Here is a 69,038-nt window from a genome sequence, read left to right as displayed (position 1 = left end):
AAGTTGACAAATATATGCTACTTGTACATGTTGCCAACGAATGAAAATTAAAAGAATGAGAAATTCCTCCGGCCAGCACTTAGAAAAGTCACAACGCTTAGTTTTAAGCATACTTGTTCAGTCCATGAGTTTGTACCTCTTTTCCTGAACACCTGAAACTCCCATTTGTATCTCTATTATGGTATGAAGCGGTATCTGAAAAATGGAAAATCTATTTGTTAGATCGTTACTACAAAGTATGTATGGTAAAACCTTACTTTTTATGTGCCAAAAGTCTAATCTAACAACTACTTTGCCCATAAAACAAATTATAACAAGGAGTCGTCGCTAGAATATGACATGATAAGATATCAGTGCCATCTAAAGGTAGTAATAAGAACGTTAAACTCAGCAAATAGTAATAAGAACGTTACACTCAGCAAATCAAAGGAAACAGAATCAAGATGCAACGAAAAGAATACTTATTTATCCTAATTACCTCGATATGAGGAACTTCTTTCAGGGGTCTATCAGCAAAATAAGAATATAAAGCCCGTAGCACCGCCTGTAATAATAAAGCATGAAGAAACTTATAATAATATTATGAACAGAAAATATTATAAGGAAGAATAGAAGCTAGATGCATAACCTGGTGAGATATCACAACCACAGGTGCCCGCTGTCGCTCTAGTTCAATAATTACAGGCTCTAGCCTGCAATTTTGGAAGAACTTAATTCTAAATAGGTGGCACAGTAAAATGTACTACTTGTTAAACTGCAAGTTACAAACCTTTGAATCACATCCAAATAAGATTCCCCACGAGGATATCGATACCTCAGCTTGTCCTTCTTACGTGCCCTGAAATTGATGAAAAAGGATAAGGCACAGTAATCCAGTAAACCACCAAATGTTGTTAAGCAAACAGACCATCCTCTGTTTACCATCATCACCAATGTTAATGTCATTAAATATCACCCAAAAAAAAATAACAATAATAAGGAAAGAACTCCCATATTTTCTACCAGTTCTACTATTGCACAGAGAGAGAGAGAGAGAGAGAGAACTGAAACATACTCATACTCCTCTGGCATGTTCTTCTTTATTTCTTCATATGTCATTCCATCACATACCCCAGCATATATCTCATCCAGTGCACGCCATTGTATCTACCGAATTTAAATAACAATAGTAATAATAAAATTCTCTGAAAAAATTGAATTATAATCAAATTCCTAGGTCATTATCAACTAATCATGGCTGAAGTATATAGCTTGAGAGACAGGAAAAGTCAGTTATATTCCTATGGATACCCACTAACCTTGGGGAACCCACCAAGGTGACTTGCTGTCAAAATTGTCCGCTGTAGTGTGCTTGTCCAAATCTTATCAATGGCAAAATCATAAAAAATCAATTGTATTTGTTCAGTTTGTCATATTATTTTCATAACAAAGAAGTAAAATGGATAATTTAAATATGCAAATTTAACAACTGATATCAGAAATTGAAGCAAAGGACATGTATGCATCACACAAATATACAAATTAAAAGGTGGAAAGGAATTCAAAGCTAGAATAATGTGATTTGAATAGAAAAATAACTCTACTCAGGTCTTCATTCTTTTTAAAACTTTAGTTTCATTGCTTAACAGCAAGTTGATTATTTCTGGCTCTTCATTGCTTCTAGAGACCAACCCTAGTTATAACTTATTTGGAAGCAACAATGAAATTCTCAAATTAAAAAAGCAGGAAATTTCACATTTCTAACTCAACAGAAGCAGCACAATCACATTTCTCAGGCAATAAAACATAAATGTAGAGGACATGCAAATTTGCTGAGAGCCAAAGGGAGAAATAGAAAATCAGAAGAGGTACGGAAGCTTGGAATGAGAAAGTATGTGGGTGCTTACAGAAGCAGCCCGCTCTGATTTCAGTCGCTTTTCAACAAAGTTAGAAAGTTTCTTTGCATAAATCTCCCCCTTATCACTGTAGAAAAGAGTTTCAGTACTTTCATATCGGTTATCATAATCATGCATTCTAAGAAAGTTCATATCTGTTATCATAATCATGCAGTCTGAGAAAGTAATAAGTACTAGAAATTTTTAGAACATAACCAGTAATGTTTTATCTTGAAGTGTTGGAAGTACCTCAAAACCGTATCACCCCCAATTCTGCCCCTAACATTATCCTTACTCTCTCCATGTCTTGTAAGTAAGATAGGCCGAGGAGTGAGATGTGTATTCACCTACAAGAACAATTATGTGGAAATAATATGGAGTAGAAGGAAAAAATGTATAATATAAAAAATAATAAAATAAAAAATTAACATGTCAACTAAAGATATCTCAATCAATTGAAATCCAAGGGGACCACAATGAATACCACTAAGCCATAAATAAGAATGCATGATTGCATCCTAGGAGCAAAAGTAAAAGGAAAATAAGATTGTCATTTTAAGCCTTAAAATGGCAGGAAAATGCAGTTCTACTTAAGCATAACAACATACCAAGAAGAAAACAATTCTTCCAGGAAGATAGCCACTGATATTGTTGACCTGAACCAAATAAAAATATTATTAAGGTAAATATAGCAACAATACAAAGTTCGAAAATACATGAATATCCATTGAGATTTAAAAGGGAAAAAAAAAAACTAGTATTGTATCAAAAAAAAAAAAAATATATATATATATATATATATAGATAAATAAACCAGTAAAAGAATGCCAAAAACAGTCGTTACAGCTTATTTACATAAAACAGGAAAAAACTAAAAGAAAAATTATATGCACTTTTGAATAAAACATAACAAAACACAGCCATGCCCTTGGTGTATTTCTCTAATCGACATGTAAGTTAATTGTGAATACTCATGGCTGTTGAATATAAAAGTTGACTTGAATATATGCTGTAATCATGTCCCATGTTTTACCACCAAATACATATCTTAAACAATAATTTATGCATGTACGCAACGAATAGAAAAAAGGAAGCAGAAAATAGATAGTTTTAACTTACCTGTATTTGTCCACCATGTCCACTGACCATGTCAATCATTTTGATATATGATCCTTCTTCAACTGGCTCATAAACCTAGTAAAAGGTGCATAATTGCATAGCTTAACATGATACAGCATTCATAACAACCAAACAAACCTCGAACAGCCATCTAGGGTATTTTAGGGAACTACCTTTCCATAGTTAGCTAGTCGAGTTTTAAAGTCTTCCAATCCAGCCTCAAAATCTGGCCTGCAACAGGACAGTAAATTAGTATGCAAATCATCATCAATCAAAATAAACTAATGGTCTCAAAAGGTAACCATACTGTTCTGCATAGTCAGGACTTTGTTGAATTTTGAGACGTATATTCCTTTCTATGATACGTTCATCATTGCATATTGTTTCTAGAAAGATAATCTGCAATGAAACATATCAAATATACATGTAAACAAAAAAAATGCCAGCAGCTCAAAAATTTGCTAAGATTTTTCTTATATATATATATATATATATATAAGAACTATCTACCAATATGTCCATGGTACCTTGCATTTTCCTTCAGCCATTTTCATCAGCATATTCCTTCTTTTCTTGGTACTGTTTGTAGCATCAAATATTCCAACCTAAAAACAACTAAAGTTGATGAAAAGAAAAACATCAGGAAGAACCACAAAGAATGACAACATTCAACATCAAAGGACTTACCTGGCCACCTTCTTGCATCCAAGAGACCATGTCATCAAATGCTAAAGCTGCTACCTAGTAGCACGTGATATATTAAAACTATGTACAAAGAAAAAGATTAACGTCATGTTAACATACCAATCATCCATGAGAACACAAATTTACAAAGCACTATTTCAAGAATTAATTGGCCTTAGTGGGATAACATGCCCAATTTAGAAAAGGTATAGCAACTAATAACCATCTCTCCCCACTTAATATTACATCTCTGTTAAGGGGGAAAAAATAGTAAAAACAATAAAGAAAATCATCCCATAGATATAATTTAAAGTTTTCAGAAATGTAAGAATGCCTAGTAATGTTTGCTAATTCCGGTGCTAATTTCACAAGATTTTTTTTTTTTGGGAGGGGGGGGGGGACTGTAGAACATTAGGACTCACTCTCAAAGGGACTAATTTGAAATTTCTAAAGTCAATACACATGCTAGTCAAATGATTTTAAGATATTAAAATGCAACAAAACCATCAAGAGCTTTAACTCTTTTATCATTCATTACAAAAGGGACCGCACTCCAATAGAAATTATATCATCCCATTGATATAATTTAAAGTTTTCAGAAATGTAAGAATGCCTAGTAATGTTTGCTAATTCCTATGCTAGTTGCACAAGATTTGGTAGAAAAAAACCATAGAACATTACGACTCACTCTCAGAGGGACTAATTCAAAACTTCTGAAGTTAACACACATACTAGTCAAATGATTTTAAGATATTAAAATGCAACAAAATCATCAAGAGCTTTAACTCTCTATCATTCACTACAAAGGCGATTGTACTCCAATAGATGGAAATTCCAAGAAAACAAATATAATATAGTCCTACTGATATTTTTGATTCACATATTTACAAATACTTACTAATTTTTAATGATGAAAATGAAGAATGAAAGGTAAATCACTTGAGAAAGAAAGTAAGTACTAATAAATTAATCCACTAAGAAACATAAATTTGTTAGACATTCACCTCGTTACGTGCCTCAATGCCTTCAGGGTTATCAGCTCGGAAAAAGTCAGCAGTCTGCATCAATAAATATCTCACCCATTAAGACACATCGAAGAAAACTGACAAATCCAATGTAAAAATTTCTCTGATAATTTAAGAAAATCCAACTATCAAAATTGCAAACAGATGCCAAATGACAGAAGTATCAAGCTCAATGTATCAAGTGAAAAATGATATGATGCAAAGTCTAAGTAGAATACAATAAAGAACCACAACAATTATTGATCTTCACTATTTACTAACTAAGTTAATTTTCTTTCAAATATGTGTATCCTCCAATTCAAATTAACATATATATATATATATATATATGTATTACACCACTAGTAAAAATAAAGCACTTATAAGAGGCACCAAAATAACTTCATAATAACTGCTACCCATTTTTAAAGCCAAAATATCTGGCAATTAATAAAGCAACTAGAAATATAAACAATTTTAGACACCTGATTAGCTCCATGCTTTAAGCGTCGATACTGCAACAACCAAAGGGAAACCGTCATATAGGTAAAATCCATTTTTTGTACAATTAATTAACTACAGATTATAAGAAGGATGATAGATTTTCAATTGTAATTGTCAGTAACCTTTCCAACATTGAAATGTTTGGTTTCATGACCCAACCAGCGAAGATATCTTGTAAGCTTAGCCGCTGTAAAAGTTTTTCCACGAGCTGGCAAACCAACCTGCAGTTCAAGAAACATGTCAGAATTCACTGCTCTCAACATTCATGCATAAAGTTTTAGCCAACAAATGGAAACTGATGATATTGGCAGTTTATTCCAATATCCAAACATACAACAGAGGGCAACATCAAATTTTAATCTCTTTTAAAATAAAAACTAAGCCAAAAAAATAAGGGAAAGAGAGCTAGACAATACCAGGACAATCGCCAAATGTCTATCTTCCTTTGGTCCAAGCATTTGGTCAGCTACAGCTGCTGCTGCAACAGCTCCTGAAGCTTCCGGCATTGAATTCTAACAATCAACAGAAAAGACAAAGTTTTAAAAGAACTACCACTTCAATCAGCAAGTAATTTACTTTTAGTAATTGTCACAGAGAAGATCTTCTTCTATAACAACCTTGGTTTCTGTATCCAATTTGAGATCAACAGCGAAAGTACTAGAGCTAGACGATTTAACCAGCCTTGGAGATCCAACACCTCTATCCACAAAGAGACCTCTGTGACCATCTTGCTTTTGCAAAGGTGAAAATGTTCCCACTGATTTCGATTCTACCATCCCAGCTGATGAATACATCTTTACTGGATCTGGAACAACAATCTCCATCTCCTGAGTCGACAATTACATATGTATTAGATCCACAGATAAGTTTTTAACAAAGCAAGCATGCTACATAGGTATCCAGAAGCAAGACACATATAACCATATGTCGATTACCTAGTTCAAAGTCAACTAGCAGGTCTAACTTGATTACACTAGCAGCTGCATACAGTAAAAATTGAGGTTCCTACAAAAGTTGATATGAACAAATTGCAACTAGACAATGAAATTTTGGAAATAGATGCATGGGGAACATCATAACTGCCAGCTTAATACTCATATTTATAATGCATTCCAATTCCAGAGCCAAAATGAATCTACTAAAAAAATTTGCAACATGATCTACCAAAATAAACCTTAATGGTTGCAGGTCGATCCCCTGAAATACCACCACCATCCTTGAAGGAATTTGAAACATTTCCAGAGCCATCAGAGTTGGAGAATACCCCAGAATGGGTTAATGATCTCGGAGTCTCTGTCATGTTAGCTGCATAAACGAGACCTGAATTGGCAGAAGTAGACGGAGCTGGAACAACATAATGTTCAAGATCCAGCTCCAAAGTAGCTGCAGAGCCATTCTGCATTTAAAGAAATGGCAGAGATAAAAGAATAGTCAAGGACCAAGGTACCATAACAGTCATTCCAAAGCGAAATATAAAAATATTGCTTGCTTAGAAAATAATTATCTGAAGCTGAGAGCTTCAGACAGAGGTCAAAATAATCATCACAATTGTAATATATAATCCCCAACTGAGGATGTATTTAAGTAGGAGATGAAACATTTTAAATCCTTCACCAATAGGAAAAACGCAAAGATTCTTTTATATAAAGTATACCTCAGCACCCCTCCCTGGCACTGAATCTATACTGACATCAGGAATCCCGCGAACAGATGAAGGCCTGAGGTTCTCCTGATAAGCCCTCCAACTAGCTGCAAGATCAAATGGTGATACCCTGTCTGCTAGAATGAACACCCGATACTCAAGAACCTCATCATTGTTCAGCCTAAAAATAGCCAGCCTTGCATCACCCTGCAAAGTTCCTCCAATGAGCTGACGGTTTGGACCCTCCTCAACCACACAAGGTGAACTGTTGTACTTTGGCTTCAAAAGGAACTTGAAATCCAAGGTTTCTAAATCCAACACAAAATAACCAGAAAAACTAATAATAACAAAACCAACAAAAGAAAGCATAAAAAATCATAATAATAATAATAATAAAATAAAAAATAAAAAAACAATACTTCGTATGGCAAGTCTATGAACAAAGAGACCGCTACAGTTCTTTCCCTTTCTTGTTTCATATTTATTTTCTAATCTTTGAGAACAATAAACACCAACGACTTGGGGAAATATAATCATAGTCCAGTGGAGTACAGTAGCTAAAACAAGAAGTTCACTGAACATTATGAATATAACAAAAATATAGCATTGAATTTGCGCTTGTGTTCAGTTAACTGAGCTTCAGACAAACCATTATGGGTTCAATAAGCCAACAACACAAGTACAGTGATAATTACATTTCCTCGGTTTAAGTTCAGGAGACCAATAACGAACTCAAACACAAATACGAACCTAAATGAAATGAAAAATTACCGTGATTTGGGGGAACAACAAAGCTCAATTCCCACATTGACGCCGATTCGCGTTCCATAGAAAGCTAGCAAATCCCAAACAAACAAAAAGAAACAGAGCTTATTCTAAACCAGAAAGAAATGCAGCAACGCAAAGAATAAGAACCAGTTAAGAAAAAAGGAAAAAAAAATGAGACATACAGCTTTAGAGGAATCCCAAGAACCAACGATAGGAACTGAACCATAGACATGAGGAATGAGCTCGCCTTTGAGTTTATAATTCTCCATCTTCAACGATATATAGAGCTGCCCACCTGCATGGTCTAGGTTTTCCTCCTCCAGCCCTTCACCTCCATGTGAACCACCGTCCGTACTCTTCGACGCACTCGTACCCATACTCACTCGTTCCCTTTTCTGTCAACTCCACCCAAAGATACTTTTTTTTTTTTTTTTCCTAATTTTCTCAGCTTCCAAACACTTCCAAGTTGATATCCGAAGCTTTGATAATGACGAATTACATAGCCAGAGTTAGCATACAATCCAAAAAACTTAAGAAAAATTTTTACTTTTTGAGGCTGAGATTTTGGAAATTTGCGGAGGATTGGATAGAATACGAAGTGAGAGATGGAGAATCGACGGAAAAATAAAAATCGCGATTGCTTTTTTTTTTTTTTTGTGACGGGCGTTTAAAGTTGACTGTGCTTCTCTCTCCTGTTTGGATTATTTTCTCGATGAACAATCAGCCGAAGTTACGAAGCTCCGAAATCCGACGGTTGCTGGGCCTCTGGGCCCACTCTTGCAAAGGTGGTGTACTGACGTGGCCTCTTTTTTCCTCTAAATTTTTTAATCTGCTACTTCGCATTGATGTAGGGAATTAGGTACGTCTACTTTCTAAGTTCGACACGTGTAATGCTCATGAATTTCGATTGGTAGTTGGGTGGGTTGGCCGCATCTATCAAGTTTTTCCCACGACACGTGTCGGCTTGATGGGGGGAGTTTTTGGGGTGTGGAATATTTTGCTTGCGTGTCCACTACAATTGTAAGCTCGTGAGCTTGGCGCCACGGATCATGCCGGTTTTCAGGTAGTATATCTGCCACGTCACATATTATGATTTATCTTATTCTTTTTTTAAATATATTTTGTCCTTTGTTTTTCTTTATCTTCTTTTAAACCGAACCCAAGGATATCCTTCCCCTTTACTTGTTTTCTCTAATTTCTAGTACCTCTTAAGAATGAAGCATAAAAGCAATCTGCTTACCAAACAAAAGAAAAAGAAGGATAAAAGCAATCAACATGCATTAGAATCGTAAACAAGACTTCATATTTTGGAGTTTGACAAAAAAGGAGCATTTTCGCACATTCTCGGTGATAGTGAATCAGCACAAACCCTTCCAAAGTTTGTCATTGATACAATATTAGTTTAAAATCTCACATATATTTTTTTCATTGTAATGATAAAATTTTCATTTTGATTGTACATTTGGTTGGAGAAGTAGAATCTCCTCATGTTCATATATATTTTAACAATCAAAATGTGACCATGTGAAAGTTTTGGACTAATGCCGCACTATTACAATGTTTAGAAAATGCTAATGCTCATTCAAAATATTAGAGAGGATCAAGTGCAGAAAAATGAAACTTTAGGAACATTGTTGCTAAAAATCTTTTTTTTTTTTTTTTCAGCCAGCGCTTTCCATGTTTTATCCCATCAAATACTTATGCTCTACACATGATAATGAAATAAACTATAATATTCGACAAATAATTAAATAATTTTTTTTTAAGTTTCTAAAAATAAGCGATGACAATTATTTTGTTTTACTTCTAAACATGGCAAAAATTAATTAATTAATTATAAGTAAATAGATGTGCCTTTTGACCCAAACAAAGAATTGTCAATAAAAAAAAAAAATTATCTCATGCAAGCAAGCTTTTATTAAATGGAGTTTTCATTTATTTTTGAATTGTAGTTAAAATGGATAAAATGGAGTTTACTAGGAATGTTTACCCGGGGGGGGGGGGGAGGGAATGTTAGCGCGCGCATGGAGGGGAATCGATTTTTAAAATCCCATTCTAATGATTTTTCTTTTTTTCCAGAGAGCAAGTAGAAACGAAAATTTCCCAATTAGAGATGGGGTGTGATGGTTTTCCCCTTTTTTTTTTTAATTGATATATATTTTTTTTCAAAAAATTTATATACAAAAATTTCTTAAGTTGGAGCTGTCGGAGAAACATAACTCCAAAGCCAAAGAATAACAAGATTTCTTCAATTTTCAAAGTCGGAGTCCTCAGAAGATCAATCAGAAAAGTTGGAGTAATGATAGAAGCAATCAGAGAATGTGAACGGGAAAAACCAAAGAATGAAGCTTTTCTTTTTCCAAAAAGCCTACTATCGATACAAATAGAGCAAGAATTTTTGTATGAAATGTAGTCCAGCAGCCAAATCATATAGCATTTGGAAGGAAATATGATGAAGATTGTACCTAAGCAAGGAGAAGAAGATTTCTTGAACTTCTTGAACTCCCTCAGGTGGAGAAGAAGATTTCTTTGAATTTTCAGAATGATCTAAGAAAGTGAATATGCTTTGAGATAAACCAAATTTCAGAGTCAGAATAATTGGAGAAAGTCGGAGCAATAAGAGAAGCGATCGGAGAACTGAATGCCAAGGCTATTAGGCAACAATAGAACGATTGGAGAAAGTCAATGGCTTGAGGGCTGTTAGTGTTAAGGCTTATAAGAAAAGAAGAAAATGATGTTTTACATACATAAATGAAATTATAAAATATATATATAGATATATACTGGGTTAGGTTTGGGCGAGGGTTTTTATTCTCCGGCCCATCCTCGATTCAGGTTTTAAGTATTTGCCCCGAATCCGTCCCACAAGCATAATTTTTCAAAGAAAAACCGTCCCATTAGGGGCAATGAACCAAGGATATCGGGTCATTCGGGACCAAATTGCCATTCCTAGAGTTTATTGGTGGGTTTTGATTATGCAAGTTACGCATTTTTTAAAATTAATTTCTATATTATTGTTTATGTTAATTACAAATTAAGCCTATGCTTAGTATGATTATATAGACATTAGATTCAAATAAGATTTAAAATTTCAATATCAATGGAAATATTAGAGGTTTAAAATATAAAAATTTATATGGAAATATCCAAAAAAAATTATAAAAAATGATGAAAATTGGTAAAAATTTGTTTAAAAAAATGAAAATTTTTGTTGAAATTTAGCATTAGCTTATTTAATCAATCAATTACCAAATTAATTATAAAAATTATAAAAACATTGGATAAATATTATTTTTCTCAATCAATTTATTTTATAGTAAGCTGTAATGATTATAAATAAACTATTATTGATAAAAATATGGAAAAATATATATATATATATATATATATATATATATTAATAAAATTATTTATTAATTAAAATAGAATAATTATTACAACTATATTATATTCATAAATATCATCTCAATACTCATTCAACTTTTAAGTAATTCAAAATTGTTGGTTTCTTTTTTATTTTTATTTTTGAGATTTGAAATATGAAAAATAATTATTAAAGGATGTATTTTTTTAATAAATTTTCATATAATTATTAATATGTTAATCATAAAGATCTTATATTAAATATAGTTGTTTTTAATGTTTAATATAATATATTCTATTATTATTTTTATTTGTTTAATATTATTAATTTAAATTTTATTAATACTAATTTAATATAATATAATATTTTTATATTATTATCAATAAGCTTTATTTTTTAATAATTATTTTTTATATTTTATATTGCAAAGTAATAACGCGAGAGAGACCAACAATTTTCAACCACTTAAGAATTCTAAGATTATTATGATGATATTTATAAAATATAATGTAATTTTAATAGTTGTTTTATCTTAATTAATAAACAATTTTTATAAAATATTTACTTTTTTTTTGCATATTTTTATTAATAATAATTTATTTATGATCATTATCGCTTATTATAAATTAAATTGATTAAGAAAAATATAATATCTATTTTATATTTTTATAATTTTTATAATTAATTTGATAATTGATTGATTAAATAAGTTAATTCTAAAATTTTAATAAAAATTTACTAATTGATTGATTAAATAAGTTAATTCTAAAATTTTTTAAAAAAATTTATATTTTTTTATAATTTTTTTATCGATATTCGATATTTTCTGATATATTCAGATAAATTTTTATATTTTAAATTTCGATATTTATATTGATTTGAAAATTTACACTTTGTTATTTTAATTTTAATTTTAATGGCAATACGATACGCTTCGTTGTTTGGGTGTAAACTGCAAAACGTGTAATGGTTGAATTAACAAATTTTTAATTTTTTTTGCTTTTTTAATTATTATTGGAATTGGAGATCCGAAACAAACAATATATGACATGGCCCAATTTCATTGAGGGCAATATAATTGGATTTCTTTGATAGTTGGGCCCAGGAAAAAGGTCTCGGGTTCAAACCCAATAAAATAACAGGTCCAATTGTTTCTCCGGACGGTCCAATTCCAAACCATACCTAGGGTTTGCTTATATACGTCGCGACGCCCTTCATAAAACCCTAGGCACAGCGCCATTTTGCATCTGGTATATCAGGGCATCAAGGAAGGAGCTTCTAGGACTTTTGCTGCAGCGCCACCATGAGAGCCAAGGTACTCTATAGCTAAAAGAACACTGCCAAAAAGGGGAAATTTTTTTTTTTCTTTTTTTCCTTAACTTTGCCTAAGAGTGCTTAAATATATGGTATTTGACTGTAACAACTGGGTTTGCTTTTTTTTTTTTTTTTTTTGCAGTGGAAGAAGAAGCGTATGAGGAGGTTGAAGAGGAAGCGCCGAAAGATGAGGCAGAGATCCAAGTAATAGCCGATTTGCATTGTCAGTAGCAGTGACTTACCGAAGCTCTTCCGCATGGCATTTCTGTCTCTCTGAGTTTTTCTTGCTCATTTAGTCTGTAGGTGTTTTTTTAGTTTCTATGTGAAACATTTTGGGCTTTTTAAACCCTTGTTCTTTTCACAGTTTCTAGTATTTTTAATTGGCATTTTGTTTTGTTAAGCTCTAATTTTCTAATGAATTTAATAGTTTCTTTTTTAGCTGGTTATTTGTTCTTTATTTGGTTTGATTGTGTTTTGTTTGTTTGGATGAGTATAGAAAAGATTGACAGAGCCCTTTGCATCATTGCTCGGAAACTGGTAGGATTTTCTTGTATAAACCAACCCGAGCTAGATCTTTAGTGGGTGCTGGTTCTAAGAAATGTAAAGGGCGTTGATCAATCTGGATGATAACAAAAAAAAAAAAAAAAGAGGTGCAATTGCTGTTATGGTGGTATTGTAGCAGAAAAGGTGACTTCTTTGGATATGGGATATTATGATATTTTTATGCTCTACTGTAATTATGCAATCCTTCTTTATCAGTGTGAGGAAAAAAAGTAAAAGAGAGGGAAAAAAAAAAAAGGCACAGATTTATCGACAAAACTAGCTTAATCTGGTATTCTCACCAGATATGCACAAGCATAAAATATTTGATCAGCCATTCTCAGATACATTTCTATTTTCCTGCTTGTATTTCATTGAGCAGTTTAAATATTCAATCTCATTTTGGGGCTGTTGACAGAATCTATTTTGTGTTACCGTTCAGTCCTACTTTCTTAAGTTCTTCAAATGCTTGTATGGTCTCTGAATCAAAACCACCTGCAAACTGAATGTTCCTCAAGTTATGGCAATGTACATAAAATTAATGATCTAAAGTAACAGTGTTATCTACCTGGTGTACTCGGTAAGCAAATCGAACTCCTTGTAGCATGAGATTTTCTTCTTTTGAACCTTCATTAGATTGCAGCTCGTTGGTGACCCTTCTCATGTACTCTTTGGCTAGCCTCAGTGAGCTTAGTTTCATCTGCAAGTAAAATTATGTTGTTAATTCGTATAGATGTTAGGTTTTTAGGAATAAGGGAGTTGTGGAATGGTCATGCAAGATTGCTTGAAGAATCAGTTTAGTTTTAGTAAAAGCATTTTTACATTTGGTTGAAGTATTGTGGTTGCCCTAATTTTGTGTTTTAGAAGTCTTTTGTAAAGGTTCATTTTGAGGCAGTCACAAAATTTACCTAGTGGAGTCCATTTCTAGAGGCACATAGGGAGTATAACTTTGTATTGACAGCATATCCGAATTATGGTTTACCTAGAAATGTCGAAATTTGTAAAGGTTAATTTGTTAGTGATGCTGTGCTTTTCAGTTATTTAAGTTATTGGTAAGGTATTGTTATCAGTTGGACTCTACTTCCATATGGTAATAATCAAGATTCATGCTACCTACCTCGCCGATCAACCCCGTATCTAACATCCATTCCCAAGGGATCTGGAAATCCCTGTATCTCTTGCTAGTACTTTCTCTAGTTCTTTCTGTATTGTTAACACTGCGTTCCAACCTGCAAATTTAAAGTTTTGATATTGTAAACAATTTTATGTTTTGAATGATAATTAAGTTGGTTGTAATCTAATTAAATGTATACATGCTCGCCTGTCTTGCAATTCTTGCATCCTTCTCAGGGCCTGGCTCATAGGATCTTTCAGGTTGTCTTCAAATGATGTAACTTCAAATTTAAGGTTCCTTAGGTCTCGGTAGTTGCAAGCAGCTTCCCGAATTGTATCTGCTTTTCTTTCGGGCCACTGTGGGAAATGCTTCAATACTGCCCTTTCATCAACTAGGGAAGACAGTTGTTCATCTAGCCATTTTACAAATGCCTCAACATCAGAAATCCTTCTATAGGCTGCAGACTCCACCTCCCTAATTAAAAAGTTGATAAATTCTGCTTGTGTTTCAACCTCTGATTTTACCTGTTCATCAATGTTAGTGGTGTTAACTGATGTTGGTTTCTAATATTTAGAAATGAATGATATGTTTGAATAGTAAACTCACCGCTGAAATATAAGTTGATCGATTCTCAATTTCACCAATCATGTTCTTGGTAAGTGCAAATGCTGGAACACCTGCAGGACTAGTTTTATGCTCCGGATGAACATCTTTCCTTGTAAGTGAACGGTACAGCTCCATCAAATCTGGCACACGCCGCACTGCTTTCAACCCAACTGGTGATTTCAAGGGCAATGGTGGAGGTGGTGGTGCTGGTGCTGGTGACACTTTATATTCTCCTCCTTCCTTAGGTGAAACTGGAGAGGTTAAAACAGGAGGTCGTGGTGGTGGATTAGGGACTCTCCCTGGTCTTTCCTTTATGGCTGCTGAATCTGACAAATCTTGTCTTGGATGTAGTTTCTCTACTGCTGGACTCTGCCCTGACAGATTAACAGAAAGAGATGGTTTCTGTGGGGCTACATCAATGTAGTTGTTATCCATGGAGTTTTGTAGCTTCTTCCAGAGCATGGATTTCCTCTCATTGTTGTATGCTTTAAGGGTGCTAATTTGTGCTCTGAGTCTGACCACTTCTTGTCTCAGTTCCCCATTTTCTTTTTCCAGGGATCTAGTCCTCGCCATTGAAGCTTCCAGTTCTCTTCTCAGGAGGGTGATCTCGGAATCCTCGTCTTCAGGAGGCATTTTTTTTTTTTTTTTTTTTTTTAGGCCTCTGCTTTCACTAGAAGGATGACAGGGGAGGAGTTAGAAATCGCATTGAAATGTGGAACTTTTTTCTTTTATATGTCCTTTCAGTTTCCAAGTAAGGTTGGTATCACTTCAGTTTGACGAGTGACGCTCTGGAGAATGCCCTTCACCGTGCTGATAATGGCAGTTGTGGGCATTCAGAGAGCATTAATCCTCACAAGGATGTTTTTGGTATATGAAATTTTTTTCATTTGCTTTATATGAAGATTTAATTTAATTTCTCTTTGTAGGTGAAAGGTTACTTAGACTTGCTGGCATAAAAAGTTGCTAGTATGTTTAGGAAGTCATGTTAGGTACAACATTTAATTCTTTGGTCAAATTTACCATAACATCCATTTTCATTTTTGTGTTCACAAGGATCCGAATATTTTCTTTAATTTGCTTTCGTCAGCATGCTGCCAAGTATGTGTTCAGAGTCAGGATCACATTCCAAGCTATGTAATTTCTTTCACATTTTACACGTAGTCTTATAGAAGTGTGACTCAAATAGTGCAAGAAATAGGATTGATTGCAAACTTACAACTGCCCCAAAAACCCCATTTTGTAAAGCTTGCGTAGCCAACCGATGTGGTCCAAGTGTAAGTCTCTGACTGGGATGTTGGAGTTTATTAGGTCAATCTTAGTTTCAAACCCTTTGTGCACATGTTTGATAAAATGTTAATTGATTTAAGAGTCGGTAATGAATTATGAAGAAATTGAATTGGGTTTTGCTATTCTTTGCTTGCGAAGCAAATGGGAAAAGGGGAAAAGAAAAAATAAAAAAAATAAAAAGAAAAAAAAGAAAAAAGAGAGAGGAAATGAATAATAACAAAGAAAGGATGCTGACAGGGGAAAAATTAAAGAGAAAGTAAAAGCACTGATATTTACAGACTACCAGAATGAGATTTTCCTGCATTGCATTTTCTGTCTTTACCCAAATACTGACAATAATAATAAAGATACGGAAAAAGGGGTCTGATATTGTATTCCCTTGGCAATCAGAGTCGTTTAATAATGTCTTTACAAGGATGTCACTGTTGTATAAGTATGTATTGCAGATTGCTTTTCATTGTTATCACAACTTATTTATGAATTTGACGTAGCTTTCCAATTAAAGAGGGAAGTAGAATGCTTAAAAAACTTATTTGAAAGACCCATAAAGAAGGAGGCCGATACCTTCATTTGAGGATGAGGTGTCCTTTTTACAGGTCTACATCTTATCTTTGAAACCACTGAGGCTAAGAGGTAGTAGTTCCTATGCCCCTTATTTCTACCAAATTCCCAAGAGACAAAAAGTTGAGGCAGTGTTTTATAGGGGTCTTAGATAAGTAGATCATCTTTGGAAATCCTTCAAAAGCAATATTCTTCTTGATGATCTGGTAGGAGTCCTTCACTTTTATCCAGCTTTAATTTCTGGAGGACCCATTTCTTTTTTCCAGTAGCCCAAGTTCCCCACCGCCAAGGGAACCTCAGAGGGTGATAGGTAGCAACTTGTTGAAGACTCAATTGGAAAAAGTATGGCAATGCCAAATATGAATTATATATATATAGGAATTATCAATGTCATAATGGATCTTATATAAAACTACTCAGAACCTCTATTATCCATTCAGTGAGTCCAAGTAAAGTTTGTTTTGTCTTTTTAGGTAGTTTTTCAAAATTTATATAGAAACCGATTCAAAACCGATAAATATGATTTTGATGGTAAAACCATTTGATGTTTTAATAGAAAAATTATTGAAAATTATGTATAAAATTGTAAATAACATAAAATAAAAAATAAATATAAAAATGCACTACCTATAATGGAGGCGGGAAAAAAGACTGAGCAAATGTGCGTTTGGTATTACATTAATTTTCAATATATATTCCCCATGACCAAGGGAATACATAATTGGTTTTTCTTTTTTGTCTGAAAGAATGCATAATTTGGTTAGTAACTAATCAATGTTTGGTCTTTCAGTACACTACCGCCTCCAATAATTGTAATATCCCATATTGCATGGCTCTGATAAAAAGTTTGGAATCTCTTTTCCTTCTCCAAAAGATACCAATTGAATGTTTAATACTCAATTCATTTTAAGGTTATGATTGGAAATGTGACTTTAAATGCACTTAACGGTACTAAAACAAATCTTTCTTTTTATTCCAAACATAAAATCTTGTGGATTATATCATCTTAGGTTTGTTAACTTCTCAAGAAAATATATATATATATATATATATATATATATATATATATATATATATATATATATATATATATATATATATATATATATATATATTAAGATATTATATAAAATTTTAGTTAGATTATGGTTAATGACATGAAAAGGGAAGGCATTTTTGGGGTACAAAACTTTAGAGTATGAGTTGGCTCAGCGACAGCTGGCTCGATCTGTATTGAATTGGCCTTCATGCTTGATTTTTAAACAAAAAAGATCGATTCCACCGCCCATTTAAGACCAACAATGCTGAGGAACTAGTCCACTGTACCAATAATGACCCTACTTATTTCATTATTGTGCTTGCTTACTATACCCTCTGTAATACCCATATTAACTTAAACGCTTTATTTATCCATTTTTTGTTTATTATTATTTTTTTCTAATCAAATTTTGATACCTTTGGATGTGCAGATACATGCCAATCCATCCTCCAAACAACTTTCTTTAGGTATCGTTTTACTTGTTTTTAAAAAATTATTTTTGAGTGGTTTCATCAAAAAAAAGGGTTAATATTTGTATCATTGTCTAGGTTTGGTCCAAGTTCAATTGGCATTAAAAGGTGTCATATATAATTTCTTCTAACTTATTGAAAAGAAAGGATTAATTGCAACGTATCTTCTAATTTGGAGTATTTGTACTTTTTTAACTATCCAGATTAAAACACTTTAATTTAGTCTTTTAAATTTTAATTTGTTATATTCTTTAAAATGCAATTGAAATTACAATTACTATTTTAATTTAACTATCCCATTCAAATTAGATTTTTACTATAAGTTGCTTATTGTTCAAACAAAAGTTTCAACTTATTGTATTTTGATCCAGTAAAATTCTTTTGGATTAAAATACATATTTCTAAAATTATAATATTTAAATTGTAACAAATTAAACTAATTTACAACAAAATAAACTAAATTATCTTTTAATATTGGTGGAGTAAGAAAATGTCATTAACCACCCTTACTTAAAAAGAAAATTCATTAAAAAAAGTAAAAGAAAAAAAAAAAAGACTTATTAAGTAACTAAATGGTAAGTTTTAAAACTTGAAATTCAAAGTATACCTATTCCGTTAAGCAGCAATTAGCCTTTGGAAAAATTATGATCTCTTTCCTATATATGTAATTATCTTCTGTCTCCATACTTTCCAGAAACCAATAGATTTTATTTTATTTTTTTTCTTCTCAATATGAAACCAATAGATCTGGTTGAGTAAATTAAAGCAGACTTTATGAGTATTCGATATATTAACCCTTTAGATTTAAAAACAAACAACGTGTGGTGCAGAACAAAAGTTCCAAAGAGTTAGCCCAAAAAGTTACCCTAATCAGTAAAGAATATCCAAAAAAAAAAAGAAAAAGAAAGAGAAAATCTAATTTAGGGTTAAAGCACTCCACAACATTGATTAAACCTAGCAGCCCCATGACAAAGAAGGCGGAGTTTGATTTATTTAAGAAACATAGAAAGAAGTAAAATTCTATTCACCAATAAAAAAAAGAAAAATTCTAATTCAAGGTTATGAAGCGAAATTTATAATTCATGTAGCGTACCAATGCTAATATAACTTCATGCCCATGTTAGTTGTATATCTAAAAAACCATAATGTAAGAAAGTGGGTGAACCTCTTAATCATGGTCCATTCATCGTACTCAAATAAATATAATATAATCGGACATTGGACTCAAATTCCAACCACAACCTTTTATTAAATTTGGAATAAACCCAACTTGATTCAAACGAGATCAATTTGATATCTTTGACTGTTGAACACCATTTATAAAGATTGAAAGTTTGAGATATAAATCCTCTAATCTAATTTTTTTGTGTACACCATTAAAAAAAAAAAATTGATAATATTTGAAATTTATGGTTATGGTTTAGTATGTTAAACTAAACCCTAAGAAAAGTGTCTCCACCCCCAAAAAAAAAACAAAAACAAAATTAACTAAAGGATATATTTATTAGTACTTCATTTTTATTATTTTTAAAATTTTGATCAAGTACATTTTGTGGAAAGAAAAATGATTATTTTGCATTTTGCTGAAAATGTTAATAAGAATTAATAAGGACGAGAAATGCTTCATAAGTTTAGATAGAATTCTTTTGGTAATGACATTCAGCATTTGAAGGATGATTTTCATTGAGGATTTGGTGGGCGACCATTGGCAGAACAGACTCTGGAACCCCATTCAAGCAGTTCTTTGCTTGTGTCATCCCTATGAACAATCACTTCTATGAAGCATAAACAATCTTGCTTCTCTCCTGTTGCTGTTTCAATGGCCTCAATTAGCTCCTCCTCGGTCCGAACCTGTCATACAAAAACAAATCAATAATATACCGTCAAGCATACCAGACAGCTTTAGGTCGATATGATAAAAGGCTAATACCTTATATGCATATATATATAATGGGATTATTAGCATGTTATATTTATGATTACAAATGAGAATAATCCTTAACATACATGTTATCAAATATATGCATGCCAAATTACATCTTAAAGCAAATTATATTTAATTTCATATGCATGCATTTAATACACTAGGCATGCACGCGTTTTATAACAAAACTATATATATACATACACATATAATTAAAGAAAACTAACCTTGCTGGTCCAACATTTGCCTTCCCCATTGTGGATTGCATCTACTAGAGCTGTATAATTCCAGTTCTTGATTACATTGTAGGGCCCATCATGGATTTCAACTTCTATGGTGTAGCCTCCATTGTTTATTAGGAAGATGATTGTCCTTTGCTCACATCTTATCATTGTTGACACATCTTGGGCAGTTACCTGTGCCATCCAAAATACCAGGCTTTTAAGAAATTAATACCATTAACGCTGGTTTGGGATGTTTGATTGCTTAATTTGGATTGAATCGAACTATTTTAAGTTTGGTACAGTAAAAATTTAATATAGTTCCCAATGCAATGGAGTCTAGCATCCCAGACGAGCCTTTTTTTTTTAAAGCTCGTACTGTGAATTTCTAACCTGGAAACTTCCATCACCAATGCAAGCAATGACTCTCTTATTTGGTACAGACTGAGCATAACCAAGTGTAGCACCAACAGACCATCCAATTGAACCATATTGCATCTGGAATTCATACCTGCAGCACCAGCTTTTCTTTCTCTCATCATTGTAATTAAAGAAATATTTAGCTCAAATATCAAACTAATTTGTTAAAATTATAATTTGTTGCTTACCCACATCCTTCAGGTAACTTTAGCTTCTGGCAATTAAACCAAGAATCTCCAGTCTCAGCAATCACAGCAGTATCACCAGAAAGCATTTTCTGAATATGATTAAACATAACATTGACTCTTAATGGCTCATTAGGCTCTGATTTCAGAGGAACACCATTTGGGACATAAATCCTGTGGTAGTTTTCATAAGAAGTTGTGTTACGGTCGATCCTCTTTGCAAGTGCCTGAAGAAAGTCTTTCATCAGAATACATCCGAAAGCAGGGCCATTGGCTACCACCACACGGTCTGGATTCACTATGATGGCCTTGTCTTTCTTTAGGAGGAGGGAATAGCCAACAGAGCTATAGTCATTGAAGATTGGCCCGGCAAACAAGTATGCATCTGCTGATTCCACAATCTCGGCGCAGAAGGCAGTGCTAACTGCGCCCCAATATGTTCCTATGAAGTGGGGGTGGTTTTCCGGTACCAGCGCTTTTGCTGATGGCATGGTGGCTATCGCATAGCCACAGGCATCAGCCAGTTCGGCGAAGGCCTTAGTGGCCTTCGCTACTCTGAGTTTTGGCCCTCCTACCAACACTGGCTTCACTGCCTTGCTCAAGAAGGCAACTGTTGTTTCCACAGCAGCTTCCAAACCCATCTTGTTGCTCAATCTGTATCAGGGAATCTTCCAATTATATGTGCATAGTTTATATTAAAAAAAAAAAAAAAAATTAAAACCAGGAATTAGAATACTCGGATGAGAACAAAGTAAGTGTACCTGGGGGAGAGAGCAAATGGAATGGGTTCTCTGCTAAATGATGGATGGGGGATAGTGGCTAAGTTGCAACTGATGCTGATATAGACAGGCTTGCTTTCTTTAAGAGCAGTAGAAATGGCTGTATCAATTTGTTCACATGCATCTTCTAAGTGACTTACCACAGCCTACAAACAATATTTGAAGCAAATGATACAAATCAGAATCATCACCATTTATTGCCCCCAAAAAAAAAAAAAAAAAGATTAATCCAAAATCAAAATCTCCATGTTAACCTGAAATGAAAATGCTCTACATATGCTCAAGCTGAATATTTCCAATCCAATGAAATCAAGTTTGCCATATATATATTGTAATATATAAACAAAATTTTTCATACATATTAAATACACTGATATTTGATTTCTTGGTAATTATATCTCAATGTATAGTGAAAGATATGATAATGTAGCAATACACATTTATATTTTTTATTTTAAATCATTCATTATGATGTCACTTACATAACTTATCATGTCACCATATCATCCATTATAAATTAAAAATATAATATCTAAAGTGTCGTTATCATCGATATACTATTCTTATTCTACACATAAATATATATATTACCATGTCGTCCATTATAAATTAAAAATATAATATCCAAAGTGCCGTTTTCATCTATATACTATTTTTATTCTACACATAGATATATATAGTATGGCTTACTTGATAGCATGTCACAGTCTGGAAGCACCGGAGTTCTTGGCTAAAGTCCGGCAATCCAATGGTGTGGTGGAGAATTCTATTAGTTCCATAATCATTAGTATTAGGCCCTCCAACGATACAAATGACAGGGAGGTTCTCACTGTAAGCTCCGGCAATGGCATTAAGCACGCTAAGCCCTCCCACAGTGAATGTGACAACACAAGCACCAACACCACGAGCTCTGGCATAGCCATCCGCAGCATAACCTGCATTGAGCTCATTGCAGCAACCGATATTCTTAAGTCCAGGCTCGGCGATTAGGAGGTCGAGAAGGTTAAGGTTGAAATCGCCGGGAACTGTGAAGACATCGTTAATGCCAATCTGAACAAGGCGATGAGCAAGGTGGCGGCCAAGTGTGGAATCAGGGGAGGCAATGGTTGAAGGAGGGTGAGAGTCATGAATGATGGATGAACCATTTTGAGGAATACACCCAACATTGTTGTTGCAGGGTTTGCATGACTCAGTTGGGCCACTGTCCATGTTTATATCCAAAACAGAACCAAGAAAATTTGTGCAAGGAAAAAAGTTTTCTTGTTTGATTAATTAAAAATAGAGAAAAAGAAATAGATCTAGTTAGAGGAAAATATATACTGAGGGAATAGGAGAAGTTGGAAAGTGAATGAAAAAGGGAGAGAGTGAGTGAATATTATGGATGGTTTGGCGTGAAAGAAGGGAAAGTAGATCCAAGTTCTACTTGTGAAGACCGGTTCGTTTTATGTATGCTAATGATTCGGACTACAGGACAAAGGAAAAAAACTTTTAACATAACAAAAACATATTTTCTGAAAAATTAATATTTGGATTTTATTTGTAATTTTTTTAACCAAAAAGCAGTGGATTATATTATCATGAATCTATTGCTACCTTATATTGAAAACCATATTGACGTGCTAGTATGCCTCCTTAATTAATAATTGGGCAAGTGACAACCTCTAAATGTATGTTCTTCAACATAAAAACTTATGTTTCAAACATATGAATGTTTGCTTATTAGAGGGGATCTCTTTCATTATTGGAAAGGAAAAAGTTTTCCATGACCAAAATACAATTGCAATTATGTTGCCAACGCTAACTAATATAATTTGCACGTATAAACTTATTTTTCAAAATTTTGTCATATATATATATATATATATGTATGTTGGATATTAAGGATGAAAGCCTTAATTCTTATATTGTTCAGTTTGCCAAAGGAACTTCACTTGTATACCACAGACATTTGGGATTCTTTTTTCCCCTCTAAAACCAATCAAAAAGAAAACATTTTGGAACTGATATTACACCTCTGATCTATGGGGAAGTCAATACTCGAAGAAACGACAACCAGAATATACAAAAACTATGGTAAATGTTAGTTCTGCAACACTACTTTTGTGCCAAATATAATCATATAAGCTACTTTGTCACAGACCAAGTGTAGGCATAAATATGTCAGCTTGGATAGAATGTAACATCTCAGGCACAGCTTTAACGAAGACCATTCGTACCCAGATGCAGGGTTCATTCAGAAGCTAAACATAGTAAATCATTCCAACTTCCAGCAAAGAAGTATGACGCACATTCAGAATAACATCAGGCCCTCTACAATTCTTGCTCAGGAATGCATACACAATGTCTATAGCAAATTTCTTCAAAACCGACGATGATTTCTTTGACTTTGCATGAGATTGTCCAAGAATATAAGCAACACCAGATTCTTTGGCTTTCAAGATCTGCAGAGACTCATCTTTGATTATAGTATTTTCCAAATGCTCAATTCCGGATTTCGTTACTTGAAAATCACTTAAAGAATGCACCACGTTGTCTTCTTGATTTGAGTCCATGAAGGTGTGCTCTGGCAGGGTTGGTTTCAGAACACATTCTTCCTCTGTTTCTATGAATTGTATTATTCCAGACACCAATCTGTTCTCAAAGTCGTAGTTTTCTTGTTGCAAATCTTTGTAACCATATCTCACAATGCACCTGAACATTCCGTACTCCTTGGGCCCAACCCTACTAATGACAAGCCGTTTGTTTTCCCTGACATAAGGAACATGAACAGATTTGATACAAACGAAAACCAATACCTGATGGAATGCAGGCAAATTAGTTACAAAGTGTCCAAAAACAGCTGGAACGCCGTTTACAAGATTGGTGTAAACAACTCCAATTCCAGGTACCCGAACCATACCAAGGCTAGGCCCCAAGCACACTATTCTGTTCACTGAGACCTTATTTTCCTCATCAAATTGGTGTTTCTTCCTTGTCCCATAGTTCCAAATGTACATTACACCCATGAAAACTAGAGACAGCACAAGCGGGATCCAGCCACCTTCTGGAACTTTGCTGATGGATGCCGAAATATAGAGCAGTTCAATTGAACCGAAAAACACCAAAAATGATATGGAAGTAATTATATTTTTCTTCCACACAATTGTCATCACCAGAGCCATTAAGCAAGTTGTAACAAACATTACAGTAGTGACTGCAAGACCTACAAACCAAGAAAAATTATCAACTTTTATTTATGAATGATTTGAATTCCCTAAAGAGAATCGGCTTGGAATTGTACCATATGCATGCCCCATCATGTTTGTGTCCCTTAGTCCGATTGTCACACCTAAACAAAGGCACATTAACATCCAGTTGGCCTCAGGAATGTATATCTGACCGTATATTTTGCTCGAAGTATGAACTATTTTAACACGTGGAAAGCAATTTAGTGCACATGACTGGCTTATCATAGAGAATGTAGCTGAGATTACTGCCTGACTTCCTACCACAGCAGCGAAAGTGGCCACAATAAACACTGGCCAGAACACAGCTTCTGCACAAAATGGTAATGTAAAATCAGTACAAAAGACGAAAAGAACTATGTCAATCAATTTTCATATTCCATTTAACTTCTTGCCTGGTATGGCTTTGTAGAAGCTTCTCTGGATATCTTCACGGTGCTTAGAGAGGAATGCGGCCTCACCCATGTATGCAAAAACCAGAGAGGGATATACTAGACATGTGAAAGCTATCTGGAATTTGAATACTAAACTATTAAACACTAAAATAGAAATGATAGAACAGAAAGTGCGCAGCGATAAAATATTAGTATCTTAAAGTATTTCTGTGAAATTAGTTAATTAGAATCTGAATTTACCTTGATGGAGAAAGGAGAAAAATGGCCTAAATTAGCAAACATTGCCTCCACACCTGAAATGGTATTCCAACGAAATTAGTTTCTTCAGCTGCAAGTAACTCACTAACTGCAGCAGAACTTCAAAGGAGGTATACCTGTTATTGAAAGAACCACTCCACCAAGTGACACCCATCCTTCAACACCTGTGGTTTTAAGGAACTTCAACATGTAAGCAGGGGAAAGTGCACGAAATATGCGCGGATTCCACCGGAATATGTTGTATATCCCTATGCCGCAAATACACAAAAGCCATGCTGTGACAATTGGAGCAAACATGAAAGCAACTCTGTGTGTTCCATGATGCTGAAGGGAGAAAAGCCCCACCAAAATGACACATGAGATTACTACAACATAATCTGAAAGAAAGAGGTTGATAGAACTTTAATAGAGGGTGATGATGTTTTAAACAATAAAATTATTGGTATATTACAAAGAAAAAACATAGACTCACTTTCATGAAGTTCTGTGATCTTAAGTTTAATTCCTGAGACCGCTGAAAGAACTGAAAGTATAAATGAAATATCTATCAGACAATTTTATACCAGCAGAGGGAGAAGACAAAAGAAAGAGGAAAAGAATGCCCGTAGAGAATTGAATACTTCAAACAATAGTATAATATTTTTTCATGTCAGCATACAAACTTATGTTTAACCCAGTTTTTCTTATCATGCTCACACAACAACAATTCTCTTTATTGCAATCTACTAGAATCAGGGACTAAGTCATCTGCCGATCCATATACAGTATGCATAATAACCAGAAAGACCAAAGGCTATTGATCTTAAAGGATGCATATGTATCTTCCTTTTTTCCATTTTACTTTGTGAAATCACCTGGTAAGACTAAGAATAATCTAAAAAAACTGAAAATAAAGAAAGAGAACAAAACCATTAACCAGTGCCTTTTGTCTAGCAAAAACCAAACTAGATAGACTGCATTAGCGAAACAGCAAATTAGTTTTCTTGGTCAGTTACAGGGTACAATGTTTTGGAAGTGAGAAACATCGAAGAACTGAAATTCATTTAGAATTGTCTAAATGAAAACATCAGAAACAAAGTCATTGGTTATAGATAAAAAATAGTGTGATGCTTGTGAAACTATTTAAGCATCTAATACCTATTCATGCCCACACTCATAACTTCTGGAGTAAAGAAACATAGTTGAGAAGGTTAAAAGTTCAGGTAATGGAACTTGCATGAGTCATGAAATAAACAATTGAAAAGTTGATAGAGAATTGCAATTAGTACTAGATCCAGGCACCTGATATTGATGGAGTGAGAACTCCATCACCGATTGCCATACTGGTTCCCACCAGAACAAAAACCAAGAGCCCTTTTCTAAAATTTTCATGCTTGTCAAAGAACAGCTTCAGAGCTGAACTCTGCGACGAGTCTGTAGGTCCTTCTGTCACATACGAAGACAATTCCTCATCTGTGGCCTCTTGATTAGGTAGAATACTTAGTTTTGCATGACGACAGAGAAGAGAGTACAATGCAAATGTTCCACCTACACCATATTTCAATAATACATTGATATACTTTCTTTTATGTCCAAATCTGCAGTTATTGAGCTTCATCTAATCACTCCCACAAATAAATTAAAGTATATTCTGCTGAGTATTATTCCTAGGTCTATCAAATTATTAACTGAAGCATCTGCAGAATTTAGTTATATGGTATAGAACCTTTGATACAAATATTAATTTATTTCAACAAAATCCTAAATAAAATGAAATGTATATGTATAAAGATAAATAAAAAGGTGTTAAAGCAATGCCATGATTGGAGACAGAAGTGACTTCCTCTTTATGATGTAACCATAACATAGTGATGGGAAGGTTGAGGGACCTGTATGATTTTGGAGTCACAGGCTCAAAATCCTTTATTTGAAAAAGCAACCAGAAACTACTGGCATAACCAAAAAAAGGCCCTACCTTCACCATTATCATCAGCTGACATCACAATGAAAATGTATTTGAAGAGAGCAATGAGAGTAAAAGTCCAGAAGATAAAGGAAAGCACCCCAAAGATCTCCTCATCATCCTCATGAAGGCCTAACTTTCCAGAGAAGGTGGTCTTGTAAACATAAAGAGGGGAGGTGCTGAGGTCTCCATATACAACTCCAAGACTTTGATAAGCCAATGTGAGCATAGTTGAACAGGACGCCCTCTTCAAGTTCTGATTCAGAACAGCAAAATAGAAACTAAATGGTTTAGAAAGACATCAATAGAAAGAAGCTTAAAGAGATTTGTTAGCATTACACTGCTCATGAAAGTTCATAATTTTGCTAATTTTCGGCAGAAACAATGAAGCACAATATAAATTTACTTGATGTTGTTTCAGTCCCAGTGTTCATTAAACACTATACACTTTGCTAATAGGATAAACCCTTGAACACCATCGATTTAGTAATTCGTCCTTCTTGGTGGTAGTTTATGGTGGTTATGCAGCAGAAGAGAAGCTGAATGTAAGCTCATGTTACATTCATAGCTTTCCATTCCAATTGCAGACATATTCTGCCTTGAGGGAGTCAAGGAATAAATTTTCAGTTCCAGACAAGGGAGTTATCTGAATTTGCAGAGCTTAGTGTAGTGAAAGCAAGACCTACTAATATGTTTAACTAATATGTTTTTCTTCATCATTAATAACTCTTTTTAGTTATCTTACTAGAACCCCCATTATGGTGGAAGAAATTAACTTACCCAGAAACCAGAACCAAGTAAAAAAGAAGAGGAAGAAGAAGAAGAAGAAGATGAAGAAAAAGAAAGAAAACAGAAAGCAGATAGGAAACCACTACTATTGCACATTATAGTCATTCTTCAAAACCCGTTAAAATTTAAAGAGAAGCATTACACTCAAAACCCTTTTTGGTCCAAGGCACAAGCTTTGAAATAATGACTGATATACCACAAGACACACACCCATTTTGCTAGAAGAACATACTAAGTGATTATCCTATAACAATGGTGTTGTACAAGAAAGAACAGTAAATAAAGGGGAGATAAAGGAGTTAAACACTGACATGAAAGAATGGTGACTGCTTAATTCAGAGGGCAAGAGAGGAAAGAATACCCGTTGAGATATTCCCTCTTCTACAAAATCCTCAGACGGGTTCATGGTTTAGAAAGATAGACAGATACAGAGATACAGAGAGACAGAGAGGGATAGGCAGAGGCAGAGCCGCAGAGGCAGGCAAGGAAGTAGTGGGGTGGAAGAGAGACTGAAAAAGAGAATATAAAGAGAGAGAGAGAGAGAGAGAGGACATAGGGAAGGTAGGAAGTGAAAGACGCAGTAAGTAGTAAAGAGGCAAGTATTCTACACTGTATGTCAAAAAAATAGCAAATTGTATTCATTGCTCTTCATGATTTTATATTATCCTTGCCCCCTAAGCCGCGGGAATTTATTTTTATGTTTAAATAACATAATAAAATAAGTTAAATAACTCCAATGAGTGAATCCCCAAAGGTTCTTTTTCTTCTTCTTCTTAATTTTTTTTTATTAAATAATAATAATAATAATAAGCCAACAAGTGATCCAGGCATAGTAAGGAAGTCGATTTTCTTAAAGAAAACTTGTAGTAATCCAATGAGTTTGTTATTATTGTAAATTCCCATTCATGTGGTCTTTCCTAATCTATTTTCCTTTCTTGGCAGGTTGTTAGATTTTAAACCATCCTACTCCTAAGAAATTTTAACACATGCTTTAACTGTATTATTGTGTACATGTTCTTTCATCATATAAAAGATAAATTGGTTCAACTTTTTATTTAATCTTGATGATTTCAGCCTATAGAAATTTATTGTTATATAAGAAATATGATAGGCCCTGATAATGTCGCATTGAAAGTTTCAGCAGATTTTCTAGCAGGAAATCATTTATTTTTCTAGAGAGTCCATTTTCATATATGTTGAAATTACTTATATTCACGTTGAATTCATTAAAAAGAAAAGTTTTGACAGACCAAGTTCTATTCAAAGAAAGTAGGCAAGCATCTGGTTTACTTGGACATCCTAATCTATTCCTCAACCTTACCTCTTGGTGACTAATTGGCATAGAAACTGAACTGTCATGAGGAAAGTTTTGGCTTCTAAGTCAACCAATAATGGTGAATCAGTGAACCTTAGCAACGTGACACATCCAAAATGGTGGTGGTGGTGGTGGCTAATCATGCAGAGGCCACCTGATTAAAGTTGAACTAATGGATCAAATAAGGTTCCCATACAACTCTATTCAACTTGTTTGGTTCTCGTGACCCCTCATTTTTTACTTTCTTAACTCATTTTGTCCAAATGTCACTTCTCCATCAAATCTATTATTTCAACATTAATTAAATGATCAACGCTTAAAACCAAAAATCTACTAAGTAATGCAAGAAGGGATTCCATAGCTAACACTTTGGACATGCATTTGATTTTCAAAATACGAAAAGGTTGGTGGGAAATAAATGCATTATAATGTTTATATGCAATAAAAAAACTGATGAAAAAAACAGTGTGTTGATGATGAAGGGGTAGGATAACCATATTTGTCTCCTTTTAATTATTTTCTTTGGTGTTGGGACCCTTTTCAATCACTCAAAATATACATTATTTAGAAACTTGTGCCCAAACCCAAATAAAATTTCATGATCTCTGTTAACTTAGAAAGTGAAAGAGTGTAAGAAACAAATTTCCAATTATACATTATGATAGTGGATATGTCGACCAAAGATTTGAACCCTTTGAGTTGCCGACTTCTATATATATATATATATACATATAAATACATTTTTCAAATTTCTGAAAGCCATTTTCAAAGATACAAGTTGAGATTTTTTTTATTATTATTATTTATTTTTTGATAATTAGATACAACTTGATATTGATCTTATTGATGTGCATCTTTTACCAATAGAATAAGATGCTAATAATAAGCTTGATTTTTCCAACCAAAACAGAAAATATAAATAATATATATATATATATATATATAAATGATGTTAACCTATCCTTGACTCTTATCTTTTTTCTCTTTCTGATATCTCTAAGCACACGCCCACACTGATGGTGACTGTTCCATGGAATCTGATGAGGGTCAAGGCCCAGCCAGAGAGGTTTTTGCATGATGACCATAAACAAATAGTATTATTAGAATTAGGACATGAAATTTTGCAGCCCCCCCCCCCCCCCCCCCCCAAAAAAAAAAAAAAAAAAAAAAAAAAAAAAAACTGACTTCCTTTGTTTCTAGCAAAAAAGCCAAAAACAATGGGGTTCCAGCCGAACTACTCTACAAATTGCATTATGGAGAAAAATAATTGTTTATTGAGTTTGGAATTGGACTACTACAAGATGAATGAATGGTTAAGGACTAAGATATTAAGTTTTATCTATATATCTCTGCCCCCAACAACAAAATATTCTTTGGATTGTTTATCTTTTATTATTCGATTGGGTTGGATTCCAACCCGTACAATGTTATACGACATAATCAGTTGAGTGCATTTTCAAATTTTGCATGGAAAGAGCATGAAATTATTATTATTTTAATAATTTTTTTTGGGGGGATAAAGAAGGAAAGAGAGTCAATGAAAAAGTGAAAATGCAAAGGACAAGGTAGGTGTTCCTTCAACGTCAGATATTTAAGGCTCTCTTATGGTTGGCCCCATTTTGATTCAATGCTAAGCCCCTTCAAGATTGGTTGGTCGCTTAGCTAATTCCATAATACCAATAGCTTTTCACTATCACTGCCTCTTTTTTCTCAATTGGAAATTGGAAGGATGTACCAGAAGAAGTTCGATTAATAATGTAAGATGTTTTTGCAGGGCTAAGCCTTATCCTTCATGGGCTAACAAAAAGTGATGCATTTTTTGGGTCCCCACATAAGTGTTAGAATGGACTCTTGGCTACCCCATCATCAAATCACCATCAAGCTTTCAGATGTTTGGCACGTGTGCATATATATCTTCAGCTGGCATTGCCGCCATGCCCCATTGCTCCATGTATGATTTTCGTTTTTCTTTTCCCTTCCAAATTCTGAACTTCAAAGATACAAAAATTTTGGATTCAACCACGCCACCCCACTTGCAAAAACGTGTTTCAAGGCAAAACACACTCAGTTTGACACAAGCCTCTAACCACAATCAGCCATTGTAAGCCCCTCTTGGTTACAAGCCCTCATTACCTGTCTCGGAGACTAAAGAATCTTAAGTGAGTTTAAATAAACATCAAGCTTATTGGACTTACTTTCAGTGTGGTATTATTATAATTTTAAGCCGTAATATAGCCAAGAGATTTGAACTTTATATACTCTGTTTTTGTGAAACTGAATAATTAATTAAAGTTTTCTTTTTTTCGTTTTTTTCTTTTGTTTTTTTTTATATGTGTATCCAAAAGTGGTTGTATGCATTGTCGCCGAGCCAAGCCAGGGCCGAACTTTCGGATCCAAGGTCCATTATTCAATTGTAAGTTGGGGAATTCGGCCCAATACCCTCATAGGACCGAGGTTAATGATTTTTGCCCCCCACTTGATATCTTTTTTGTTCTACCCCTCAATATCCATTGTAACCTTCAAACAAAAAAAAATTACTTACATATCCTATTATATTTTAAATTAAACAAAAATCAACTTTTTCTAAACATCTTTACACGAACACACAAATACAAAAAACCAAACAAACGGCTTTACACGAACACACAAATACAGGAAAATCCCAAAATTTCATAAAAGTGTCTCAAATTTTGCAAAAAAATAGGATGACTATTCACCCTCGGTAATTCCCGAGGAAATTGTCGGTAACCAACAAATACCCTCTGGAAAAATTACCGACGGTTTCGTCGGTAATTTCCGAGGGTGTACAATCCATAACATTTTACCAATTTTTTGGGCCCCACAAGTCCCATAACGTGTGTTGAATGCAAAACCATGGCAAATAGGGATTCTAAAATTATGTTAAGTAGAGAAAATCCCAAAATTTCATAAAAGTGTATCAAATTTTGTAAAAAATTTGGATGACTGTTCACCCTCGGTAATTCCCGAGGAAATCGTCAGTAACCAACACATACCCTCTGGAAAAATTACCGACGGTTTCGTCAGTAATTCCCAAAGGTGTACAGTCCATAACATTTTACAAGTTTTTTGGGCCCCACAAGTCTCATAACGTGTGTTGAATGCAAAAACATGCAAAATAGGGATTCTAAAATTATGCTAAGGAGAGAAAATCCCAAAATTTCCTAAACGTGTCTCAAATTTTGCAAAAAAATATGATGACTGTTCACCCTTGGTAAATACCGACGAAACCGTCGGTAATTTTTCCAGAGGATATGTGGATGGTTACCGACGGTTTCCTCGGGAATTACCGAGGAGGTACAGTCATCCAATTTTTTTGTAAAATTTGAGACATGTTTATGAAATTTTGGAATTTTCTCTCCTTAGCATAATTTTAGAATCCCTATTTTGCATGTTTTTGCATTCAACACACGTTATGGGACTTGTGGGACCCAAAAAACATGTAAAATGTGATGGACTGTACACCCTCGGTAATTACCGACGAAACTGTCGGTACTTTTTTCAGAGGGTATGTGTTGGTTACCGACGATTTCCTCGGGAATTACCGAGGGAATACAGTCATCCAATTTTTTTGCAAAATTTGAGAACTTTTTAAGCAATTTTGGGATTTTCTCTCCCTAGGATAATTTTAGAATCTATATTTTTTATTTTTTTGCATTCAACACACGTTATGGGACTTGTGGAGCCCAAAAAAATTGGTAAAATGTAATTGACTGTACACCTTCGGTAATTACCGACGAAACCGTTGGATCCTTACACATCATATTGACACGAGAATCATGTACAAAAACTAAAAACAAAATCTGAATTAGCAAGAGGAAATTGTACAAGTGTTTTATGAATAAAAACAAGAGAATATTACAGCTCCTAGAGAATATTACAGCTCCTACAAAAGCCTCTGTTGGTATCAATCCCGACTTGACCCAATGTTCCCCATCAATGTCAAAATCTCGAACACCAACTGGCACCACAATTGGTATAATGCCAAACTTTAGTGACACCATTAAAAGCATATGGGGCACCTTCACTAATGTTCCTCAACAGTTCTTCCTTTTGTCTCTCAAGCTCATGTAGCTTCTCCTATGTAGCAGCCAACTCTGTTGTTCTAATAATTCTGCACTGTGACCATACAAACAGGAGAAAATGTTTCACAATCAACACAATAAATTCGACACTACCTAAAGAAAGCAAGATAAATATTACCTGATTTCTGAGCTCCATAATGCGTGGTTCATTTTCCAAGTTCTCCCCTGGAGTTTAAATAAATTCAGGATCTGTTTCTCCATGCATAATTCAATTGTGCTTGACTGATATATATATATATAATTAAAAAAAAAAAAAAAAAGAACTAGCAGATTTCTCCATGCATAATCCAATTGTGCATGACTGATATAACAAAAACTAGTAGATAACAAGAAAAAATAACTCACTAGCTGCAGTGTTTATTGGTGAATTTCATCTCTAAGCTGATAATTGTCAAGTTGCAAAAAAATATCTAGGAAAAATAATCAGAACATAGACTCAAGTATCACAATAGTGAAACTACTATATATTGGGAAGGCATAAACCACCATGCTCATTAATAAACCATATAAATCAAGCACAAAAGTCATTGTATTAGCACAATACCCAATATTCACTAACAAGCATTTTAAAAAGGGGTTGATGCATGCACTTTATGCACTTAAGTACTACAGACAGATTCCCAAATAAGAGAAAAAGCTTATGTACGTACATTATTTTGAATTTTAACTTGATCGAGCGAAAGTAAAAATTGATGGTATGCATCTTTGTCAAACAAAAGCTTCCTTAACTCGTCAACACTAAAAAATATCCAATCAAAAACAAGAGAATGATAAATATTTATCAATAATGTTTAACCCAACTGCAAAATAACATATCCAAATGAAACAAGAGAATGATAAATATCAATCAATAATGTGTAACCCAACTGCAAAATAACATATCAAAGCGTAAAACATTACAATAATCAAATGAAATATGAAGTTTATGACTTTTACAAAGATGACTAATATTTTCACAAATAATAAAATAGATTATTTGTCAAGTAGGCTTTAGAAAAATAAAATTAAATGACATAACAAATATATAAGTAGAAATTAGTTTTCTCTTCATAACAGAAAGAGAAGGAAATAAGCAAGTGGTGATGATATTATTAGAACAGTTTGATAGAATACATGCTTGTCTAAAGATTAATTAACCTAGTTCCATAAAGTCATATGAGTAATCAATATAAAATTTAGTCATGAGCATGAGGAACCTCACGTCTTATCCTTCAAAATAGCAATTACACCCACAAGCCATACAATAGATGGTTTGACTAACAAAAAAATTTATATTATCATAATTTCTACACAAAATGACCAATAACCCCACTTCCTTTCTGCACAAAATGACTAATAGTATATTTGTAGTGTACTCTACTTTCACTCTATTACCTTCAATGCCCATCAAAAGACCTCAGATTTTCTTCTCGCAGAAGCAAGCAACCAAAGAAGCAAGGCATACCATAATTATTCATTCCAACCCATATCCCAAGTGGCATATCAAATACAGTCAAGCAATGAGTTTCATCAAACACCATTGCATCACTAAAGATCTTATATGACTTGACAGAAGATGCATATGACCAGACAATGTTCTATAGTTGGTTGTTTGAATCAAGTGAATACTCAAATTTGAAATTAAGGTATTTGTCCTAAATATTTCTGCACATATACAAGTCTATGCTCTCATCTTCTGGGTCTAATTTCCTGAATGACTGCAAAAATACCAAAAGTGCACAATACCAAAAGTGCTAATAATAAATCACAGTTTCTCTTATTTCCATGCCCTTAAAAAAAAATGGTGGGTTTTTGAAATTTTTTGAAAAAATACCCAATTCAAGTGAGAAATCGATGAGAAATTACAGATATTTAAAGAGATACCAGGGGACAAAGTAGTCCGAAATGGCCATGGTTAAAACAAAACGTTGGACAACAAAAGAGAAAAGAAGAGCAGGAAAGACAAGAAATGGGGAGGCAAGCAGAAAGTGTTATCCATTTTATTTTATTTTTTTTTCATCATGAAACGAAAACTCACCCGAAATGCTTCTTTGTGTTGGAAGAATTACAGAAAAGGCCGAAGCTCGAAGAAGAAGAAGAAGACGAAGAACGCTTCTACGGGAGATGTTCATGGCAAGAACAACGGCCACAGCAGAAAACCTATAGTGCGCCTTAACAGTCAAAATCCAGTCCACAGATTCTTTCCGAGCCATCAATGAAGCACCATTCGAGCTCAAATCGCTGAAACAGACATGGGTCTCTTCCTCTTTAGGGATTAGAGAGTCAAGCTGATAATCTTCCCAGAATAAGTCATTTTCCCTCGCTCTTGAGTTTAAAGACTTTAAAAATTACATTACCCATTACACAAATCATCTCTCTCCCAAGCTCTGTTCGGCATTCTGTCTCACTTTGTCTTCCTCTTTTCTTTGTGCTCCATTCATGTCGTTCAGGTTCAGGGGAAAAATAATACACATACCCTTTCATTAATCTTTCTTTTGAAATGATAATTTAGGAATATTGAAAAATGAAAAGGTAAAACAAAAAATATTGAAACCGAAGGGGTAAATTTCCTTAGAAGGCTTTCAATAGGGGTATTGGGCCAAATTCCCCTAAGTTTATTTCAAGTGAAAGGGCCAGAGGAGGTACTCTATTGTGGACTCTGCTGATGGGCATTTGCAGATGGATCAAAGGCCTGCCAACATAACAGCTTAACTCGACCTCCAATGCATTCAACCAGTTTGACTCCGCGCCCGGCAGCAAGCATGTCAACCAGAACTTAAATAAACATTTAACATATCTGAATTTCTATCGAGTGTGGTATATTACCTTCTAGTATTTTGCACAAGATTTGAAACTTTGTTTGTGTATACATATGTATTTTGTTCTATGAAACTAAATAATTAATTAAAGGCTAGCAGCTTAAATATTGAATCTAAAGCTACAATTAATTTTAAAAAAGAAAAGAAAAGAAAGATTTATATATTTTAATGATCCAAGAAAAAATGAGTTTTATCGAGGAAAAACTGAAGGAATTAAACGTTCCAAAAGTGATTAACATCCACACAAAGGACACGAGTTACGCTTTCTCTAGAAACTGAAGAATGCATTTTTCAGGACAATTATGTTTACAACGAAAACTAATTAACACAACCCCAGAAAGAAACTTGTCCAAGCAAATAACACAGCCATCCAATTCTCCATTATCATCCTTCTGCCTTGCAAGCACCCCATTTGATGCTCTGTCTTTTTTCATTTGTCAATAGTCGTCGACTCTAATAATCTTGTGAGATCAATTACGACTTGTTAGCTTTCTTCTTTTTCTAAATTGATGCGGTTTGACCTGTATTTGAAATCTCTCTTATTAGAATCTATGTCGGTGGCTCCAACGCTGCTGCATTGGACATGGTTTGCGTGGTCAGGAGAGTCAATGGCAAGAGGTTCTGGAAGAGATAAAAGAGTGTTGCAAGATTACACTGAAAATCTGGGATCAACACAAAGTTTTGGAATTGAAGTTCAAGGGATGGGAAATAGTTGAAAAACAGTGTATTCAGGTGCTTGAGAACGTGTAGAGTTTGGGATGAGTTCTTTCGGAAGTGTTAGTTGCTCGTTTGAATATATCAAAAGGAGTTTTCGCGTCTGACTCTTAATGGTGACCATGGTGTCTTTGAACTCTGGTATTCAAAGGATATTATAGTGAAGAAAACATATAAGAAAAAGAGATATAGCTAGTTAGGAGTTTAATCAGTAATGGAAAAGGAAATATAGAAAGCGAAACGACAGCATCAATGGTTTCAACCCATGGAAGGTTAAGATCTGATAAAGAAATACAAAAACAAGCATAATTGAATCCAATTCAAATATTCAATAAAATGCCATCTTATTTTGATATGAACATGAATTTAAATACATAGTAATATACGTATATATATATATACATGTATATTACTAACCGTGTGCACTTATACGCAGCGTTGGTAAAATGCTACAAGAAAATTCGAGAGAAAAAGTTTTATACAGCTCCAAATGGCCAAACATTAATGATGCTCAATGTTTGGTCCGAAAAATTATGATAATGTTACAATAAAAATTAAAATATATGTAATTACTTGACTTTGCTCAGATTCTCTTAGCCAAAGACCTTATTTATGGTAAGGAAAATATAATAATTATAAACGTTGACGAATGTAGGGAAATGCAATCCTATTTTAGTGCCAGATTATATAAATAATAATCTAAAACGTAATCAATAAAACCGAAAACTTGTGCTCATCATGAACAAATCAAGAAATTATATCCCAAGGAAACTCTGTCTAATAACAAGTAATTCTCGCCGGCACTGACATAAATGACCCGCAACTTTAAATCCCCCCAAGTAAATTAATATCAAGGGGAACCCTAGTTAAAGAACAACACCCAAACTGAAAAGACACAATCCTCAACCTGCAAACTTGACCGAAATGTCTGACCCTTTTTTTTTTTTTTTTTTTTTTTTTTGACAAAGACAAGGACCGGACACGTAGACCAACAGCATTCCAGCCCTTAAATAACAATCCATGAACTTCACCGGCATTGAAATGCCAAGACATGGGTGGAAAAGAGGCTATCCAAGTAACCTCATCATATTGCAAGTTATGTATGATTTTAGAAAACAACCATCCCTCTTAAGTTGAAGCAGAAGGCTCCCCATCCTTCTTTTCTGCATCTCCTTTTACTGCATCTTTCTTAGCATCTTTATCCTCCTCTTTTTCCTCCTTGGCAGGGACCTCCTCACTGGCTTTTTCCTCGGTCTTTTCATCTTCAACACTCAACTTCTCAAGAAGTCCAGCAGCTGCTGTAGCATCTTTGTTTTCTTCCTTCTTCTGCTGAGATTCAGCAACTTCTTGAAACTTTTCCATGAAGGTTTTGCAATCTAACACAAAAACAAAATACCAACGATCAGCAATCCATCATGTATAACAAAAAGCAGAAGCAAAGGTATTCCATTTACTAAAGCTCAAGCTCAGTCATAAAGCTTCTATGATGCTAGTGAGACCTAAACCGCATGCGCGCGGGCGCGCGCGCGCGCACACACACACACACACACACACACACACACACACACACACACATATATACACACACAAACACGTACATATATATTAATGTATACATATTAAAGTTACAGAGAAACTCACTTTCAAAACATAAATAAACATCAATAAAAACCCAATTTAATATTATGCGAATGAGATAACCAAGAAACTAACCAAAATCCATGCATTGAAATTTAAATTCCACATTCAGTCCGCATCAAACTACATATTCACACTTTCAATTGATTTTCATCGACCACTAATCTAAAAAGTTTGGGCTATACGAGGAGTACAACATCAGAGTACGAAGCCTAACAATTATTTTAAAGGAAAATTCAGTCAATACTTATTAAGCTTTCACTAATTTCCCCAATAGCCACAAAACTTTTGAAAAACAAGGTGATAAACATTTAGCCTCTTAAGAACTCAATGATACAGGCCTTATAACTGAGATGCATTTCCTTTAACTGCTGGATAGCTATCCCAAAACAATCGTAAAACTAGAAAGTTTTTAATGGTACAGAGACATTGAATAATTTTAAAAGAGTTTCAAGAGCTACCAAAACCAAGTTACATTTTTCATTCTTTCAGTAGAAAATTAACTTCAAATGACTTAATACAATGCAAAATCTCCTAAATGATAAGAAAGAATAATGGCATAACTCAAAATTTCAACTACTGATGTAAATTGTTCAAGCATTTAAAGTAAAATTAAGACATACTAGCATGCCCAGTTCTAGTTATCAATTCAGTAACATCAAGCAAGCAAACACACCAACAAGCCAAGGGAAAAAAAAATAAAAAATCTGGTTCAAAAAATACTCACTCTCAACGGAAGCAAATCTGATACAGAAAAGCTCGTCCTTCAATTCACCATCAGCAAAGTCGGTTGCGTGCCATACACAGGACTTGTCGTTTCCAGCGTGTTCCTGGACAGACATGGATGGTAGAACTGCAAGCAACAAACACAGATCAAACTAATTTAGAACCCTGGCCTAGACTAATAAATCAATATATATATAACACTAATATGTGAATCATTATACACTAACCGAGATGATTTGCACAGATCTTGAGGGTTTTGGACTGCCTCATTACGAGGCGAACCTTCTTCGATTCAGTGTGCTTCAGAAACTTCACAGTACCAGCACCTCGCTCCTTCCACTGATTTCCGTCTTTGTCAAATCGATAAAGCTTTGCTTTACTGAGAACAATCACATACACACAACCACAAAAAAAAAAAGAAAAAAAAAATCAATTCTGAACCCTAGATTTTGCAGATCAATAAAACCCTAGAATCCGATTATTACAGAAACAAGGAACAAATGAGGTATAGATAGACAGATAGACAGAGAGAGAGAGAGAGAGAGAGAGAGAGAGAAAGACGGATAAGCTTACAGATCGAGGATAGCCTCTTCGTTTTCTTCGCCGGTGCTGACGGCGACCTCCTCAAGCCTGACGATCGGAGCGACCTGAGCTCCGGTATCTTCCTCCTCGCCGGCGGGGGCTTCTTCCTCTTCTCTATGCTGGGGTTCGTTGCTCGCCATCTCCAGAAGGAGAAAAAAAAAATAAAAATAAAAAATAGATTAGGGAATTGGGACGGTGGGTTGAGATACTACGAAGAATGGTAAAGGAGGGTTTTATAGGGCACAGACAGACTGTGTTGCGACAGAGAGGGTTATATAAGGCGTGAGGTTTACGCTCAAACAACAGAGGGGCATTTAAGCCCAAAAAAATAAAAATAAAAACAATATTTCGAGAAACCTCTGAATTTATTTATTTATTTATTATTATTTTTTTTTTTAGGGTGGCTGTTTTCATTTTTACAGTTTTCTCAAAATTATTGATATTTTAAAAATTTAATTGTAGATATTCATTTATTTTTAAAAAAATAATTACGTTTTATTAAAAAAACTTAAAAGGGAAAAAAAATTGTAATTAGGAGTTTGAGTAGAAGAAAAAAATTCTAAAATACGAAAATAAAAATTGAAATTTGAAGAAAATTTTGAGCATAAAATAATTTCAAAATTATATATTCTTTGCAAATGAAATTTCACAATAAATTTGATCATTTTTTGGGGTATAAGGTTTGGTGGCTAATAAATTTCAAATATTTTATGTGGTGTAAAGTTTGATTGTTCTGATGACATAGCATTGTTATCACGGTTAACTACATGTATTTAATTAACTCGAATCTCATGCCACATCAACAATCATGCTAATATTCATTTTGGTGCAAAGTTTCAAAGTTAAAAATGAAACAATTCACAAGGTTGAAAGCATTGTAATAACCACTCTTCAAAGATGTAATAATAGTTTAAGCCAATAATCCACGAATGGATTATAGTGTTGACTGGGGCTAAATTGTCTTTTTATTATTTTTCTGAACTTTACAAATTATTCTAAATTCATACATTCCTATGAAATTCGTGCTTTTATAACATAGCTAGAAATATCCAACCATTAAAATTATCTTTTTCGTCGGGCTAAATGGTCCTTTGACGACAATATAATTGCAAAACCACCTACAAACGTTCAATAATTGAACCCCCACAATCAATATCAAAAAGAAATTAAACAGAAAAAGGGTAAAAGACTAGATTATTGAAATGTTAAGGCAAGGTTCAACTAAAGAGAACAAAGTTTATAAGTTGATGGAAATTGATTTTGGATGATGTTATACTCGGCTTCTTTTGATTAAGGCAAATTTTCAGCAAAGTCGGTTTGGTTTTTCTCTTGGTTTCAATAAGGAAATAAAGTATTTTTCTTCCAAAATCAATACACTCTTTCATTGAAATATTGTACATATTTAAAGTATATAAAAATGATGTGAAAGCACACTATGGCCTGTCATATGAGCAATGTTTTACAAGTAATTCATGGTGAAGCAAAACATATGTGTAAAATTATTTTATCACATGCTCTTTAGTTTGTTGACAAGTGTTGCTGCCTCATTAATTGTTTCATGTTGAAGTAATCTTTATGCATGATGACACATATCCTCACATGCATTAGATGAAAAAGAGGCCAAATAGTTGAACTCTATGTCACCATCTTTGTCACAAAAGTACTTTTTATGTCATCAAGATGCTTAAATTTTCTAAACTTCCTAAAATCCTAATTTGGCTAGTATATTTTAATTAACACATTTTGATGTTTTTATGCACTAACTTAACAAGCTTAGATTACACAAAATGACTTTAACAAAGTATAAAACAAAACACAAAATAAAGTATAAAAGTGACCATCGGCCAAGACACCTTGCTTGATCTTGGATTTGCCTTGCTCATGGCATTGGTTTGTCTTGATCATGACTAACAATGCCATGATTTTCTAACAATTATGACCTATTTAGACGGTTGAAAGGTTGATGGGAAACCATAACTGCAACTTTTGTTTAATGATATGTAGCTAACATTTGACACGTATTTTATTTTTTAATTTTTTTAAGAAAACAACAACAGTCATTTATATTTGGTAATAATTTTTTTTTTCTTCTTAATATATTGTATATCTTTAAAAGTTTTATAAATGAATACTTACACTAATCCGTATTCCAAAATTTTGAATAGCAAATTTTTGTTGTAGATCCGAATTTGGACTTGGAACCACCCGAACACCATTGAGATATGTAATTATGTAGGATTCAAGCTCGTGTATATGATAACAGGATTTAAAATCACAAGAACGATACCAGAATTCAAACTTTGGTGTCATTGGGGGTGATCCGTGTCTTGCATAAGCGATCTCTGAGTTTTGGTGTCGTTCGAGAAGACTTGGGATTGCAATGGTTTTTTAAGGAATCCTTGGTCTCGATGGTGTTCAAGTGGTCATGAATCCGGATGACATTTGGGCAATCTGATGTTGTTCGGGTTGTCACGAGTTCTAATGCCATATGGATCCTACTCCAATTCATGCACTTATCATCCCAATCCCATTCAAATGATTCCAAATCTCATATCTCAATTTCCATTTGGTTAGTCTTGTGATTCCATTCGGACAGTACCAAATTCAAACTCCCTCCGGATTGTCATTCTAATTTTGTTACGATAATCTTGGATCCAGTTGAAGCTGAAGATCCCAAAACAAAAAAAAAAAAAAAAAAACAACAACAACTATTTTATGTTTACTGAAAATTGAAGCTATTTTTTCCTTTTTTTAAAAAAAAAAAAAAAATTTGAAATGGTTATCAAATGTACTTCTATTTTTGGTTTTCAAGAAAATCAAAAACAAAAAACAATCCTGTTTATACATGACATTGTAATAAATCTTTAGGAGAAGAAGGTAAAGGAATAGAAGCATGGAAAACAAATATAATTCATATATTGGTTCTTTTGAAATAATCCAAATAATAGTGACTATTAATTTTTTATTTCTTATTATTTCATATATTTATTATTTTTTTGAATAATAAAATTATTGATGATATTTCTAAATTATAGATTCACTCATCGATGTTAAAATCTCCTTTCCAATTTATTTATCAAAAAAAAGGAGCAAGGATGTATTGAATAATCAATTTCACCTCCTTCCAACATAATGATTCAAAACATAAAAAATTGATTACCAAAAAATAAAATAAAATAAAATAAAGGATTCAAAGCATAAAAAATGCTCATTTACAAGCCATGTAAATTTTTAGTTTATCTTTTAGTCACTAGACTCACTCCTTATTCATTAGTTTAATTATACTAAAATTATGTTATGAAAATATAACCAAAAAAAAAAACAAAAAAAACAATAGAGAGAAATACTTTTTTTTTGTTTTAAGGGAGAATATATATAGATCAAATTATTTAAAATATTTAAGGCATGTCAATTTAAATATCTTCAGTGATAAGGGTTTTGTCATTTTTTTTTTCTTCCAATAAATAAAAAATTAAAGAAGTATAAATTAAGCGGTATTAGATTTCTTTTATGTTTCAAGAAAAATTTGTCAATTAAACACTGACAACAATAGATATATATAAATTTAGTTTATTTTCTAATTCATCTTGTCCTAATCTTGATTAAAACAATAAGTGAGGGAAATTAAACTTTTCTTGAAACTAAACCAATAGAACTATAAATCAAAGTAATTTAATTGTTAATTTGTGATTTTATAATTATTAACGTTCAATAATTTTTTTACTTTTGCTTTGAAAGGACATTTCCAAAGATTTTATTATACTTTTTAAAAAACATAAAAAAGTATTTGAGTAAATTCCACAAAAGAGTATCGAGTAAATTCTTTAGCAAATAAATTGGATAAGTTCAAAGTTTTCAATATCATTATCTTAAATAGTTTCTTTTATTATTATTTTCTACTCATAGTGTTCTAGTGGTTTACTGGACTTCTAATCTTCAGTTATCTAAGCACTGATATTTACTCCCCCAAAAAAAAAAAAAAAAAAAATTTTGAAATTTAAGAACTTATATTCAATTGCAAGAGAGAGAATATATCAAACATTGCATTCTTCATTTTTATTTCTTACAAGAATATATACCATCATACAAGGAGGGGGGAAAAAATGGAGTAACAATGAGCACCCTTTATTGAAAATAAAGCAAGAAAAACCAATATAAACAAAATTATACTATTAACATAAAAAATTAATTAACATTATGTTTAGAAAAATACTAAAGTATAAAAAGGCACTCATTTTTTCTTTCTCTGGCCACAAATAAAGTTTGAGCCGGCACCGCCTAAAAATCTCATTGTTGAGATGCAACATTATCTGCATCCATGGGCTCAGCTTCGGTCTGACTCTATTTGGTCACCTTTTTTACCTGCAAAATGCCAATAAATGCCTTTGTTAGTGACTTCTTCTAGGAACCCTCCATTAGTGAGGAATAATCATGAAACAAACTTATTGCACATATTGATAGAAACCCGTAATATCAAACACTTTCAAATCAATTTTACAAGCAACTTTTCTATTTGATTCATTTTCCATCCAAATTTTTCGGACATGAGCATCCAAGTATGGTAAACAGAGCATTCGATCTACCACCATAACATATATTTTACTCCAAATCAAAATTAATTTATGCACCTTTCTTTTTCTTCCCACCACCTTTCTTCTTTGTCTTTATTCCAAGAGATAGCCAGGATTTGATCTCTGGATCATTATCAACAGTCTTTGTTGGTTGCACCTCCTGCAAAGGATGGGAAGTAATCCTGTCCGATCCATTTGGCATCAAGAGAACTGTAAATTTTATATGGGCAACCAAGTCACCTGCAAAACAAAAATTAAATTTCACTCAGAAAAGTCAACATATAAACAATATTTAGGTTCCTTAAGGCACCAGACATTTTTAATCCATTTTTTTTTTTTTTTTGTCATATACGATATCCCTATTACAGAGTGTAACATTATATGGACTTTTAAGAACAGTATATATATATACATGTACCATAGCAAGGATAATTTAAAATGGTATGAAGTTATAAATTAATAAAATACTACTATTATTGAACTACACTATTCAGAGAAGTTTTTGTCCTTCCAGTCAAAGAAAAAGAAGAAGTAGAAAGAACACCAGCAATACCAAACAAAGCCTATCTAACAACAATGTAGAGCCATATTCATTAAAAATAAAAATGGTATGAACGAACACAGACTTACCAGGTTTATCAAAAAGAACAGGATATGGCTGCAAAAGATCGTGGTTGACACATTCCACTAATCCTAGCCGAGCCTTCTTCTCTTCCAACGCCCTAGAAGGGAAGCAGACACATTGAAACTGTTATAAACAGCAAAACACTTAAAATAGCAATCACTTAAAAAAAGATATATATGTCATACAGATGATGAACCTTGCAGAGAATGGCATGATGGGAAATTTCTGACTAATTTCACTGAAGATGAACCTTGAAGTTTTCATCTTCAAGTGATAATTTTTGTCCACAGCTCTCTTATATATAGTTGTTTGCCGCTCATCCAACAGCTTAGGCTGCAGTCCAATATTGAAAAACCAACCATAATATTTTGTACAATTTGTATTACAAAATGATCTTATTATCATGCCAAATTACCTTGCCTTCACCGGTACTTGTAACTATATCAACTGCATACACTTCATTTTCCTCAAACTCTGTATCATCGACTCTGGTTTCGGGACTTGACACACTTAGCACAACTTTGTTTCCATCTATCACAAACTGCTTCAGCTGATGGCTTAGAACACCTTCAACAATCTTGCAGTCATAAGCAGCGGCAACCTTCTGAATAGCATCTGTCACTTCTTTGTTCTGTCACATCAACAAGTATGCATAAGAACATTATGTATAAGAACAGTTAACATTTAATATGACACAAAAAAGCAAAAAAAAGCAGCAATTCATATATTAAAGAACACTATCCACTTAATCCTTGGATGGTAAACAGTCTTAGGGGCATATAAAACAAAAAAATTTCAAGAAAATGGTCATGGCCAGAATAAGCACAAGACAGTACTCAAATGTTCAAAATGGACATAATTGCCGTATCCCAAGAAAGAATATAGAACACAGAACTGAAATACCTTCCTCCCAGGTCTCACAAGTCTCAAAGCAACTTCAGCAGCAGTGTTGGCCGCAGCAATAACATCTGCTGCTCTACCTGTCACTGGCCCTTCTTGGAGAACATGAGTATGCGCCACAACAGCAATAAAACCATCTATATGACACCCCATGTCGCTGCAACCAAAACCAACTAAACACCTTCATATTTCAAATTAAAAGTATTTTTTGCATTACCAACAAATGCATGTATGAAACAACAAAGATAAATAACAAAGAAGAAAGCACCAAAACATAACTTACATCTTTACTATATCACCTTCTTCTAACACAGTCTCATCACTGGCAAGCGGAGAGAAGTGACAAACTGTATTGTTTATAGAAATGCAAGTGGGAAAAGCCACGCCTCTCTCAATTTTCTTCTTAACATTTTTGTACATTTTCCCAGTTTGCCTAAACCAACTCACAAACAACAACTCCATCACTAACTAAAACGAAAAACGCACATCCAAAAACGAATTTCATGACACCAAAACCTTAATGCAGACATAAAAAAATAAAAATAATTACATACTCTCGGATAAAGTCGTCGCCTTTTTCACATATATCTACGACCTTAGCTTTCGGTTTGCATTCTGATATCACCAATCGCAACGCCTCTGCAAAATCATTTTTTATTTTTTATTTTTTTAAACCAGGAAAACGCATCAAACAATAAGAAGCAAAACACTAGAACAAAAAAACAAATGAAATGAAATCGAATTCAAGAACACTTTCCGATGTTTTCACGCAACAAAAAAAAATTAAAGAGAAAATTGGCAAGGACAGCTATAAACTAAACTGTTAACAATTTCGGCAGCACTCTTATACTTGGTGACAACTTCAGCTGAAGTAAGATCCAACTCCTTCTCTTCTCTCTCTTCGTCCGACATAGCTAACATAAAAGAAAAAAAAAAAAAAAAAAAAAAAAAAAGCCAAATTTAATTCCAACTGAATCTACAACGCTGGAAAGCAGAAATCAAGTTGCACAACCAGACAGTTCCGAGAAAATCAAAGATAGGAACCGAACCGGAAACAGGGATTTCGAGGGCCAAAACAGAGGAGAAATGAAGAAAGCGAAGCTAAGGGTTGAGCAAAGGGTTTAATGGATATGGAGTAGGAATTTTAACTATAATTTGAACTTTTTGCTTAATGGGAAAAAGGCTTAAATTTTATGTGTTTTATGGTGTTTTGGGGAGAGTATGATGAGCTAGGGAATGGAAATGCGATGTTGCTGCTGCCGTAACTTGGTACGATATGATGACGTCATAGAGGATCTAGGAGTAGGACCGACAGCCTGATCCTCTGTTTTTGTTTCTTTTGCTTTCCCACAGGTACAGCTCAAGGATTGGACCCCACTTCCACCATCACAATTTCACAAAAAGTACCTAGATTTCTATTTTTTTATTTATTAATTTTTGTGCTTTCCCGCATGTAAAAACGCAAATTAACAAGGTGTTTAAGGTATTTACAAAGCCAAAATATATATATATATATATATATTTATATGAAAGGCTCCAACTCTAAGTAATGTTTCAGAGCAAAATCTACATGTTACAAGATTTTGATCTGTAATTATTTTTTTTTAATATTCCGCTATCTAATATTAAAATTTAGAATTGAATCAAGTTAAAATTTTAAATATTTTTTTCCTCTTTCAAATTTTAATGCCAAGGTCAAAGTGCCTTTGCAAAGGAAAAAGAAAAAAAAAAGAGTGAGAGGGGAAAAACAACTATTACAGATAAAGGGCAAGATGGTGACTACAAAATTTTTATCACTAATTAAATGTATCATGACAGCCAAGAAGATGAAGCTACTGAAAAAATAAAAAAATAAACAAAAATAAAATGACCTATACATGTGGCCTACATGCCACAAAAACATCCACCAAGATCTCACTAAAACAGCACTTGGCTCGACTCAGACTACGACTGCCAAGTGAAAATTTGCTTCCGCGGCCCAAAAAATATTGGAAGGGGGGGAAAAAAATGGAAAAAAAATGAAAAAATGAACTGCGAAATAAGAGGCAAATAAACTCAACATAAGCCTTCAATAGGAAAAAAGAAAAAAAATTGAATTGTGATATTTCTAGCTCTCAACTATGTAGAAGAAGTTGCAACATATTTCTGAATGTGAATCTTCAAGAAGCCACCCAAAGATTAGTAGCCCATTGGTGGCAATCCATAAGGTGGCAATGGAGGCATCCCCATACCCCCCATCCCCATTCCACCCATTGGCATTGGCATTTGTGGTTGTGGAGCAAAACCTCCACCCATTCCCGGTGGGGGTGGCGCTGGCAAAGCAGGCAGCAACTGAGCATACATATTCTGCACATTGATAATACCAGATATTTCTTATAAACATTTAATTCCCACACAAATAAATAAAGGATTGAAACAACTTTGTTACTAAATATAAATGCTACTATACATTAACCTTTCTTAATTATTTATAGAAGAATAGGGCAACTTAAGAAAATGAATACAGGTCAACCATGTAACAGATTAAAGAATCTGATAATTGGGGAGACAAATAAAGAAGCCCAAACATCAGTTGGATTCATGCCAAGGTCTCACACCAAGTTGAATGACACTTAATATAAGAAACATATGAAAATTCAATTTGCTGTTTCTTCCACATGTTTTTTAAAAGAAAATCCAAGGACTGGAACTATAAAAAGCTTTCAGAAACCAGAATAGGTCTTGCAAAAATAATCAAAACTTCCTTAAGGCACTTAAAAGTGCAAGATCACTGAATTACAAAAACAAGGATAACACAAACAGCCATACCTGTTGAGCTACCAGCTCCTTCTCCTCTTTTTCTTTAGATTTCTGCTCATTTTGAGCTTCAATTTTGTCCTTGATAAGTTCATCCACCTTGCTAGTGTACTCACGCATAAACTGGAATATTTGAGAAACATAATAGAGATTGAACAAGCAACAAATGAAGGTAGTCAAATGAAAAGGCCAACAAATTATTTAAAGAGGGGAGGGGGGGAGGGGGAGGAGGAGAAGAGTCAAACCTGCAAGATATATGGAAAGGCAAAATCTATCATATGATTTATCCATGCAAGCTCAAGGGCAACGTCTGGCCGGATCAAATCATAACAAACAAAGAGACATGATGCAAAACACTCTTTCTTTCCCTGCATGCAAATTAATGAGACAAGTAAGGTCCAAAAACAAAAACTAATAAGACAAGAACATCAAATTTCTAAAATGAATACCAACTTCACTAATTGTATTGCATAATACATAACCAAAAAAAAAAGGGGAAAAAAAAAAAAAAATCAAAGCAAACAAATTTTACAGTAAACACTGTTCATCAAAACCCTTCCGCCATCCCCTCTTTGAGTTACAAAAAGAATCTAAAGAGAACAATTCTTCAAGAAAAACAAGTCAAGCAAAAAATCAGAGAAGAAAATATCTGCTGGGGATGTAAAAGGATATGCCTAGCATTAATACACACAGTTTCTGCTGTGAAGAGCTTAAATTATGACTTTATAACCAAAAAAATTATTTTTTTAAAAAAAAAAAATTAACCCCTCAATGGAAACTAGAATATTCTAGGATCCATGGGTTTTCTTTTACTTGGAAATACATCCTTTATCTTCTTTTTCTATTTTTTTCCCTTTTTTTTTTTTTTTCCCTTTTTTTTTGGGTTGTGGGGGGTAGAGTACAAGAAAATACGAACCTGCTCAATGAAGTAGACAAGCAATTCCTCGCAAAGCTCACGATCACCAGATTGGGAACATGTCTCCATGGCATCTTTGTAATGATTGTCTTTCTTTGACAATGCAATGGACTGCTTCCATCTTCCTGCTATCTTGTAAATATAAGCAGCAACACGCCGCATCTCAAGCAGCTCATGTTTCTCAATCTGCTCAAATGCCAGTAGCAATTGTCAGTGTTAGTCACGATGAAAGAACATCCCATGAGTCATGATCAAAGAAAGTTCAACTTACCCTTTGTGCAAGACCTATTTGATCAAAGTTATCATGATAATCAATTGATTCACGTAGTCTTTCATAGTCTTCCTCCTCTATGTATATTTCATTCAGAGCTTCATTTACAGCAGAAACATTGTTGCTCTGAACTGCAATCATGTATGGCTTCACAAGACGGATGTGACCAGCCTGAAACCCAACAATATTGAAACCGTAAACGAGATACCGTAGACAGAACAGTTTCAAAACCCCAATTAAAACATAAAAAGCAGAAGAAGAGATAGGCAAACCTTTCGCATTATATCCACCACTCGGGTATGGTCAACACGAAGAGCAAGTACATTAAGAAGATCATTGATAACTTCAGGATGTTCTTGCAAGTAGAAGTGGACAGCCTTGTAGTAGAGCTCAACACTAGCAACTTTGACAATCACATCTTTAAATTGCATATGTTCCCATGCTTCTGGTGAGTGATTCATAATTGTTGTTGCAGCGTTGTCAAATTCATCATATTGGATATACAAATAAACTAGTTCCTTCCAGTGCTGCTGTTCATCACATGCTCGTATAAGCTTTGGAATGTTAAGACGAGTTGAAAACAGTTTAATGTGCTCCATAAGCTTCTCGTGACGGTATCTGGCATATAGAACTCCCAACTCAGTAAAAATTCCCATATGCGCACGCTCCAACCCCAATCCACTCTCCATAAGAGAAATGAGCTCACTGAAGCATCCCCTATTTTGATAATACTCACTGACCTCTTCCAAATCATCCACCTATAACAATAAATACAGAAACTTAAGCGGTACTAGAACAACAACAAAATCTGTATAACAGGGAAACTGTAACAGATTTCCTCTATTTACTCAACAGATCAAAACAAGGTCATGAAGAATTTGCACCTCAAGGGCAAAGAATCACATAAAAAAACTGTAATGATGGCATGTAAATTTTCTGTGCCAGGAAAAAATTTACAGTAAACAAAAATGATACCTGGATAATGATGTTGAGACCACAGATCTGAGCCAAGCGGAATTCCTCAGCATCAACACAAGCAAAACAAACCTCCTTCCATGTTTTTGAGCTGTTGGCTTTCCGAGCAGCATCAACAGCACCTTGGAACTGCTTTAGCTTGACAAGCGTAACTGCCAGTTTAGCCCAGTTAGAGATAAATGCATATATAATCTTGGCTGCTTCATAAAGGGCCTCATCATAAAGACGATCTCCAACATTTTGGAGATTAGCAACATTTGGCATAAGAATGAACTCTTCAATGTCACCCAGCCGATCAATCTTAGCATAAGCATAAATGAGTTCACTGTCAACCTTGGGCTCCTTCACTTTCTGCCTGACCATCAGTAAGTACCTCACCAAGTCATGGTACACCTCTGCATCCTCAGCAGCACGTATAACATCCAAAAACTGGGTTGCATCATCTGCACGGATGAATGACTCAATGGCATCACTCACTAGACCCTCTCGCAGTTGGGCCTTTGCTACTTGGCTCCAAACAGCATCTTCTTCAACTCGGAACGCAAATTCTACAGCTCGATCTATGCTTCTAATGTTATCCAACAGAACATTTACAGCCTGAACATTCAAATTGAACTTCTTGAAGATGGCAAATGCTTCTTCATACAATTGTGCTTCCACGGCCACCTCTCCAACTGCAGGTCCATCAAAGTTGTCTAACCTATTGATGTAATCCATAACTCTGGATGAGTCCGCCTTGATGGCAGTCAGAATTAGCAAATTCTGAAGATTGAAATTCCCACTAAAAGCAGAGTTTTGTAGAACAATCTTTTCAAGAAGCTCAATCAACTCATGTGGAAGGTCAGCAGTCATAAAGGCTTTGACAGCCGCTGAAACTTGCTCAGGACTCTTGCTTTCAGGCAAAGCAGTAGATACAACTTGATCAATTAACTGCCTTCTATACTCATTTTCAGGCTTAAGAACTTTGTCCCAAAGTTCCTCATCCATTCTTTCCACTACATATCTGATATAAAAACATAATGAATATAGAATCAGAAGACTAAATTCTAGCAATTTGAAGAAGAATGAAATATAAACAAAAAAAATGATATACAAACCTGGCCTGCAGTTTGAACAAGGAGTTTTTATTTGTAACGTTTATGAGTTCATCATCGCATTGCCCTCTACGGTAAGCAACAACAGCAAGGGTGGGATCCCGTTTCTCACAATATTTACCCACAACACGAGAATCATAATATGGGTTGGTAGTGAGAAAATGCTCTGGATTGTTGTTGCTGTCAATGATGATTTTACCCAGAGCATTATGAACATGTACATCTTGGCTTCCTTCACTCACAAGATGCTCTAAGAACTGAGTGAGTAAGCGGAGTCGATTCCTGCAAACGGAAAGCAGAATAAGAACAAGAAAGAAATGAGACACAACAGAAAACAAACAAAACATAAGGACATCTGACCTCTTCTCACATTCGTCCACCAGTGGTTCAACTGGAAGGAGAGAACGAACTGATAATATAAGACCTTTAATGAAATCCTCAGGGCATTCATCATCTAAGAGCTGGCCAACAACTAGCGGAGCATTTGCTGGATTAACCTGTTAAACAAAAGAAGAACACAATGGTTAATATTCCATTTTACCTTATTGTTGACACTTGACAGCATCATAACGGGAAAAAGCAGAAAAAATGGGATGGGGATGGTGGGGGATAAGTCAATCGCCAATTGCGGAATATGAAACAACTCGTCATTTGTGTATATACCTTTTGAACATAACCTTCAATGTAACGAAGCATGTTGTTTGTATATAGGTAATGAGTGAGATCTGGAACAAAACCAAAACGATCGCAAACATTAATCAGAGGACGAGCATCTGGAAGCTTGGCTTCCATTAAAAAGTTTTTCGCCTTTTCAGCATCATAAAAGTTCGATTCCCGAGTCACACGTTCCACCTCCTTAATTTGTCCAGTTTTAGCAGCTGCCTCAATGTACTTGAAGTGGATATCAGGATCCTCACTAAGAGAAAGAAACAATAAATAAATAAATAAAACAAATTTGCAAAGATATGCATATAGTTTAACATCATTTTACTTTTCTAGGACACATAAAAGAGGGGTACCTGGAACTCAAATATGATCCGAGGAAAAAGTATAATCCTTCATAAGACTTAAACTGCTCAAATAATTTTATACATGCTTCTATACCCAACTGATCTGCATATTCTTTGACAGTCTGCAGAAAATAAATTCATGAAACCGGCACTCTTTTAAAATCTGACCGGAGACCAACATCTGATCAAAGAAACCACATCCTTACCTGCACAATAATCTGGAGATTGCCCCTCAGATTGACCAACAGAAGATCTTTCATGCACTCAAGTGCCCATTCTCTGGAAAGGGTTCCAAAGAACTCAACAAGAGCCTAAAATGCACCTCAAAGTTAGAAAATATGTTGCATTCGCATAGTTTGAGGCTATATAAAAAGCATATTAGCACCAAACCTGTGGCTCAATTGCATGTGTATTCACAATGACACGTTTGATATCCGGCAACTCAGTGTAGTGCTGCAAAATAACCAGATCATTTAGTCCCTAGTCCAGAAAACAATTAATTATCCATAAAAGAATTTAACATGAACTGGAAGAAGCTATCATACCTGTAAGGCACGTAGATACAAACCACCTTTTTCACAAAGTTGAGCAACACGTGGGCGGTCATAGTGACTGAACATGCCATTGGCTAATATAGCATCCGCAACATTTGGAAAAGTTACAAGATTAATTTCCAAAACCTGAAGTAGATCAGGAAGTTCACATTTTAGTAAATTGAAAAAAAATATATACATATATATATATATATGCACATATGAATTTCGCTTCCCACACTTTGTTCACAGATAAACAGGAGGGGGAAAAAAAAAAATTGTGAGGAAAATTGGTGAAATTTATTGGGCTTCACTTCTGATAGTTCTTGCACAACTCTCACCCCTCAAAGCTTTAATTCTTTTTTCCATCTCTTTATCTCTCTTTCTCACATATAGATTTCACTCTAACTCAAATACTTTCACTCTCTCATAGATTCAGACTAATTAATCAGATCTATGAAACCAACAAAACCAAATCTTTCTTTCTATGACTCCCATTTTCTATCTTGTCTTCTCTCTTTTTCTTTCATAAGCACTTCCCATCCTCAGAAGCAGTGTCCATCATCAGAAGAGAGCTGTTGAGGAACTCAAAGTTATCCAATGAGGTAAGTATGTGGGCGGCTCGATTTGAAGAAAATCTTTGGCGTGAAGATTTTTGCTTTTGTATGACAGGCGCAACCAACTACCTAATGGAAGGAGTTCTGAAATACTTGGTTGCACTCTCAGTGTCAAAGCTTTAATTCTTTTTTGCATCAAGTAAACTTGATTTTTTTTTTTTTACATAAAAATCCAAATAATATTGGTCGACAAAACAATATTAAAATTCACTAAAAAAGAAAATTTTCAAATAACCAAATAAAAAAGATTTGTTTTCTTTATGAATCCATTTTCTTTTTCCTCTTGCATTTTCTTAACAATTAAACAAAACTTAGAAAGTTCGGATGAGAAAAAGAAGAAAGGAAGGACCAACCTTTGTCTGAAGAAACCCATGCTCAGGTAGATTTGGCTTTAGCACATCCAACAGAAAGGCTGTTGCTTCGCGGATCAAGTTCCTCTGAGAATAAAAAGAAAAATACAAGAAAATGAATAAAAAATTTAAAGTGCCAGTTATTTATTTTCAAAGCACAATTAGCTGCGCTAAGCTTTTAGTCCAAGAAGAAACTTCAACATATTAAATTTGAACAATAGAGGTCAGAAAATGCATCTAGATTGAAAGTCACAAGCCCAAAATAGTTTAGTACTACAAATTATAATGAAGACTATGTGAACCAAGATGAAACAACAACTAGACGTAAATACTCAAACCAAACCTGAAGGAATAGATCTGTAATTGTATTGTAATCAATAGGGCAACCTCCCTCCATTTGAGACATCATTAGAGCAAAATTAACAGCCCCCTGCAATCATGATAGTTTGTGACTGATTATATAGCAGAAATGTCAGCTCTCAAGTGTCCAAAGACTACAATGTAGACACCAACTTAGTTACAAAATTCTAGCAAGGTTATAAAACGCTGCCTCAAATTTCTAGATTAGAACATCGCACATACCTGAGGATCTGTCCGCAAAATTGTTTGCAGAAGGAACAAGTAATCAGGTGAATATCCAACCTGCAAGAGTGGAAAAAAATGACCATGACGAACTTCCACCAAGAGAAAATATTAACACTAGTAGAGTAATAGATATAACATAATTGTGTTTAGAGAGAATTGTCATCGGTGAAAACAAAGAATTTGACAAATATCTATTAAAGTGATTGTTGCAGTTCAGAAAAAGGCATATGTAAGTAACCTGCTTTGAGTATATTAAAATCTTGTCAAATTCCCTCCTTTCAGCGAATGCTGCAACAACTTTTGGAGTTGCCCTCGCTTTAATATATATTTTTAGAGCAAGGTCATTATCCACTGTCTGCATTAAGAACAAGTATAAATAATGTCAGAATGAAAATATTATTATTATTATTTTATTATAATGGTAAATATAGAAACAATAAAAATATTAATCTCAGCACAACAAATATTAATCTTCTTTCTTTATGGTCATCAAGTTGAAAGATCTTACTCTAATCCAAAGAGTGTTCTCTTTTTTCCTAGGAAACAGATTATAATCTAATACAGATTTTGGTTTCATATAATCAATTAGTAGTATATCCCAACATATAGGGGCTCAAAAGCTCAAAATATCCTTGCTTTGGGATTTCCCAAGGTTGAAATAGTTTATCATGTATTTGATGAAAAATTGGGGTCTTCCTGAAAGTTTGGGGATTTTTATTTTTTTACCCAAATAGCACAAGATTTGTTTTTCTTCTCACACCATAAGAGATTATCCAAATACGTAAATAAATATATACTCACAACTGACAGTTCTTTATTATACAATGCACAATTCCTCAACCTATCATTTCAGAGTTTAACCCACGTTAACATCATGTTCTAGTAACGCCTCTACAAGGTCCTATGGATATTTCATATTGAACTGGATATTTTTATCCTCAGTGCATAATTTGAAATTTGAACAGTGGCAATACCAATAAAAATGGGGTTAAGGAATAAATTAACTTTGAAAGATAAAGGAGGAACAAACAATGAATCAAAATTTGTCAATTTAACTTTCATATCATACTTTCATATCATACCTTCACAAGATCTCCAAGCTCCTCACTACATTCTAGCTTGTCCTCTGCCAACCAATTTTCCAAAAGATTTTTCTTGTTTTGATTTACGACTAGACGTGATAATTCCAATGATTCATATGCATTTAATTTTCCCCTAGTTAACAAAGTTCCAAAGTATTGTAATAGTGGTGGGGTTTGCCCAGCTTGCACGGGGACACTCTGAAACAATGAAAAACATAAGCAAGTTATAACCCCTCCTAATGTTAACGTGGTCTTGCAGACAAAGACCCTGTTCCAAATATCATGAATAGGTCAACCAAAAATATAGGAATATGAAAAATTGAGAATAAGAATTATATATGAATCAGCATATAAAACTTAAACATTATACCAGAAATTTAGCAACTGTATCAGGTGTACGAAGTACTCCTTGTGGAGACTCTGCAGCAAGCTCTGCAGCCTCCCTATACTTTGTCTGAGCAAACAATTCTTGGAAACGTTGGACAACCTGAGCATAAAAACAAAACAAAAAAAGAAAAAATTCATTTTCAAGATCCAGTCAATGATCACTGAGTGCAAAAATTACAGGTCATTAGGGGAGAAAAGCTTTTAACAATTTCCAGCTCATGTCTACAAAATAAGAATAGAAGCATCACTAACCTTCATATCCACCCCAATAAAATACTTAAGGAGGTCCAGAAAGGAATATTGTGAAATTAATAATTTCAATGACAGATTAGTTAAATATCTCACATTTGTGATCATTATACTTAAGAAGTCATTACATACATATTTAATCACTAATTCTTAGAAATTGAATTCGATTCTTGGATGTGTACAATCATGCAAACAATAAGTAGTCCATTTCTACTGATAAAGAAAAGATATTAACAATCTATTCTCCTTTTACAAGTCAACGAAAGTGAGCCAGTTAAGGAAATGCTAAATATTAACAGATAGTAACACCTTTCCAAAAGTGATAATCAGCACATTTAAAAAAAAAAAAAAAAAGGGAAAATCAAAATCAACCACATATATACCAGTTCTTCTGCACCAGGAAGGTTTCCTCTCTTGGCAAGATTAACAGCAAGTTCAAGATTGTTTAACTGCAGAAACACCAAATATGTATTTTAAAAAAGATAGAATTTTGCTCCAGCAGCCAGATATATGGAAAGTTTAAAAAGCATACCTGACCACTAACAAAAGATACAATTGTATTTTCATTAACAGTAGCAAGCAACACCTGGCCTCGCCGATTGATGGCATAAAATCCCCCAACAGAAGAAGCTTCGGCTGTCAAAAATATAGGATCTGGACTGATTCGGTTCCTATAAACTGCAGATGCCGTCTCTAGGTCGTAAACAAATAGAAGTCCAAGCTTTGTAATCACATATATCAAACCATACTTTTGTGATATCTGCCCTCCCACCGAAAAAAAAAACAAAAAAAATAAAATAAAATAATTGCAGCATATTAATTAGTAGTAGAAAAATCTGGGTCAAAAGAACTAGTAATAAGCAATAAGATACCTGCATTGAAACAGGAAAATCATCAGCAAAATCTGGAGGAAAAAATAAATCTGCTTGCTTCTTAGTAAATGCATGTCTTCCTGAAAACCATGTCAAACGAAAGTAATTATTCCTTAAAGCTTAATATGGTATACAACTGGGAATAAGACCTTAGAATTTTGAATCATTTAAAAAGAAAAAACCCAACATTTTTAAAACACCTAGCTTGTAATTCCAAGTAGCATGGGAAAGATGATTGTGACTACCGCATGACAAACAGAAAATAACTAAGGATAAGTTTTATATATGTGGTTATGCTGACGCATGCTTATAGATGTAGATGGAGATGCCATAGAAGAAACACCTGGCTGTGCACCAAGTTCAATCACATGCATCTTTGATGTAACTTGTCCAGCATTAATGGACTTTGAGGCAAAAGAAATAAGCAGTGAAGGTTGCTCATTCCCAGGAACCTGTATTAGTGAATAATTTAGTAGCGGCAGTGAAAGAAACACCAACATAAACAACACATTTTCCAGATGCCAGGATAGATAAACAAAATAAGGGCAAAATCACACTTTAAATGTAGCAAATGAGGCAGCATGTGCTTCAAGAGCCTGACTACGTTGCTGTTCCACAGAGAAAAGCTGCATATTTCCTTTAACCAGTTGTGGCCTCTGCAACCAAAATTTGGCATAAGTGGAACGGAATTGTTAAAATGTTCATCGGATCTTGTTAATCTTCATTTAATCCGTTTCACAAAGGTTAATACAATATTCCATGCGTCCAGACACAAACAACCAAAAAAAAAAAAAAAAAAAAAAAAGAGTAAAAAGATAAAGACTTCCACATCATTTTGGATAATATATTCCTTTGGTTCTGACACACAAAGTGACAAGTTAGGTCCACTTCTTTCATAAGTATACATCAAAAGTAGAATACATCTCTCATCATAAACAAAGTAGATTACAACAGATGTGTTGTAAATCACAAAGAAGCAAATAATCCTAGTATTACAAGAAATTCATATAATGAGTATACATATACATAACAGAAAAATCATATCTGTATTGCAATAATAGAATTAGCAGTCTTATTCATATAGCTTGCAAAGAAGAATAAAGACCAAAGTTTACTGCATATCCACATTTTTCTACCAACTTTACAATAATCATAACAAAGAGATATAAAGTTTGAATTATCCATCTATTGAATACATATAGACTTAACAACACTGATAGAGGTGCCACTTTGCACACTCTACCAGCACCGAGAACACATCAACATGACCGCAATAAAATTGAGGACAAAAAAATGCAAATAATAATTGAGCCACTTACCTCTGCTGAACCAGGAGCAATTCCTATTAAAATCAACCACTTTTCAGTTGGATCACAACGATAGTTTATTATTTGATTGTTTGACAGATTAGCTGTCCGCTCAAACACCTTTACAGGCGCAGAATCACCTGACAAAATAAAATAGAGAATATTAAGTGAACATTATAAAAAATGATAAGGAAAGATATGCTATTCAAATAAAAAACAAAGAACGATAAGGAAATATATGCTATTCAAATAAAAAGCAAACTCCAGAAGTAATAAATGCAGCGCCTACCTTCCATGCACCAATGATATACTGAGGTCTGGGTCACCAGGCCCAACATGTTTGAAGTGATCCACTTCCAGAAGACAATCTAAAAAGTAACAAAAGTATTTACCATATCACAGAAATATCAAATTGCAATGCAACTGTAAAGGCATTCTGTTCAATGTTTTAATGCTCTTCAAAGGAATAAAACCCTCACCTGCTCAGTCATCTGATGTGATTTGATCTTTGTTTTCAATTCAATGTTGAATATTTGTAAATGATCCTGAGTAGTTCCCGGAACATGAGCTACATATAAATGCGGTCATTAATCAGCACAATGATAGCCAATAAACAGAGTTAAAGCATAATCTTACCATGATGCAATGCAAATAACTGCAGTACTATATCATAATACAAACTTCCAATCTTGTTTTGAGCACGCCAATTGCTTTTATGAAATAATGTTGAAATATATCCAATATCTGTGTTCTAATAAATCTCCAAGGGCACATGTACACATAGACCATTAGATACCCTCCAACAGTACAAACCAGGAAACAAAACAAAATATAAAATAACACAAGAAAAAAATTGCCAAAAAAAAACAAAAAAAACAAAAAAAAAATCGAAAGGCATACCATAGTAGCATTATTGTAGCATGAAAAAAACACCAGTAGACTAAATTAACACTTCCATATTATAAATTCCTACAATGGTAACCATGATCATAACATGCTAAGACATTTGAGCTTAAATAATTAATTTTTAAAACAAATTTTCTCTACAAAATCAAAGACCATATGGCAATTTGTACATTACAATGTAAAAGTTGAAAAACATCAATATGGCATGTTAATATTTTAATCATGCATGAATTCCGTCGTTAAAAACATAGCATTGACGGTATCCCATGACGATGACATTTCCGATGCAATAAGATTCTGCCATCACATACCAACCAAGAATGAAGGTGGGAAAATGAAAAATTGAAATTCCTACCTTTGAGAGCGAGAATTCTGGTATTGGGATGCATTAACGCGGAATCAGCGGTAATTGGACGTCTCAAAGGCTGCATAGGCATATTCATATCAATTATAACACAACTATTCTGCGGCGACGTTTCCCTAACGCAAATGTACTTCTCCGATTCCATTGTCACATGCGTAAATGTGATGAATTGGGGATTAATCCCAATACTTGGCAACTGCAACCACAAAACACCAAACAAAAATCCACGAAACACTATTAAATATGCAAACTCAGTCCAAAACCAAAATCATAATCTTGAACAATTGCAATATCCAATTTAATTCTCATATGGATCAGCGCGTAACATTGTCCAATTCTAGTCGCAGTAAGGATCTGGCAGATCCAATGAGGTATTGAATTAGGCAACAAAATTCGCAGAAATTTGAAAATAAATAAATAAATAAGAATGCATGCATGCAATTATGTATGTAAGTATGATACCGTTAGGATCTCTCTCATGGCAATGGGGGCATTTGAAGCGGCCATTGTAGCTGGATTGGGGCTTTGTTCAGAAACCGATAGGCGGAGAAGATATCAGCACCACAAAGATTGTAGTTTTTTGAGAGAGAGAGAGAGAGAGAGAGAGAGAGAAGCCTCTGCAGATCTAGAAGGCAGAGATTGGTGGTGGAATATTTGTTGTTAATGAGCTTTTCACGCAATTTGTGAATCAACCGCTTCCTGGGTTGTACGTTAAGGAAAAGAAAGACTGATGGTGATCGATTCAATGGTGAGAGAGGTTGGGGGTAGTGTGTACAATTTAGAACTGCAGGTAAGATGGCGCATTTCTCCAACTAAAATTACATTATTGCCTACTTCTCTCTCTCATTTTCTCAGTTGCATGGACACTTGGTCATTGCCACCGTGCTTAGCTCCCTTTGCGTTTTTGAACTTATATATTTACATTTATAATAATATTATTTTATTAATTTTTTATCTTTTTATTTTTAAATAAAAATAACGACTGCAAAAACTCAGTTTGGTGGAGAAATTAAAATTGGCCTCTATCATTCCAAGTGTCCCCTTGGTTATCTTTGAACTTTTTCTATCAACGTGTAACTTTTCTAATAAAATTTTTGCCCCCCCCCAAAAAAAAAAAAAAAAAAAAAAAAAAAAAAAAAAAACAAATGTATATAATATATACTAAGACGTAATTTGTAAATCATTAGTCATTTTCAATTCATGTTTGTAACAGTCCATATTGGGTTGGTTTTTAATGTTTTGTGGGGTCTTAGACCCAGAATGATTTTCTTATGCAAAATTTTTTGACTAATTATAAAACTACTTCTTTGACTTGTATCTTCAGCTTGATTATTGAATCATTAATATTTAAAACTTTCCCAAGAATGTTTATGCTCCGGAAATTAAATGCTGCTAGTTACTGCCTTTCAGTTAAGACGCAACTTTCTAAATAAACAAACCAAACCAAAGGAAGCCACTAATTTCAAACTCCAATTATTTGTTTTTATTAAATATAAATTTATGTGATATAAATACTCAAGAAATATTTGATTAGGTTGATTTGGTAATAAATATTGCATTAAGGTCTCTAATTTCAACCATCAAATTGGATGAGTTTGTAATTCTCTTTCTTAATGAAATCATTCTTTTGATTAAAAAAAAAAAAAAGTTGGATGAGTTTGTTTAACTGGGATGGATTTAATTTTTAAAATTAAATTATATAGTTGATTTCATAAGATTTTAATATAATATTATCATGATGACGTAATAAAATATATCATTTTCTTTCTAGGATCAAAATATATATCTTTTTACAGGCTTGTATTCTTTTAAAAAAATTAAATAGTTTGGTATGGTAATATGAATAATTTAAAAATATTTAATTTATAAATTGTCAAGCATAACATGAATGTTTCCAAAAAAAATAATTAAAAAAAATAACGTGTTAAAGTTACAAAATATTAAATGTAACATGTTTAAAATGTTTACTTGTAAAGCACGTAAGATATGCACATATGTATATATATATATATATATAATTGTAAAGTAATAAGAAAAAAAGTAAAAAAAAATTTACTTCCACTCTTTCAGTTTTGTTATTATTTAATTTAGATCCTATACATTTATCTCTTTCTAATTGTCTAAAGTTTTCAAAAAAAAAAAATTGGTCTGTTAGTTTTTTTTTTTTTTTCATTTTTAGCCATTAATTTTACAATTATAGGTCAAAATTTTTACAATGATGTTTAATTATAAAATAAAGACTTTTAAGTTCCTTTTAATCTTTTAAATGTTAAAATTAATTAGTAAAAGTTAACAAATACTGCTAAATGAGTTTGTTTTGATATATATAGAAAACTGAAAAGAAATTAACAATGATTGTTAAAAAGTGTAAAATTTAAGTAAAATAATAATAAAACTGAAAATACTTAAATAAAATTTACTCTAAAGAAGTAATTTAAACAATAAAAAAATATTTCAATGGTATAAAAAGAATGTACTCATTATTGAATGATAGATGAAATAACTAATTTTTATAGTTATTTCTAGATAATCAAATATCCACAACAATGTCAACGGTTTGCTCGATTTATGTTGATCAAATAGTTTGAACTTAGTCCTTTGACGGTGTTCGATAATAATTCTCAGATTCGGATTCAAGTTTAATGATGAAGTTCCTCTTTCTCGTTTTTATACAAGAGAAGGAAAAAAAATTAGTTAAAAATGTTCCAAATCATGTGATCGAGCAATTTAGATATGTTTTGTCACATGGTATCAAATATAACTTTTGTAATTTAACCAAACAAAACTAAATAGAAATTTTAATAGTATGAAGAAAGATTTTGACGATGCAATCAATAGAAACTCTCTATCATAAAGGCTCAAAATTTGCAGGCTTGCTTTGGATCAATGAGCTTCCACATAGTATAAGAACTTTGACAAATTGAAATTCAAGCCCGGGCCACTCGTAGCCCATGTTGATTGTGTTTTCACTACGCCGTCGACCACACAACTTAACGTTTTGATGATTTATCCAAAAAAATAATCTAACATTTTGATGTGACAAAAATAAAATAAACTAAAATAAAGTTAAAAAAAAAAAAAACGAAATATAATATGACACGTGCATATAAGTACAGCATGAAACATACACGTACACATGCGTGTGTCACATGGTAATGCTTCTGTTTGGCTAAGAAACAAGTAAAATATTCTAAGCCGAGCACTTTACCACATAAAGAATTTTGTAACAACAATCTGTGACAGCTTATCAGATTTTCATTTTCGTACATTTTTATCATCTTATAGCGAGTATACAACTAAAAAGCAGAAAGTTATATAAAAGATATAAAAATCAAAGTAGAACCAATTATTCCAAGAGTTCATATGCCTCGTGTTTTATTAAAAAATTTAGAAGCGGTTAAGTGATAAGCACATTCGTGGGAAGCTTCGCTGTACCAAGTACCCTCCAAAATGAACCAGCAAAAGAACTCACTTTCCATTATCCATTTTCAAGCTTTTCCTTACCCAAAGCCATTGAAGATTTCACGTGCTTTCTTTGCGATCAATCATATACTATTTGCCTTTTAGATCCATAAAACGACGTGTTCTACCGTATATGTTAAAATATTCATAAGATCTAGACTTTAACTTGATACCTTTTGGACAATGTGTGGCTTTCCTTCCAATTTACAATTGTTGGCCATCCCATACCCTGTGTCTGATTTTTTATTTATTTTTTTTAATCTTTTTCCCCATTTTCAGATTGCATATATATATATATATAGATATATATATATTTGCTTTTACCCTTTTATGGGTTTTAGATGGGGTTTATGGATTGGATAAGGATAAAAATTTATCGCCACCAAATATCTACTTGCATATGCAGAAAATAATGCAAGTTGAACTAGAATACTCATCTCTATTGCCTGTCAAGTCCGTCAAAGAAGCCATATCTATGAAACATTATTACACTTTTTAAAATTCTACCCATGAAAAAAAGGAACAAGAAATGGAATACAACAAACCAAAACCCAAACGGACCATAATATATGAAATTCACCACTTGGGCTTTTTCTTGAACCCGTAATGGGAATTAATACTTTATGTTATAAACAAGGAATTAATACTTTATGTTATAAACAAAATTGTATTCAGTGAAGAAAATATCGATGTCGATGGAAATGTCGAGGGTATGATTTTACGGAAATATCGATAGAAATGTCGATATCGATGGAAATATCGGTAAAGTTACGGAAACTGTAAATTTTTAATTTAGAAAATAATTTTTTTTATATGAGATAATTAATATAATAAAATTATATAAGAATACAATAATTAGAATACAATAATTATAAAATATTCTATAAATATGATAAATTATTTATAAGTGAATAAAATATAAAGTTAATTCACACCAAAATATAGAAAATTTAACAGAGATAATAGTAAGATACAAGAAATTCTCAAATATAATCCCTAATACATTATTAATACCAAAAAGAATTCCTTGGTTCTTCAAATTGATGATCATATCTTGATATTTCACGTGTATAACAATAGGCATTCCAATTTATTTTTTTTTTCATTTCAAATTTTTTTTCAATACTTTCAGCATCATACTTGATTAATATTTTGAAAAAAAAAAAAATCAAACAATCAATCATTTCGGCTTTCTTCAATTTCGGCTCTCACCCTCTCAATCAATTTTTTTTTTAAGCCAATAACAACCGAAAAAGCAAAAAAAAAAAAAAAAAAAAAAAAAAAAAAAAAAAACCAATTTCCCAATTTCGGCCTCTCTCTTCTCTTCCCTTCTCTTGTCTTCTCGTCTCTTCTCTCTGTGAAAACTGAAAACAAATTTCTTTGCCTTGCTAGCAAATTGACACTTTGACAGATCGTTAATGGCTCGCGTGAAGGGGAAAAAATTAGCTGCCTCGCTGGAGAAACCGACTGCGTGAAGGCCTGGGTATTCCTCGCTGGAGAAACCGACTGCCTCGCTGGGTGACTGGGTCACTGCTCTGCTGCTGGGATGCTGGGAAATTGGATTGATTTTTCATTTTTTTCTGTATTTTTCTGCTGCTGGGATGCTGCATCAATTTCCCCTCATTCCACCCCCAACCGAATGATCCCCCCATTCCCAATCATAGTTTTTTTTATTTTTTTCTGTATTTTTCTGCTGCTGGGAAATTGAACTGATTTTTTTTTATTTTTTTCTGTATTTTTCTGCTGCTGGGATGCTGCATCAATTTCCCCTCATTCCCCCCCCCCAACCGAATGATCCCCTCATTCCTAATCATAGTTTTTTTTATTTTTTTCTGTATTTTTCTGCTGCTGGGATGCTGCATCAATTTCCCCTCATTCCCCCCCCAACCGAATGATCCCCTCATTCCCAATCATAGTTTTTTTTATTTTTTTCTGTATTTTTCTGCTGCTGGAAAATTGAATTGATTTTTTTTTTCTGTATTTTTCTGCTGCTGGGATGCTGGGAAATTGGATTAATTCTTTGTTTGCTGCATCAATTTCCATTTATTCCCCCCCCCCCCCGAACCGATATATCCAGAAATTTCCACATTTTACCATCGATAACCCACCCGATCTTTCCACCTTATCCACCCAAAATCCGACATCTTCACCGACAATGGCCGATTCCGTCGACTTCCATCGATTCCGGCGACAGATCGACGACACGCGTGCAAGAAACTTCTTCCCCCCCTGTCGGTGTCGGACAGCGTCGACAACGGAAATTATCGTCGACATTTCCACTGTCTCGCCGATTTTTACTTCCCTGATTGTATTAATATAATGCATGATTTGGTTATTTTCAACTTGAGGCCAAAAATGAAACTTAAAAAGAGAATATAGCAAATGAAAAGATTTAATAATTTATTGAAGAATATTGTCAAATTATAAGATGGTAGTATACTAGAATTCCTATACAAGCTGTAAAAGATTATTATAATTATTATTATTCCTGCTCTATCCACCGCCGAATCTCTCTTTTGCCACCCATGCCTACTACAGCTCTTGCCAGCTCTGCCTCCAATCCCATTATTATCATTATCCTCGCGGTAATTACATTTTAAAACACTGTCACCGAAAATAAATAAATATTCTAATACAGTCCACCCAGAATTCGAATATTCCGAACTTGTCCCCGTTGTTTCCTCTTCTCTCCTCCTCCATTCGGGATATTCCCTACTTGTTCCTTCTTCTTCGTCCGCACTGCGATTCTCGTTTGTGCTTTCTTCGTCACAACCCAAACCCCTCACTACCACCCAACCATCCGATTCCCAATTTGCCACTGACTTTGTAATTAATTTACCAATTCGGTTTTTGACCGCAAGAGTACTGTTAAAACCAAGACTTGAATCATCCGAATCACAGTGATCTTCATCATTGTCATCTTCGTCGAACTCTGAGTTAACCCAGTCGAGTACGCAGCGAGGAGATGAGTCGGCGACCGAGTTGGGCGCTGCCGATGCTAAAAAAGGATGCGTCAGCAGTTGATCACAGTTCCATCGCCGGGTCGGATCCCTCCCGAGACACCTTTTCAGGAAATCACGACCCGTTTCGGACAGCTCGGTTGGGAATTCGGGTAACTCGTCGGAGAACCCGATACGAGCCAGTGCATCGGCGCCGCGATCCTCCCATGCCGGTTTTCCGGTGATCATCTCGATGATCGTGCAGCCCAAGGACCAGATATCAGACTTTGGTCCCTGCGATTCGCCGCGAACCACTTCCGGCGCCATCCACAGTGGGCTTCCACGTGGCACAATCGGAGCCCCACAGGCTCGGCCGGAGATTTCCATAGCCGATCCGAAATCGGCGAGTTTAGCGTGGATATGACTCGGGCCCACCAAGATATTCTTCCCCTTGACGTCGCAGTGAACAATGCCCCTGGCGTGTACGTACCTCAACGCCGACACTATACACCAGGTATGCGACCGTATAATCCTCTCGTCCACGTCAGAACCGAAACGCCGTGTGGCCACGTCAGCGACGGTGCCACCTGGCACATATTCCATATGAAGGTTCCTGCTGCACGACGCCGTTTCCTGATCCTCGTCGTCTCCGAGATACCCAACCACGTAAGGAGAAGATAACGATCGGAGAATTCGAATTTCGTTCTCCAAAGCTTCCATCTGACCAGGAAGACACGTGTACCGATCCACGGACTTGACGGCGAAAACATGACCGTCCGATTTGCTGACTCCAATACTTACGGAACCAAAAGACCCTTTGCCTATACACTTTCCTCTAACCCAAGAAACAGTATGGGAATGAAGCTTCACGTTTGCCATCTCAAAAAAATAAAAATTCTCTCAAAGTGCGTGTGTCTGAGTCTTTCCCGAGGGACCAAGCACGTATATATATGTGTATGAAAAAAAATTTAATAGCTGTCGAATATTCAATTTAATTTTAACAATAATCCTAAGTGGAATTTCCAAATGGATAATTGGCAAAAAGTTTCGGTGACGTCAAGGGGGAGGTGGTGGGGTCGGGAGTTCTGGTTGCTGTGTGCATAAAAACTCTTGGTTTGTGTTGACGTTAAAAAGGATAGTGGGGGTAGGATACTGGGTTTTATCCTTATCCAATATCAGAGGGACTTGAGGTGTGATCTTGGCCATTGATTTTACTAGATCTCAAAATGAATCGGTTCTCCTCATGGGAATTTTGACATGTGGTGGAAATATTAATTTTACTCGAGCCGGTGTGGTTCGTGGAGGGGAATTTTCTGTTTGTGGTTGAGGGAAAAAGAAAAAGAAAAAGAAAAAACTATATATATATATATATAATTGTAGTGATCGTGGGGACATTTCTAGTTAGGTGCACCACAAGATCACAACCTTCCGATTTGTTGATTATTTTATTCCACAAATGTCTACCATAGGTGAAGTTACATAGTAGTTATAATGGGCGCGATACATGGAATAACGATTGGAAAAGAATATCAATATATAATATTTGTGTGGAGAGGTGCGAAATTAGTTGAAAGGTGCGAACCACACAAAAAAGGCGCTGATAGGGAAAGGGGACAGAATTCGGTTGGGGCGAAACCGGTGTCTGAAACGTAAGTGGGTCCCAAAACGAGTGTGACGTGGAGAGAAAGAGTAGGTCCACGTAAGAGGGAGAGAAGAAATGGAGGTTGTGAAATGCGGTAAAGAGATGGAGTGAGAAATATGTTAGACGTGTTTGGTCCACGAACCATCAGATATTATTTTAATTATTTGAATATATTATATATATTTTTTTGGTGGGAAATGAGTGAATGGAAAAATGACAAAAAAAAGGCCAACTCAAAATAATTTTGGGATATTATTTTATTGCTTATTGGATTTCGTTCTTGTACAAAGATAATGGAGTATGGAAAAGGGTTTCGTTTGGGAAGGGGGACAAACACTTTGTGACACTTCATATTTTCCTAACTTCCTAACAATGACTACCCACAATCCATTACTAGCTTCTTCTTCTTGTTTTCTCTTTCCTCTCCTGTTTTTATTTTATTGTTATGTTTCTTTGTTTCCTTGTGGTCAGCCAAAAAAAAAAAAAAAAAAAAAACCATACTTTTTTTTTCTAATAATTTATTGATTATGATCAAAACCTTTGAATCTCACGTGGGCTGCTTAGTTAGATAATTGATTGTGGATGCCAATATATGTTTGATAGTTAATAACATTTTTTTTTTTTAACTAGTATTTCGGAAAGGAAAACATATACTTAACTTCCTACCAATGTGGAGGCACTT

At 34.0% G+C, this 69,038-nt stretch overlaps 8 protein-coding genes and 1 long non-coding RNA gene across 13 annotated transcripts in view; 1 reads left to right on the top strand and 8 right to left on the bottom strand.

Annotated features, from left to right (window-relative positions):
- The window catches only part of LOC107411487 (6-phosphofructo-2-kinase/fructose-2,6-bisphosphatase), an 8,357-nt gene extending 76 nt beyond the window's left edge, over positions 1–8,281 (bottom strand). The window contains exons 1-23 of one of the 2 annotated variants that reach the window (XM_048468208.2): positions 7,778–8,281; positions 7,599–7,662; positions 6,840–7,135; positions 6,360–6,581; positions 5,803–6,012; positions 5,602–5,697; positions 5,308–5,406; positions 5,167–5,196; positions 4,682–4,735; positions 3,681–3,734; positions 3,521–3,598; positions 3,301–3,392; positions 3,167–3,224; positions 2,994–3,068; positions 2,483–2,530; positions 2,124–2,221; positions 1,887–1,962; positions 1,299–1,361; positions 1,055–1,146; positions 770–838; positions 629–692; positions 479–544; positions 1–195 (exon numbers count right to left, since the gene is read on the bottom strand). The exon at positions 1–195 is cut by the window's left edge and continues 76 nt beyond it. In XM_048468208.2, coding sequence (XP_048324165.2) covers positions 118–195; positions 479–544; positions 629–692; positions 770–838; positions 1,055–1,146; positions 1,299–1,361; positions 1,887–1,962; positions 2,124–2,221; positions 2,483–2,530; positions 2,994–3,068; positions 3,167–3,224; positions 3,301–3,392; positions 3,521–3,598; positions 3,681–3,734; positions 4,682–4,735; positions 5,167–5,196; positions 5,308–5,406; positions 5,602–5,697; positions 5,803–6,012; positions 6,360–6,581; positions 6,840–7,135; positions 7,599–7,662; positions 7,778–7,972 — 2,277 coding nt within the window. In that variant the 5' untranslated portion in view covers positions 7,973–8,281 and the 3' untranslated portion in view covers positions 1–117. Of the gene's footprint in view, positions 196–478; positions 545–628; positions 693–769; positions 839–1,054; positions 1,147–1,298; positions 1,362–1,886; positions 1,963–2,123; positions 2,222–2,482; positions 2,531–2,993; positions 3,069–3,166; positions 3,225–3,300; positions 3,393–3,520; positions 3,599–3,680; positions 3,735–4,681; positions 4,736–5,166; positions 5,197–5,307; positions 5,407–5,601; positions 5,698–5,802; positions 6,013–6,359; positions 6,582–6,839; positions 7,136–7,598; positions 7,703–7,777 lie in introns of both variants that reach the window. The other variant, XM_048468209.2, reaches the window with a different exon arrangement.
- A 3,778-nt stretch (positions 8,282–12,059) lies between these two features.
- On the top strand, positions 12,060–12,711 carry LOC107411515 (uncharacterized). The gene is made up of 2 exons (XR_001580878.4): positions 12,060–12,274; positions 12,416–12,711. It is a non-coding gene; the product is annotated as an uncharacterized LOC107411515 (long non-coding RNA).
- On the bottom strand, positions 12,701–15,769 carry LOC107411513 (INCREASED PETAL GROWTH ANISOTROPY 1-like protein 1). Of its 2 annotated transcripts, XM_048468612.2 has the most exons (5): positions 14,534–15,769; positions 14,135–14,451; positions 13,931–14,042; positions 13,382–13,513; positions 12,701–13,315 (listed from the first exon to the last, which is right to left on the bottom strand). In XM_048468612.2, the coding sequence occupies exons 1-5, from the start codon at positions 15,164–15,166 to the stop codon at positions 13,235–13,237; spliced, it is 1,275 nt and encodes a 424-aa protein (XP_048324569.1). In that variant the 5' UTR covers positions 15,167–15,769; the 3' UTR covers positions 12,701–13,234. The 2 variants fall into 2 exon arrangements, with proteins under 2 accessions (XP_048324569.1, XP_048324570.1); XM_048468613.2 differs by lacking the exon at positions 12,701–13,315 and having other exon boundaries at positions 14,127–14,451; positions 14,534–15,761.
- Positions 15,770–19,374: 3,605 nt separating this feature from the next.
- LOC107411501 (pyruvate decarboxylase 2) lies at positions 19,375–22,746 on the bottom strand. Its single transcript, XM_016019099.4, has 6 exons — positions 22,110–22,746; positions 21,402–21,565; positions 20,644–21,294; positions 20,429–20,546; positions 20,042–20,230; positions 19,375–19,741 (listed from the first exon to the last, which is right to left on the bottom strand). Exons 1-6 carry the CDS (start codon positions 22,626–22,628, stop codon positions 19,571–19,573), a joined length of 1,812 nt encoding a protein of 603 aa, XP_015874585.2. The 5' UTR covers positions 22,629–22,746; the 3' UTR covers positions 19,375–19,570.
- A 555-nt stretch (positions 22,747–23,301) lies between these two features.
- On the bottom strand, positions 23,302–28,656 carry LOC107411491 (potassium transporter 1). 3 transcript variants are annotated; one of them, XM_025071244.3, is made up of 9 exons: positions 27,645–28,656; positions 27,251–27,494; positions 26,578–26,823; positions 25,769–25,819; positions 25,413–25,673; positions 25,279–25,331; positions 25,039–25,153; positions 24,700–24,954; positions 23,302–24,621 (listed from the first exon to the last, which is right to left on the bottom strand). In XM_025071244.3, the coding sequence occupies exons 2-9, from the start codon at positions 27,465–27,467 to the stop codon at positions 23,660–23,662; spliced, it is 2,160 nt and encodes a 719-aa protein (XP_024927012.3). In that variant the 5' UTR covers positions 27,468–27,494; positions 27,645–28,656; the 3' UTR covers positions 23,302–23,659. The 3 variants fall into 3 exon arrangements, with proteins under 3 accessions (XP_024927012.3, XP_015874573.3, XP_015874574.3); XM_016019087.4 differs by having other exon boundaries at positions 28,389–28,656; XM_016019088.4 differs by having other exon boundaries at positions 28,339–28,655.
- A 9,037-nt stretch (positions 28,657–37,693) lies between these two features.
- On the bottom strand, positions 37,694–40,159 carry LOC107411511 (ran-binding protein 1 homolog a). Its single transcript, XM_016019110.4, has 4 exons — positions 39,895–40,159; positions 39,549–39,700; positions 39,323–39,448; positions 37,694–38,333 (listed from the first exon to the last, which is right to left on the bottom strand). The coding sequence occupies exons 1-4, from the start codon at positions 40,041–40,043 to the stop codon at positions 38,086–38,088; spliced, it is 675 nt and encodes a 224-aa protein (XP_015874596.1). The 5' UTR covers positions 40,044–40,159; the 3' UTR covers positions 37,694–38,085.
- A 3,774-nt stretch (positions 40,160–43,933) lies between these two features.
- Positions 43,934–47,273, bottom strand: LOC107411488 (ERBB-3 BINDING PROTEIN 1). Its single transcript, XM_048468340.2, has 10 exons — positions 47,049–47,273; positions 46,821–46,913; positions 46,554–46,638; positions 46,283–46,432; positions 46,003–46,156; positions 45,515–45,730; positions 45,296–45,432; positions 45,105–45,196; positions 44,532–44,714; positions 43,934–44,265 (listed from the first exon to the last, which is right to left on the bottom strand). The coding sequence occupies exons 2-10, from the start codon at positions 46,909–46,911 to the stop codon at positions 44,228–44,230; spliced, it is 1,146 nt and encodes a 381-aa protein (XP_048324297.2). The 5' UTR covers positions 46,912–46,913; positions 47,049–47,273; the 3' UTR covers positions 43,934–44,227.
- Positions 47,274–47,775: 502 nt separating this feature from the next.
- On the bottom strand, positions 47,776–61,198 carry LOC107411510 (clathrin heavy chain 1). Its single transcript, XM_016019108.4, has 30 exons — positions 60,776–61,198; positions 60,305–60,509; positions 59,523–59,611; positions 59,333–59,411; positions 59,056–59,183; positions 58,294–58,392; positions 58,080–58,188; positions 57,737–57,816; positions 57,397–57,624; positions 57,248–57,313; positions 56,599–56,715; positions 56,229–56,426; positions 55,385–55,501; positions 55,144–55,203; positions 54,905–54,991; positions 54,565–54,648; positions 53,607–53,741; positions 53,452–53,514; positions 53,268–53,372; positions 53,071–53,183; positions 52,715–52,967; positions 52,412–52,548; positions 52,055–52,333; positions 50,958–51,960; positions 50,255–50,740; positions 49,983–50,153; positions 49,712–49,897; positions 49,041–49,163; positions 48,808–48,918; positions 47,776–48,345 (listed from the first exon to the last, which is right to left on the bottom strand). The coding sequence occupies exons 1-30, from the start codon at positions 60,818–60,820 to the stop codon at positions 48,178–48,180; spliced, it is 5,124 nt and encodes a 1,707-aa protein (XP_015874594.3). The 5' UTR covers positions 60,821–61,198; the 3' UTR covers positions 47,776–48,177.
- A 4,107-nt stretch (positions 61,199–65,305) lies between these two features.
- Positions 65,306–67,647, bottom strand: LOC107411495 (mitogen-activated protein kinase kinase kinase 18). The gene has a single exon (XM_016019092.4). The coding sequence runs from the start codon at positions 67,591–67,593 to the stop codon at positions 66,070–66,072; it is 1,524 nt and encodes a 507-aa protein (XP_015874578.3). The 5' UTR covers positions 67,594–67,647; the 3' UTR covers positions 65,306–66,069.
- Between the last annotated feature and the right edge of the window lie 1,391 nt (positions 67,648–69,038).

This window comes from Ziziphus jujuba, chromosome 10 (genome assembly GCF_031755915.1).
Source record: "Ziziphus jujuba cultivar Dongzao chromosome 10, ASM3175591v1".
In the NCBI taxonomy this organism is placed as follows: Eukaryota; Viridiplantae; Streptophyta; class Magnoliopsida; order Rosales; family Rhamnaceae; genus Ziziphus; species Ziziphus jujuba.
Note: the sequence above shows the minus strand (reverse complement) of the source record. Positions and strands in the feature narration are given on the sequence as shown.

Bases quoted from the DNA above. Each gene is read 5' to 3' on its own strand.
- LOC107411513 (XM_048468612.2), bottom strand. From the start codon at position 15,166: ATGCCTCCTGAAGACGAGGATTCCGAGATCACCCTCCTGAGAAGAGAA. The intron at 14,452-14,533 runs GTGAGTTTACTA...ATTGATGAACAG, and splicing joins GATCAACTTATATTTCAGCG to GTAAAATCAGAGGTTGAAAC. The intron at 13,316-13,381 runs GTAGATAACACT...AGGAACATTCAG, and splicing joins TTGCTTACCGAGTACACCAG to TTTGCAGGTGGTTTTGATTC.
- LOC107411501 (XM_016019099.4), bottom strand. From the start codon at position 22,628: ATGGACAGTGGCCCAACTGAGTCATGCAAACCCTGCAACAACAATGTT. The intron at 21,295-21,401 runs GTACACTTACTT...TCCCTGATACAG, and splicing joins CCATTTGCTCTCTCCCCCAG to ATTGAGCAACAAGATGGGTT. The intron at 19,742-20,041 runs GTTAGTTTTCTT...TTTGTATGACAG, and splicing joins GCAAATGTTGGACCAGCAAG to GTTCGGACCGAGGAGGAGCT.
- LOC107411491 (XM_016019087.4), bottom strand. From the start codon at position 28,433: ATGAACCCGTCTGAGGATTTTGTAGAAGAGGGAATATCTCAACGG. The intron at 25,820-26,577 runs GTGCCTGGATCT...TTATACTTTCAG, and splicing joins TCTCACTCCATCAATATCAG to TTCTTTCAGCGGTCTCAGGA. The intron at 25,674-25,768 runs GTGAGTCTATGT...TCTTTCTTTCAG, and splicing joins GATCACAGAACTTCATGAAA to ATTATGTTGTAGTAATCTCA.
- LOC107411511 (XM_016019110.4), bottom strand. From the start codon at position 40,043: ATGGCGAGCAACGAACCCCAGCATAGAGAAGAGGAAGAAGCCCCCGCC. The intron at 39,701-39,894 runs GTAAGCTTATCC...GATTGTTCTCAG, and splicing joins GAAGAGGCTATCCTCGATCT to TAAAGCAAAGCTTTATCGAT. The intron at 39,449-39,548 runs GTTAGTGTATAA...TGTTGCTTGCAG, and splicing joins GATCTGTGCAAATCATCTCG to TTCTACCATCCATGTCTGTC.
- LOC107411488 (XM_048468340.2), bottom strand. From the start codon at position 46,911: ATGTCGGACGAAGAGAGAGAAGAGAAGGAGTTGGATCTTACTTCAGCT. The intron at 45,197-45,295 runs GTTCATCATCTG...CTTCCCTTCTAG, and splicing joins ATCATGCCATTCTCTGCAAG to GGCGTTGGAAGAGAAGAAGG. The intron at 44,266-44,531 runs GTGCATAAATTA...GGCATTTTGCAG, and splicing joins TGGTGGGAAGAAAAAGAAAG to GTAAAAAAGGTGACCAAATA.
- LOC107411510 (XM_016019108.4), bottom strand. From the start codon at position 60,820: ATGGCCGCTTCAAATGCCCCCATTGCCATGAGAGAGATCCTAACG. The intron at 57,625-57,736 runs GTATCTTATTGC...GTGGGAGGGCAG, and splicing joins ATTTTCCTGTTTCAATGCAG to ATATCACAAAAGTATGGTTT. The intron at 51,961-52,054 runs GTTTGTATATCA...TTTTTATATCAG, and splicing joins TTGTTCAAACTGCAGGCCAG to ATATGTAGTGGAAAGAATGG.
- LOC107411495 (XM_016019092.4), bottom strand. From the start codon at position 67,593: ATGGCAAACGTGAAGCTTCATTCCCATACTGTTTCTTGGGTTAGAGGA.